This window comes from Bubalus kerabau, chromosome 9 (assembly GCF_029407905.1).
Source record: "Bubalus kerabau isolate K-KA32 ecotype Philippines breed swamp buffalo chromosome 9, PCC_UOA_SB_1v2, whole genome shotgun sequence".
Taxonomy (NCBI): Eukaryota; Metazoa; Chordata; class Mammalia; order Artiodactyla; family Bovidae; genus Bubalus; species Bubalus kerabau.
In genome coordinates this window covers 86,608,222-86,680,310 of record NC_073632.1, presented here as the reverse complement: position 1 = coordinate 86,680,310, position 72,089 = coordinate 86,608,222, and positions in this window count along the sequence as shown.

Below are 72,089 nucleotides of genomic sequence, written 5' to 3'. Positions count from 1 at the left end.
CTTCAGTCTTTCCCAGCATCAGGGCCTTTCCAATGAGTCGGCTGTTTGCATTAGGTGTCCAAAGTATTGGAGTTTCAGCTTCAGCATCAGTCCTTTCAAAGAAAATTCAGGGTTGATTTCCTTGCTGTCCAAGAGACTCTCAAGAGTCTTCCCAATACCGCAATTCGATGATTAGATAGCATCACCAACTCAATGGACGTGAATCTGAGCAAACTCCGGGAGATAGTGAAGGACAAGGAAGCCTGGCATGCTGCGGTTCACAGAGTCACAAACTCTGTGACTTAGTGACTGAACACACACACACAAACACATGAATCTACTATATCCACAATCTTTTTGGTTTCTAGATATAGAAGCATAAAAATTGTTCTAAAGAGTCCTAAAGTGATGATTATGGGAGTCTTCACTCATCAGTGTCTCAGATGATACTGGTCTTGTAGTCAGTTTGTCCTCTAAGAGATTTTTATAAGAAAAAGGGTTCCAGACTCAGGCACTTCCGAGTCAAATACCACTTCTCCTACTTATTGGTTATGTGACCATGAATATATTTAATTTTCTAATTCTTACTTTATCTGCAGTACAGTGGAGATAGTCATAGTCTAACTCATAGGGATGTAGTGTTAAATAGGATACCCTATAAGGCTAACTATAGGTTTCTCTTAGTATTATATCATTATATAACAACTTACCACAAATTTAGTGGCCTAAAACAATATTTATTATTTTTCCGTTTTTGTAGGTCAGAAGTTGAGTATGGCTTGCCTAGGTTTTTTGCTTCAGGATCTCAGCAGAGGCAAATCCAAGTGTCAGAGGGATCTGTGGCCTCTTCAGAGACTTCAGTTGGGAAAAATTCACTTCCAAACTCCATCAGGTTGTTGGAAGAAGTCATTTACTTGTGACTGTAGAACTGAAGGTTTCATTTTATTAAATGCGGTCTATTCTCAGCAACTGGCACAATATACTCCATTATTCTAATTTAATGTCTGGAGTAGGAACTAAGGAATATGTACTTTTAACATGCCCTTTAGGTTTTCTGATGCAAATTGTCCAAAAAACATATTTGAAAAAACAATGAATCTTTTGGGTAAAATGAAACTGTTTGACATATTCATGAGCTTGGTCATTTTTGTTATCAAAATAAGAATGTGTAAGATTAAACTTGTGTCTATAAATATATACAGAATAATGAAATAAAGATTATTAGAAGATATAGAAACACAGAGCTAATGTTAATTATATTTATTATTCATAAAACAGTCATTGTCAATCCAAGAAAAAGGCCAATTATTCAGTCTCTCTAAAAAGATTAATTAAGGGAAATAACACTCCATAACACAAATCAGAAAAGAGGTGAAACTATACTGAAAAATGGAAATTGGAATGTGTTCAGTAAAATATAATTGAAAATGTATTTTCTTTGCTGTGTAAACTATTAATAAAATGCCTACATTCTTACTATAAAAGAGCTTAATATTTAATCAAAGGAAATTAGAGCATATTTAAACCTCTAATAAGAAACCAAGCAAAGAATTGAGTAGTAAGGAAACTATTAGCACTAAATGAAAGATGCATAAACATATTAGCTAAATATAGAACCACATGCTCTATCTGATTATTCAGAGACATATTCAAAGTCATTATTCTATGTCCTATTATTTAAATGATATAATGGCCAAAGGATCTTATTAAATTCAATTTTATAATTAGGCAAGGAGTCTGATATAAAGATGGCAAACTTTGGAAAGGTACAGATGTAGTTTAAAATTGAACTATATCTTTTGCTGCCTAGGTGATGAGATATTTAATATTGTTTTCCGTCTATTCCTATGTAAAATGGTGGTAAATTTACTGTGGTTTTTGTGAGAAACAAATGAGGTAATTGCATATTGAACTATATTGTTGTTTTGCTCAGTTGCCAAATCATGTCTTCGGGGACCCACGGACTGCAGCACGCCAGGCTTCTCTGAACTATATGGCTCATAAAATGCATACAATAAACATTGGCCTCTGAATCCATTTTTCTCTTTCTTGAGTATTCCATATGAGAAAAAAAAAAAAACTGAAAGCCTTTCAGATATGATTTTATTACCTAAAATGGAAATGTCCTAGCCTAGGTTGTCATCTATTTCTTTTCATTATTTAATTATCTTATAAAATGCAGGCATCTCTCATGGAGATTTCTGTTTGTATGAGCAATGTGATCCTTAGAGATGTGACATGCCAATATAATTTCAAATATTGAACTTCTGAGTGTCTAGATTGATCAAGATAATTTTATGTAAGACCAGAGTCTGTGTGAATACCTCAGTATAGTTGCATTATTTCAACATGAATCTGTGAACAACTGAGCATGGGGATAGCAGAGATATCTAAAACTTCTTTTATCTTAGATAGGACTATGCATGTAATGGACAGATTGGGCTCTTGTCTATGTAGTGTTTATATTTTTAAGTCATCTGAATTATTTTTTCCTAGAAATTCAGTGCTGTCTTGAACCCTAAGGATTGTCTCTCTTTGTAGCCCAACAAAATACGCATCAGGGTCCCTTATTCTTTCATTAGATGTTAGAGTAGTTAACTGCTCATCCTGCTCTGATCTCCAGGTCTTGGATAGTTGCCTCATTCCCAATATACCTGGAACTGAGTTTCTGCCTTATACCTTAGATATGGGCTTCCCTGGTGGCTCAGCAGTAAGATACAGGTTTGATCCCTGAATCAGGGAGATCCCCTGGCAGAGGAAATGAAAACCTATTTCAGTATTCTAGCCAGGACAATCCGATGGACAGAGTAGTCATTTAAGCTGGTGGGCTAAAGTCTGTGGAGTTGCAAAGAGTCGGAAATGACTATGCATGCATGTGGCTTGGATACACTGAAATGGAATTAGTCGATCACATGGCAGTTTTCCCAGGTACTTGATCTCTTTTCCTACATTTTTTTTTCTTTTCTCAGTATTAAAGTTTGACTTTGGCCATATCCTCCAAACAACTTTTTATGATCTGAAGTCTAATTTCTAATCCCTGCTGTCAGACTCATCCAATGTTATTCATTCTACCATGTCTAATTTCAGTTTGCTAACCCCCTCCCATTCTTAGAAAGAAAGTCTGAACTTTGGTTGGAAACACTTGTTTACTGCACTTACTTGGTTCTACTATGACTTAGTCCCAGGGAAAGAAGGTTCTGTACCTTCTTTATATATATAAAGGTTTGGTACCTTTCTTAATATATATATATATTTTTTTTTAATTTATATGAGCATTCTTGTATGTTTGTGTACTAAGTCGCTTCAGTCATGTGTGACTCTTTGTGTTCCTATGAACTGTAGCTTGCCTGGAGAATCCTACAGACAGGGGAGCCTGGTGGGAATACTGGAGTGGGTTGCCATTCCCTCCTCCAGGGAATCTTCCCCTCTCAGGGATTAAACCTGCTTCTCTTATGTCTCCTGCAGTGGCAAGTGGGTTCTTTACTAGTGCTGCTTGGGAAACACTTGAGAATAAATTGTAAAACAAAAAGAGGTAAAAACTCAATGTGCATATTCACTCTTTTCTTATTCTTCCAATAATTACATAATATTTCACATTCCTAAATAAGAAGCATATCTGAAATGTAACATATTGCTTGGAGAAATGTATATGCAAAATATATCTATCATGGTCACATTAAAATCTCCAGCCTGAAATCATAGGGAACTTTTTATACACAACATATAAAGAGTATAGTTCTTTCTAATATATCTTTTGCCTGTATTCATCTGTCCCTACATGTTGATAATATAAACTACTCTTTGTCATTTTTATCTAATTCACCCTGAATATACACCATTGTTTGTGAGGCTAAATGACTGAACTTGGTGACATATTCATTTGGTGCAGCTCCTTGCACTTTAAAATTTGGTTTAAAATATAATGCTGACATATTTTTCATGCTATTTTAATAACTGAAAGCCTGGAAGCTGTGACAAATTAAGCTCCCTCAGAAGTCAAGAATAACCATGGTTCAAATGATGCCCTTCCATTCCTAGCAGAATCATGACCTGACTAAACTTTTCAAATTATAAGATATATTGAATAATTCCTTTGTACTAGCTTAATGAATATGAATATTAAAGGATGTTTCTTAGAGTTAGAGTGAGTTTGAATCACTTATCACTAACATTATTAATTGAATGGCTTTAGGTTACATATTTGAGAATTTAATTCCTCATTTATAAAATATAGACACCAAAAAGTATTCATAGTAGGGTAGTTTTATAAAATACATAATCTTTAGTAAATATATATTAAATATTTTAAATGTGTAATCTTCCTAAAGAGATGCTTTTTAAAGTAAGAGTGCATTGAGTTTCTAATTTTATTCTAATAAACTGTAATATATATTATATGTGGATAAGGTACGCCTAGAATTGTGCTGCTCTTCCATTCAGTCTGATATGGTTTTGCCTCAACTCTCAAAAGGGCTCTTAGCAATGCCTTTCATGTTGCCAAATCTGATGGAGACATACCTGCCCTTTTCTCACCAGATGTCTAAGACATTTGGAACTAGGTGGCTATTCTGTTCCATAATGAATTTTTTTAGGATTCAGTTTTAAGCTCTGTAGTGTCTTTCTATACATTCTCTTGCCTGAAAATCCCACCAAAACTGTTCATTCATGTCAGCTAAATATAATCAAGCAACTCAGGGACTAGCCTTAACTCTTAAAAAAATAAGTATTTCCTAAGATGAGAATTCCTTTAAATTTCATAAAAGTACTGGCTCACGTAACTACCCTTTTCTTCTTTTCTCATATCATGAAAGAGGAAGTTTCATCCTTCTCATCAATGACCACATTTTCTAACTACCCTGGCTATCATGTGCACTCATGTTTTAAGAACACAAACACTGTCTATTATATTACCCTTCTGCAATCAGCTATGCTGTCATTAATGGATAGTTTATCTGTATTTAAAGATGTTGTAGACACCCATCCTCTATAAAACAACAACAGTAATAACAATAACATTTTACTTTTCTTGAGTTATCAATTTACATTTTTCCTGCATGCCAAAGAAAAAATTTCAAAAAATGTTTATTCAACATTTTTTATCATCATTCTTTCAGTTCTATTAGGTATTCAATTCCAAACCTATCTTGCCCCACACCAGCACTAAAACACTTCTTGATGAGGATTTATGTGCCCTTCATGTACCTAAATTCACTTTAAACATTTCTCAGTAGACTATCCTTTCTGTCCTTGATCTCTATGATATCAAGTACTCCTGATTTCTCTCTTATTACCCTTCCGACTGTTCTCTATCAATGCCCTTAGTGAATTCCTTTTCTTCTTCTTATGTAAGCTCCTCTCTCTGAGTTTGGTTCTTGACAGTTTTAGTAATCCCTCACTGTATATATATATATATTTGGGCTTTCCACTAAGCATGCACACACACATATGCATTCATACACATGTGAAAGAAACAAAACAAAACAAAAAATGAAAGTGTTAGTCAATTCCCTCTAAGGTATCTTCCTAACCCAAGGATCAAACCCAGGTCTCCTGCATTGTCGGTGAATTCTTTACCACCTGAATGACCAGGGAAGCCCACATAGACATACATACAGAGTGAATGGCTATGCACTCCAGTTTTCTTGCTGGGGAAATCCCATGGACAGAGGAGCCTGGCGGACTACAGTCCATGGGGTTGCAGAGGGTTGGACATGACTGAAGCGACTGAGCACATATGCATATGTATGTGCATGTGTGTATATATATGTGTGTGTGTATTTATTTATATATTTACACTTATACTGTATATTCTCAAGAGTCTTCTTCAATATCACAGTTCAAAATCACCAATTGTTTGCCACTAAGCTTTCTTTATAGTCCAACTCTCACATCCATACATGACCACTGGAAAAACCATAGCCTTGACTAGACGGACCTTTGTTGGCAAAGTAATGTCTCCGCTTTTTAACATGCTATCTAGATTGGTCATAACTCTCCTTCCAAGGAGTAAGCATCCTTAAATTTTATGGCTGCAATTACTATCTGCAGTGATTTTGGAGCCCCAAAAAATAAAGTCTGACACTGTTTCCCCATCTATTTGCCATGAAGTGATGGGACCGGATGCCATGATCTTCGTTTTCTGAATATTGAGCTTTAAGCCAACTTCTTCACTCTCCTCTTTCACTTTCATCAAGAGGCTCTTTAGTTCTTCTTCCCTTTCTTCCATTAGGGTGGTGTCATCTGCATATCTGAGGTTATTAATATTTCTCCCGGCAATCTTGATTCCAGCTTGTGCTTCCTTCATCCCAGCGTTTCTCATGATGTATTCTGCATATAAGTTAAATAAGTAGGGTGACAATATACAGCCTGGATGTGCTCCTTTTCCTATTTGGAAGCAATCTGTTGTTCCATGTCCAGTTCTAACTGTTGCTTCCTGACTTGCATACAGATGTCTCAGGAGGCAGGTAGGTGGTCTGGCATTCCCATCTCTTTCAGAATTTTCCACAGTTTATTGTGATCCACACAGTCAAAGGCTTTGACGTAGTCAATAAAACAAAAATAGATGTTTTTCTGGAACTCTCTTGCTTTTTCCATGATCCAGCGGATGTTGGCAATTTGATCTCTGGTTCCTCTGCCTTTCTAAAACCAGCTTGGACATCTGGAAGTTCATGTTTCACATATTTTTTAGTTTTAATTTTTGTGTTATTCTTTGTAAGATTATCTTTCATATTGCAATATGACTATTAATAATTTCAATGTATGCTAAATAATGTAGGATTTCCAAATAATACAAGAGTATTAACATAGTTTAAATCCATTTTGCTTCTCTTTTTTTTAGAGTATTATTGTTTTGTTTAAACACAATATCTCACAAAACATTGTTACCCACTCTTTTATGAAGTAAATATTCCTTTTTAAGGGAGTAGAGTTACTCTCCAGACTAGTAAAACTGAAAAATGGACAAACCATATAAAAATTACTTTCAAGTCATTGGATATCAGGCAATGAAATAGAAAGGCCCCTAAATGACAAATGAGGAGATCTCCATGATAGACTCAGCTTCCTGTCTTGAGAAAGTCCCCACTCTGTGGTACAGGAAGAGGTAAAGCATCTCACCTACTACCTCAGTTGAAAGGGAATTGAGGTCCAAAAGACCAAAGCAGCTACAGTTCACAGGATAATAGAATACCTGAAAACTGAGAGCTGCATGGAATATTCCAGATAGTTGCAGAAGTTCTCCATGAGTATTCAGCTGAGTACAGATTAGTTCATGCATATAAGGAAAATACTCATGCTTGGCAGCAGGGGTTGGGGGTGTGGGGGGAAACTCCTGGAAATGTCAGAGGTAACAGTACCTGGGGCTTATACTCAAGGTTATTCCCACCACTCAGACTGGAAAACTTCTTGCTTACACTTGATCAAGGTATTAGTCTCTTTGAGCTAATACTATGTTAGTTAAGTGGCTTAACCAACATAAATTTATTTTTCTAGAGGTTAGATGTCCAAGATCAGGGTGGCAGCAGCATTGGTATCTGTATCGCTGCCTGGCTTACAGGTGACCACCTTCTTATCCTGTGCTTACATAGCTTTTCTCTCTGTATAGGATCCTCCTATCACTTCCTCTTTTTATAAAGAAAATAGCCCTATTGGATTAGGAGTAGACTGTTATGGCCTCACATAACCTTTATTACCTCTTTAAAGGTCCTATCTTTAAATATAGTCCCATTGGGGATTAGGAATTAAATACTGGAATTTGGGGGAAACACAATTCAGTCCATAATAACAAATGCTTTTAGTGGGTGAAATTTTAGCCCTAAGAAGAGACCACTTCAGGTCCCTTAAAAATCTTAAAAGCAAAATCAGAAGGTATCTGTTTCCAAGTGAGTAGCTTATACCCCAGAACAAAGCTCAGGAATATTGTACAATTATGCAGAGTTCCAGCATTCAGTAAGTTAAAATCAAAAGTACCTGGTGTTTAGTACAGAATTATTAGCCATGCAATGAAGCAGAAAAATATAACTGATAATAACAAAAGTAAACATATCAATATGGGATTGGATAAAAAATAACCAACTATATATTGTCTTCCAGATGTTCAAGCTGGTTTTAGAAAAGGCAGAGGAACCAGAGATCAAATTGCCAACATCCTCTGGATCCTGGAAAAAGCAAGAGAGTTCCAGAAAAACATCTATTTCTGCTTTATTGACTATGCCAAAGCCTTTGACTGTGTGGATCACAATAAACTGTGAAAAATTCTGAAAGAGATGGGAATACCAGACCACCTGACCTGCCTCTTGAGAAACCTGTATGCAGGTCAGGAAGCAACAGTTAGAACTGGGCATGGAAAAACAGACTGGTTCCAAATAGGAAAAGGAGTATGTCAGGGCTGTATATTGTCACCCTGCTTATTTAAATTATATGCAGAGTATATCATGAGAAACGCTGGACTGGAAGAAACACAGGCTGGAATCAAGATTGCCCGGAGAAATATCAATAACCTCAGATATGCAGATGACACCACCCTTATGGCAGAAAGTGAAGAGGAACTAAAAAGCCTCTTGATGAAAGTGAAAGTGGAGAGTGAAAAAGTTGGTTTAAAGCTCACATTCAGAAAACGAAGATCATGGCATCTGGTCCCATCACTTCATGGGAAATAGACGGGGAAACAGTGGAAACAGTGTCAGACTTTATTTTTCTGGGTTCCAGAATCACTGCAGATGGTGACTGCAGCCATGAAATTAAAAGATGCTTACTCCTTGAAAGAAAAGTTATGACCAACCTAGATAGCATGTTAAAAAGCAGAGACATTACTTTGCCAACAAAGGTCCGTCTAGTCAAGGCTATGGTTTTTCCAGTGGTCATGTATGGATGTGAGAGTTGGACTGTGAAGAAAGCTGAGTTTCGAAGAATTGATGCTTTTGAACTGTGGTGTTGGAGAAGACTCTTGAGAGCCCCTTGGCCTGCAAGGAGATCTAACCAGTCCATTCTGAAGGAGATCAGCCCTGGGATTTTTTTGGAAAGAATGATGCTGAAGCTGAAACTCCACCTCATGCGAAGAGTTGACTCATTGGAAAAGACTCTGATGCTGGGAGGGATTGGGGGCAGGAGGAGAAGGGGACGCCAGAGGATGAGATGGCTGGATGGCATCACTGACTCGATGGACGTGAGTCTCAGTGAACTCCGGGAGTTGGTGATGAACAGGGAGGCCTGGCGTGCTGCAATTCATGGGGTCCTAACGAGTCGGACATGACTGAGCGACTGAACTGAACTGATTGATATATTGTCTTATAAGAAACACATTTTATGAAAACACAAAATTAGGTTAAAATAATGTTTAAAAATATGTACTGGATTGACTATATTGAAAACAAAAGTAATTTTTACAGCAAAAATTACTAATAAAGAAGTTTGTTTCATAATGATGAAGGAGTCAGTTCATGAATAGGACATAACTATCTTGAATATTTATGTGCCTGAAGAAGTAAATTCAAACCCCAGGAAGTAAAACTGATAGAACACTCATAATAAATAGACCAACCTACAATTATACTAGGATATTTCAAAACACACTCTTATAATTAGTATAAGTAGCAAAAAAAAACAGAAGTGGTACAAATTTGAACACTATCAACCAATGTCACCTAATTGACATTTATGAAATACTCCACACAACATTAGAATGCACTTTTTTTCATATAAACACAGAATGTTTATTAAGGTAGAGCAAATCCTAGGCCATAAAACAAGTCTCAGAAAACTTGGAAGGATAAAATCATACAAAGTGTGTGCTTTAAATACAATGGGAAATATTTTAGAAATCAATAACATAAAAGCAAAAATAAGTAATTGGAACTTAATTAAACTTAAAAGGTTTGCACATCAATGAAAAGACCAACAAAACACCAGAAAACACCACCACCAACGAAACAAAAAAACATAGACTAGTAGAAAATGTTTGCAAATGATATGACTGACAGGGTTTAATATCTCTAAGTAGTTCATAGATCTTACATCAAAAGCAAGTCACCCAAGAGACAACTTTGCCAGTGTCTATGAATCAAAAAAATAATTATCCAAAGTTTCAAAAGTTAGATATGACTCCATTTACTTAAAACTCTATAAAATAAAAGTTTATCCATATTGTCTGCAAGCAGTTTAGTGGTTGCCTAGAGAATCCCATGGACAGAGGAGCCTGGTGGGCCGCAGTCCATGGGGTCGCTAAGAGTCGGACAAGACTCAACGACTTCACTTTTCATTTTCATGCATTGGAGAAGGAAATGGCAATCCACTCCAGTGTTCTTGCCTGGAGAGTCCCAGGGATGGGTGAGCCTCATGGGCTGCCGTCCATGGGGTCATGCAGAGTCGGACATGACTGAAGTGACTTAGCAGCAGCAGCAGCAGAGAAGACAGAGAGTGGCTGCAAGGAAGAATTACAAAATAGCAGACTAGGCTTTAGGACTGATAGATTTATTTATTATTTTGACTATGGTGACACTCTCAGGATTATAAACAAAGTTGAAATGTACTATATCACATTCTTTAAATATGTGTGGTTAATTTTATATCATTGACACTTTAATAAAGCTGTTTAAAAATAATATGAAGAGACTTCTTTTTTTCTATCCTTTGATAAAGGATAAAATTGTATAAAAATTCAGATGGTCTACTTCTTCGTTGTTGTTTAGTCACTAAGTTGTATGCTTGACTCTTTTGTGACCTCATGAAATGTAGCCCACCAGGATCCTCTGTCCATGAGATTTCCCCGGCAAGAATACTGGAGGGGGTTGCCATTTCCTTCAACAGGGGATCTTCTCAAGCCAAGAAGCAAACTCTCATCTCCTGCATAGGCAAGTGGATTCTTTACCACTGAACAACCAGGGAACTTCTTAAACACAAATAAAACCAACCTGAAAAATCTATCTTATCTAGTAATATTTGAGGAAGTGAAAATTAAGTAGTCCTTCAGATTACTGATTTATTTTCAGATATTATTTTATTATTCCATTCCAGCACTGGTTTGATTTTGCATGTAAGATTTATAGAACATTAATTTTATTTGAACATTATTATCTTAAAAATTTCCATCAAATAGTAGAGTTTATTATATAGTTCTTTTTGAAAAAAAAAAAAAACTTAGAAGACAGATTTGAATCTGAATCATTCTCATGTGGAAAGCATAGGGGACATATTTTCTTCCTTTCATTTGCAGTTCTGCACCAGAGGGGGTTGGGGGGGGAATGTATAGAATTCAATAGAGTGCTCTATAAATTTAAAGAAAAAAAAATGTTTTCCTTAGCTTGAAAGATAACTAAGCCTACAGTATTTCAGATCTTGGTTTTTATGAGAACTGTAGTGGATGAAAGTGATGTTTTAAGATAGCAGCAGAAACGCTAACATTAATATAAATGCTCCAAAAAGAAGAAATCTCAAGTGTCATGATTTTTATGGTACACCAGTTTTGTAGAAATTTTTGAGAGCTGGATTTAGTTGTAATTTGTTTTACCCTAGTTACTGTTACATTCCTTTCTTTGGGAGAAAAGTCTTAATGAGTAAAATCTATGAAATAGGCAAAAAAAGCAAAAGAAGAAAGAAGCATCAAAGTGATCAAAATGCTATCTCAACATCAGGAAACAAAGTGTTTTATTTAGAAAATAAATATTTCTGAACCCATAAATAAAATAAATCTATAAAATAACATACTAGGACACATTATGCAATAAAATAAGGAATATATATATATACACACACACACACACACACACACACACAGGTCTGGATATATCAGTGTAAAGAATAGCATTTCTTTTCCATGTACATTTTAAACAAATATGAATTTTGATTAAAGGGCTCCAAATATATTTACTTTGCCCATTGGTACTTGGAAGAACATTACACAATGAATCACCTTGACATGCAAGTCCCTCACAGATCCCAACCTACAATTCTAATTTTATATCCTACTTCTTTCCAACAAATGCTTCAGCCAGATTGTAAATATTCCATAAACATATCATGCTTCCCCACTCTTGAACTTTTACTTACTGTTTTCTCGACTGTGTTCTCTTTTCTCATCTCAACACTCTGAAATCTTATATTTCTTTCAACACTCAGATAATAGATAACATTTCCTTCTGCTTATTACCTTGTATTCAAAAAATTCATTTTTAATCAAAACACTTTTCATATTCTTTCCAACATTGCAATTACTATTTACTAAATTTATCCTCCAACTTAAAAAAAAAAAAGAAAAAAAGCCTCTCCTAATGCTTTAGCTGGTTAAAACAGCAAAGTTAATGTATTTTAGAGATTTGAACTGAAAAATTATCTTATCTTTTGTTTAAATTATGTGGGAAATCATATTAAAATATGATTGGAAGTAGTGTTAACCTTGTGGGTAAGTCTTGAGTCCAATAGTAATATCATCTAAGTTTAAATCTATTATAAATATATATCACAGAGGATCCTATACTTTTGCTATGACCTATTGGCCCTCAAATCAAGTTCGTTTCTCCCTCCTCCATTTACTTTTCTTTTGCTCTAGCTCAGTATAAACCTCTTCCTCAATAGTCACACCTTAAATTTCAGTATTCTGATGAATTATAGTCCCAGTAACTCAGCACATCATTTTCTGTAACTACTCTAAGTGAGCTTTTCCTTCACCCTATCTCAAAATTTTATGATATAATCATACCCCAGACAGTCACCCCAAACTGCAATCTACCAATAATCTCTTAGCATGCTTCTGGAATTCTCAGATTTGCAGCTCACTCGATCTGGTATCCTGACAGAAAAACAACAATTTAATTCCTCTGGTAGGCCAGTCTCAAACCTATACAGGCATAGTACAGGGATAAAAACTGAGATCCACATTCTATGTGTCTAAATATTTAGACTTTCATATCAATTAACAAACTAAAATTAAATAAGTTGCTACTTCCTTCTTTACAAATATATCTTCATGATGACTAAGAAGTTTTATATAATTGAAAGTTGAAAAAAATATAAAATTTGGTGTGAATAATGCTAGGAGGACATTCTGCCTACCGTATGCCTTTTGTTTAATATCCTTCAAAGTTTAGTGACATTTCCATATAGTCCTGATTTTTAAATAATATTCCGTTGTGTGTGTGTGTGTGTGTGTGTGTGTGTGTGTGCATGCGCGCATTTAAGGAAATAGTCATATAGATAAGGCTAGATCAATTATCTGGTCAATGAGCCTAGACCCTTCTCCAGTATCAACTACTCTATAAAGCTTTGTTGTTCATAGTCTTTAAAAACAAAATCCGAAATATTGAACATTTGGTAAAGTTCCTATAATGAGATATATAAGAAATAAATGTGAGTTCAAATCCCTTTCATAGTGTAAATAAATACAACATATATTGTATTTATAACATATAACAGAGTAACATATACTCTGCAAAATACATAATTTTAAGGAATATATATGTTCTTTGATTGTCATTTTGGAATTTCATGTTATTTTCCTTGGAAATGTCAACTTTTCCTAAAATTTTCTGTACGACATAAGTTAGGGTTATGAAAATTATTTTCTTTTAGTATAAGATGTGGTGTTAATGTGTGAAATTCTTTTAAATTTAAATCACCCTTGTTATTATGCATTTATAATTCTTTATCAGTGTTTTCCTATTAATCTTTTTTATCATCTATAGCATTTGTTATCTATCTTTCCTTACTGAAATCTTAAGTTAGAGTCCACATTTATAACAAGAAGTCTGTCAATTCTACCTTCTAAGCTGCTTCTTCTACCATAATTATAGGCTTGGTTCTGGATAAACAAAAAATTAAATGTATGAGTTTAATGTTTTAAATGCGACTCAGTAGCAGCAGCAGTAGAATTCATAAAAGGAACCAAGAACTCTCCTAAAAGTCAGTCTTTGAGCCAGCCATTTCAGTTCTGACTTAACCAGAGTGTTAAAGAACTAAGGTTTGGGGAGTATTTTTAATATGAGGAATTCTGTTATTTTCACTAAAATTCCAGCAAAGAAAGCTTATAATTCATTTTCATTTGATACTTCTCTGTTATTTCAACAACTGAATATCAACATTGCTACATGATGAAAAATATTGTCTATTTCCCATCATTTTTAGCATTATTCAGAAATACTGATAGGTTCTCTGTGCCAGATATTCTGTTTTTCGTTAATATTTTGGCAGTAGCACCAAGTTTGACACTAGAACATTTTAACTTGGAATCATAATTGTGTTTATGTATTCATGGGCTTAAAATTATGCAGAATACTTTAGATAAAACACATCCCAACACAGTTTCATTAAATTTGTTTCTGAAAGCATAATTCACATGACTTTTTCTCTAAATTACTAGCAGGGAGCCACTTTCCCTGACTACTCTTTTTTCATATAAACTTTTTCATAAACCTGTATTTAATTAGTTTTTTAATCTTTGCTGAATGAAAATTATATAAAACATATGAGAACATGTATCTTCTTTCCAAAAAGCTGTGAGCAGTGTTTAAAACAGACTGAAATCAATGAATTTAGTAAAACAGGGGAAGAACATTGAAGTTAGTCCAATAATTATGTCCACAATGCCAAATTACTATTTCTAACAGTTTTAATGTTATATGAGTATCAAGTGGAATTTCAGTTAAGTGAACTCAGAAGAAGGAAAATAAATACATAATTTATTTGAAAAAATATTAAGATATTTATAATATGCAAAGAGAGGACTATGATTTAGTAAAATAAACATCATTCTAAATACACAAATATAATTCCAGGTACCCATGCTCAAACTCTGTTGTACAAGAAATAATTCAGTATTTTTCATAAACAAATTTGTTTTTGAAATCCTATTTACCCGTTAGTTTGGAAAGAAAGTCAATTTTACCATTACTGTGATTTCTTTCACATACACTAGAAGTTGAGCAAGATCTCAAGTTTGGGGTGCAGAGTGGAAAAGCTCCAACTCAAAGAAGGGCATTCAGGGAGGCTTGATCTTCCACCCAGGTGGGTAACCGCAAGTACCCATGTTATCCTAACTCTGTAGCTCCATAAAGGCAGGAAAAGCCAAGGCATCCATTCAATGGTCAGGTTTTCCGTCCTCTTTGCAGACTGAAAGCCTTGGTACCCAAGAGTCTGTCTTTATATTTGACAATATAATCATTCTCTTTGAAACCTTAACTCAAATTCCAGGATTCAGGAGGTGGGGTGTAGATCATCATCACTCTTAAACTTCAAAATAAACTGCCTGCTGGCCTTGTGCAAATCTCTACCATTATCTCAACCTCAGCAATCCCAATAACCTACCTTTTTCTTTTCCCCCAGCAAACTCTGCTCCATAAATCCAAGGTTTCTAATAAGAAAACCAGAAGGGAAATTGTCCTTTGGCAACTTCTGTCAGTCAAGTTAATAGGGTTGTAAAAAATATTAAGAAAACAGATCACAAATACAAAATTAATAGCATGGGATATTATCTGATAAAGCCTTTTGATTTGGTTCTTTCAATCAAGGTAACTTTCTACTACTTTATTATGTATGTATATTTTTATTTATATAAATAAATTTGTTTGGTTCCTAAGTTGTGTTGGACTCTTTTGTGACCACATGGACTGTAGCCCGTCAGGCTCCTCTGTCCATGGCATTACCCAGGCAAGAATACTGAAGTGGGTTGTCATTTCCTTCTCCAGGGCATCTTCCCAACCCAGAGACTGAACCTGCATCTCTTACATTGACAGGCAGATTCTTCACTGCTCCGCCACCAGAGAAGCCTACATTTATATACTGCTGCTGCTGCTGCTGCTGCTAAATCACTTCAGTCGTGTCCGACTCTGTGCAACCCCATAGATGGCTGCCCACCAGTCTCCCCCGTCCCTGGGATTCTCCAGGCAAGAACACTGGAGTGGGTTGCCATTTCCTTCTCCAATGCATGAAAGTGAAAAGTGAAAGTGAAGTCGCTCGGTCCTGTTCCACTCTTAGCCACCCCATAGATTGAAGCCCACCAGGCACCTCAGTCCATGGGATTCTCCAGGCAAGAGTACTGGAGCAGGGTGCCATTGCCTTCTCCGACATTTATATACATTTATATACTACCTTCTTCTAAAAGGAATTGAAAAATCATTCATCTTTTCCAAAAGAAGTTCCTAAACTAACACATAGTCTAGAAAGCTTTCACATTTTTAAATATGAGAACTAATGAATAAGCATCACGGAGAATTTAAACACATAGGAATGAAATCATATCCATAATTTAAACCCCAATCATGTTTTATTATATTAGATTATTCCTGTAATAAAATAGGAATAATAATTGGAAAGAAAGCCTTACAAAAGACATAGAAATATAGTACAGAAAATACAGAAATAAATGTTATGATAAAAGAACAAAGCACTGTGGCCTGGCCTGGTTCTGCCACAAAACAAAGCAAAATAGAAGATGTTGAACAAGTGTTTTCCATAATCTGACTCTAATCATGTTATTCATTTTTTAAAGATCTCTCATGGGAAGATGAGATTTCTCAATGTCAGACTTAGTTTTGCTCTGTATCAAATTATAAATTTATCTTTGAGAGTTAGTATTCCCATCTCATAGAACTAGCTGGGGCTAGTTGTCACTTTCTTTGTGGCAGTAATAGATGAACATACTAGGGACATTTATTTCATTAGCAATGAATACCAGACTGGTGTAAAGCTTTTTTCCAATTATGGTTTGTGTTAGCGTATATGAAAAATGTAAAGCAAAAAAATTAATAATCAGGATACAAACTGTAACTTAATTTTGACTCTTGTAAATTTAAATCTCTGGTTACTGCTTTTTAAGCTGTTTATACATTAGAACAAAACAACTTGATTGATTTTTAAAAACATAATTTTTTTCTAAAATATTTCTGACATAAAGGAGTATATAGTACTCATACAGAGCTTTAATAATAGTAATAAAAATTATAAAGTAAACATCGGTGAACCCACCACCGAGCTTGACAAATATAACTTGGAATGTTTTATATAATTTCTTGAATTTCTGTCTAGATTTACTAAAAATATTCCTTCAAAAATATTTATGCTTTGTGTCGACTGGCTTCTTTCACAAAATACTATCATTTAAGAATTTACCAGATAGTTTGTTTCTAACTGTAGATCTTTCAAAATGATTGATGTTAAAATAGTCTAATATTTGAATATGCCAAAAATTTTTCATCTCTTCTATTGTGTAGTTTTGACTCTTTCAAACAAGGATACTGTTTAAAAATATTGTAAATATCTCCTGTACACAGATGTATGAGTTATTGTTTTCTATATTTTTGTCTACTGGATTATAGAGTAGAATAAGTGTGTATGTACTAAGTTGCTTCAGCCTTGTCCAACTCTGTGATCCTATGGACCGTAGACTGCCAAGCTCCTCTGTCCACAGCATTTTCCAGGCAAGAATGCTGGAGTGGGTTGCCATGCCCTACTTCAGGGGATCTTCCTGACCCAGGAGATGAACCTGGCAGGCAGGTTCTTTATCACAAGAGTAGAATACACAAATACACAAATGTAAACACACACTCTGAACATGAACCCTTTTTGTATTGCTCATATTAATCTTTTTTCTCATATCTAATGTTTTCAATATCTTTTTGCCTTTTCTTACTGTTCATGGGGTTCTCAAGTCAAGAATACTGAAGTTTGCCATTCCCTTCTCCAGTGGACCATGTTTTGTCAGAACTCTTCACCATGACCTATCCATTTTGGGAGACCCTAGCCTGCATATCTCATAGTTTCATTGAGTTAAACAAGGCTGTGGTCCATGTGATTAGCTTGATTAGTCTTCTGTGATTGTGGTTTTCATTTTGTCCATCCTCTGATGGATAAGGACAAGAGGCTTATGGAAGCTTCCTGATGGATGAGACTGACTGTGTGAGAAACTGGGTCTTGTTCTGATGGGTGGGGCCATGCTTAGTAAATCTTTAATCCGATTTTCTGTTGATGGGTAGGGTGTGTACCCTCCCTGTTGTTTGGCCAAACTATGGTGGAGATAATGAAGATAATGGTGACCTCCTTCAAAAAGTCCCATGCGTGCACTGCTGCATGTGACCCTGCAAGCTTGCCCTGCTGCAGTCCATGGGGTCGAAAAGAGTCGGACACAACTGAGCAATTGAACTGAGCTGAATGTTTTCAGTTTCTTAATAGAGTCTTTTTAATGAACAGATGGTTTTTAATTTAATGTGTTGCATATGTTAATGTTTTCATTTATGATTTTTCATTTTGTGTATCAGTTAAGAAAACTATGCCTACCATGTGTCCATTAATAGTGCCACCAATTTTAAAGTCTGCATCATTGATTGCTTTCCCTTTTGCATTTAAATCTATTGTCTATCTGTAAGGAATTTTTGTGTGTGATTTGAGGTAGTGGACTAGACTAATTTTTTTCCCCTTATATGGACAACCATTTTCTCTTAACAGCATTTATTGAAAATACATCCTTATTCCCATAGTCTGCATTGATAGCTTTTTATCTTTTTTTTCTGTCCCATTGATGTGTTGGTTTATTTCTGCATCTATTCAAACTGTCTTAATTACTGCAGATATTTAATAATATTAACTTTCAGTATATGTAAATTTTCCAATACTATTCTTCTGCTTTGAGTCTGTGAGCAATTCTTGGAGGGTTATATAGGGCTTCCCTGATGGCTCTGTCATGCGAGTGTATGTTCCTCGGTTCTTTGTCTCATCACAACCAAGATTTGGAGCAACGGACATTAAAGCCCTCAGCGCATCACAGCTCTCGGGTCTTGGACAAACCATGTTACAGCTCTTAGGCAAGTCAGTGTTACAGCTCCATTTTATTTAGAAAATAGCAGAAGAATCCAAGACTCGAAGAGAAGAGAGTGGAGGAGTACGTGGGGAGGGAGGGAGGGAGGTGGCGAGAGAGAGAGAGAGAGAGAGAGAGAGAGAGAGAGAGAGAGCGTGCGCACACGCACGCGGGAGATAGAGTCCATGAGAAAGCGCTTTGGCTCCTCCTTTTATATGTTTTTTCCTCCACCTGGGCCTGCCCTATGCAAATTGGGCTTAGCCAGGAGTGCTGTTTGTTCTGCCTGAAGTCTTCACTCTGGTCCTTGGACCTTCCTTTGACCTTCCTTGTCTTTTAGCCACCGCCATTTTGGACTCCTTTTCCCTATTCTACCTACCTAACAGCTCAGACAGTAAAGAATTTGCCTGCAATGCAGGAAACTTGGGTGGGGAAGATCTCCATGAGAAGGAAATGGCAACCCACCCCAGTACTCTTGCACAGATGATCCCATGGACAGAGCAACTTGTGAACTACAGTCCATGGGGTCACAAAGAGTCAGACAGAACTCAACGACTTTGGTGCATATCTTTAAACTTCCAAATCAGCTTAAAAATGACAACATACCTGTTGGAAATTTGTTTTTGTATTGAATTTACAAACAATTTAGAGAGAAATTGGCATGCATACACCTGCTTAAGCTTGCAAATTTGAATCTTTCAATACATACATGAACATAACATATCCTGTACTTATTTAGATCTTTCTTATTCCCTATATTTTTGTTGTTGTTGTTGACTTATTTTACTGACTAGTGTTCTCGGTACAATACTGGACAGTCCTAACAGGCATTTTTGTTTTGTTTTCTATTTCAAGAATTGTCCATTGGGACAAGTTAGTCGTGTGTTTCTTGTTTGTTTAACATCATTATATAACCTTACTGATTTTTGACTATTTTTTCTATAATTCATGTGATATTTTTATTTTTCCCATTATGGTTACAGATTTGTTCTCTTTTTGGTTCTTTTATCATTTCCTTTATATAGTCTGAAACTGTTACTAAGAGTACATAGATCTATAATTCTTTGCAGTAAAGGGAATTTTGATTTCAGTACTTTTTGGTACTAATATGGCTGAAATATATTTATTTAGGTTAGTATTTCTTCATCATCTATTTTCATGTTAATGCTAATCTTTTATTTTATGATGTCTCTTACTAAAAGGATAATGCTGACTTTGGTGGTTTTTTTTTTTTTTCTTGTAATTGAAGTAATTATATCTTTAGATTAATTTTACTTATTGATATCTTTGGGTTTGGGTTTAATCTAATCTTTTCCTACTTGATTCAACAATCTTTTTTCCCCCCTTTTATTACCTTTTGTTGCCTTATTTTGGAATAAGTATTGTTTAATCATTCTTTTTTTTTCTATCAGTTTTGCCCTCTTTTTACTTTATTTGTTAAACTTAAAATTATAACTCCAACACTGAATGGTCAAAAGCTACTGTTCAGACACCACACTAAAAAAGGTACATAGGATAAACACATATGAAAAGGTGGTCAAAATCATATGTTATTATGAAGTTGCAAATTAAACAACAAAAAGATATCACTATATATTTATTAGAATGGCCAGAGTCCAAAATACTGAAAAAGCCAAATGCCAGCAAGAACATCAAATAATACTTACCTTTTGCAAGATAGGAGTGCAAAATCGTATAGCCATTTTGGGAGGCAGTTTGGCACTTTCTTACAAAACTAAACACTCCTACCATATGATCCAACAGTAGTACTCCTTGAGATTTATCTAACTAAAGTGAGAAAACTTGCTTCCACACAAAAACCTGCTCTTGAAATTTTATAGCAGTTTCACCTATAATTGCCAAACTTTGAAAAAAAATAGAATGTCCTTTAATAAGTGAATGGATAAGCAAAAGTGATATATTTGGACTATGAAGTATTATTTAGCACTAAAAAGAAATGAAGTAATGATCCATACAGCTATGAAAACGCATGGAAGAAACGTAAATGCATATTTCCAAGTGAAGAAAAGCAGTCTGAAATGTCTACATATCATGTGATTCCAGCTATATATCTTTCTGGAAAAGGTTAAACTACAGAGACAGGAGTGCTTCCTAGGTGGCACTAGTGGTAAAGAACTCACCTGCCAATGCAGGAGACATAAGAGACTCAGGTTTGATCCCTGGGTTGGGAAGATCCCCTGGAGAAGGAAATGGCAACCCACTCCAATATTCTTGCCTGGGGAATCCCAGGGAAGACTGAGAAGCCTGGCAGGCTACAGTCCATAGGATCAGAAAGAATTGGACAGGATTGAAGTGACTTAGCACTCTTAGAGACAAGATGATCAGAGGTTGCCATAGGATTGGGGGATGGGAGAGAGACATGAATATGTAAAGGACAGGGGTCTTATAGGGCAAGGAAGCTGTCTAGGTTACTGTAATAGTAGATACATGACATTGTACATTTGTCAAAACCACTAAAACTATACAATGCAAAGAATAACCCTAATGTGAGCTACAAGCTTTAGTTACTAATAATTGATCAAGATTGGTTCACCATTGTAAAACATGTACCATACTAATGCAAGATATTAATAATAAGGAGGAAACTATGGGGAGGAGGATGAAAGATACTCTTTGTATTTAGGGCTTAATTTTTTTGAAATGCTAAAACTGCTCTGCAAAGCAAAGTTCAGTGATAAAAACCAAAAAAACCTACTATTCAGCAATTCCCTCCTTCCAGAATAGTAAGGATCTTAGAAAACACGTCTCCTCTATGACAACCCTTAAAAAAATTTTAAGTCACCTGTATTGAGGCAAAATTTACATATCTTTTAAATGTAAATTTCAATGGATTTTACTCAGTGTGTATATCCATTTAACCACTGTCACAATCAAGATATAAAATATTTCCATTACCTCCTAAAGTTTTCAGTACACCTTGCCAGTGAATCCTCACTTTCCACTTCTGTCTCTGGGTAATTGTTGATTTATTTATCTATTAGATTTTTTAAAAACATCTAAAAGGAAGTATACAAAATGCACTCTATTCTGTAAGGCTTTTTATGCTCAGTTTAATGTCTGTAATGTCTGTCCACATTATAGTGCATATCACCAGTTCATTCCTTTCTATACTAAGTGAAGTGAAGTGAAGTGAAATGAAGTCGCTCAGTCATGTCTGACTCTTTGCGACCCCATTGACTGTAGCCTACCAGGCTTCTCCATCCATGGGATTTTCCAGGAAAGAATGCCAGAGTGGGTTGCCATTTTCTTCTCCATCTATACTAAGTATACCTTCATAAAGATATAATTTGTTTATCCAACCATCTGCTGATGGACATTTGATTCATTAAAAGTTTTTGACAATTATGAATGAAACTGCTATAAATCATTATTCAGATGTCCTTATAGATATACATTTTCACTTATTTTAAGAAAATATGTGTAGAATCTGTTTTTTTAATTGAATTATGTTCCTTTACAATGTTGTGTTGATTTCTGCTGTAAAACAAAATGAATCAGCTATATGCTTACATATGTCTCTTCCCTCTTCTTGTATTAGTTTTGGACTTTATATATTCACTTTTATTAATTTTATTAATGTATCATTGTGTATAGAAAGTATTGGAGAAGGCAATGGCACCCCAATCCAGTACTCTTGCCTGGAAAATCCCATGGATGGAGGAGCCTTGTAGGCTGCAGTCCATGGGGTCGCTAAGAGTCAGATACGACTGAGCGACTTGACTTTCACTTTTCACTTTCATGCATTGGAGAAGGAAATGGCAACCCACTCCAGTATTCTTGCCTGGAGAATCCCAGGGATGGGGAAGCCTGGTGGGCTGCCATCCATGGGGTCTCACAGAGTCAGAGGTGACTGAAGCGACTTAGCAGTAGCATAGGAAGTATTCTGAGTCAAATATTTCTTTTTGATTTCACATAGTGATTCAAAAGTGTGTTGCCCCTACTTTCATTATTCTTGCATTATCCCTGAGGTAACATGAGAACACATGGAAATATTTATTACACAAATAACCAGACAGTTCTTAGGTACACATGAGAAAAAAAGTGATTTGTCTCTGCTAGAAGAGAAAGAGGCAGTTAGCCTTCTGACTTCTGAAAGGGTCTTCTCATTACTTCAATTTCTTGGTATGTAAATAAGATCTATTCTAGAACCAGACAACCCCAAGAGTCTGACATTGTAAGAACTAGAGATATCTTCAAGGTCAGGGGCCAAATTCTTCCTATAAAAGTAAATAACATGGAAGATAAGATTCCAGTCAGCATGACTTGTCAAGAGTTAACCTAGAGGTCTTTCCCTGGATGTAACCATTGATTGGAAGAGATAAGAGAAGGTATAAGAGAAGGTTTTTATCATGTTTTTGAATCAGATAAATTAGTTCTGTCCTTAGGAAAACAAACGGCAATAGATCTAATCCTTACAGTATGCAATAATTATTCTAGGAGAAGTGAAATTAAACAATCTCTAACTTTATAGTAGTAATGCTGAAAAAGCTGAAGTTGAATGGTTCTATGAAGACCTACAAGACCTTCTAGAACTAACACCCAAAAGGGATGTCCTTTTCATTATAGAGGACTAGAATGCAAAAGTAGGAATTCAAGAGATACCTGGAGTAAAAGACAAATTTGATGTTGGAGTACAAAATAAAGCAGGTCAAAGGCTAAAAGAGTTTTGCCAAAGGAATGCACTGGTCATAGCAAACACCCTCTTCCAACACAAGAGAAGACTCTATACATGGACACCACCAAAATGATCAATACCAAAATCAGACTGATTATATTCTATGCAGTCAAAGATGGAAAAGCTCTATAAATTCAGCAAAAACAAGACTGAGAGCTGGCTGTGGCTCATCACAAACTCTTTGTTGCCAAATTCAGACTGAAATTGAAGAAAGTAGGGAAGACCACTAGACCATTCAGGTATGACCTAAATCAAATCCCTTATGATTTTACAGCACAAGTGACAAATAGATTCAAGGGATCAGATCTGATAGAAAGAGTGCCTGAAGAAATATGGATGAAGGTTCATGACATTGTTCAACAGGTAGTGATCAAGGCCATCCCCAAGATAAAGAAATTCAAAAGGGCAAAATGGTTGTCTGAGGAGGCCTTACAAATAGCCCAGAAAAGAAGAGAAGCAAAAGGCAAAGGAGAAAAGGATAGATATACCCATCTGAATGCAGAATTTCAAAAAATAGTAAGGAGAGATAAGAAAGCCTTTCTCATTGAGCAATGCAAAGAAAAAGAGGAAAATAGTAGAATGGAAAAGACTTGAGATCTCTTCAAGAAAATAAGAGATACCATGGGAAATTTTCATGCAAAGATCAGCACAATAAAGGACAGAAATAGTATGGACATAACAGAAGCAGAAGATATTAAGAAGAGGTGACAAGAATACACAGAAGAACTATACAAGAAAGGTCTTTGTGACCAAGATAACCACGATGGTGTGATCACTCACCTAGAGCCAGACATCCTGGAATGGGAAGTCAAGTGGTACTTCGGAAGCATCACTACAAAAAAAGCTAGTGAAGGTGATGGAATTTTGGTTGAGCTATTTCAAATTCTAAAAGATGCTGCTGCTGAAGTGTTGCACTCTATACTCCAGCAAATTTGAACAACTCATCAGTGGCCACAGGACTGGAAAAGGTCAGTTTTCATTCCAATCCCAAAGAAAGGCAATGCCAAAGAACGCTCAAACTACCACACAGTTGCACTCATCACACATGCTAGCAAAGTAATGCTCAAAATTCCCCAAGCCACTCTTTAATGATATGTGAGTCATGAGCTTCCAGATGTTCAAGCTGGATTTAGAAAAGGCAGAGGAACCAGAGATCAAATTACCAACATCAGATGGATCATCAAAAAAGCAAGAGAGTTCCAGAAAAATATCTACTTATACTTTATTGACTACGACAAAGCCTTTGACTGCGTGGATCATAACAAACTATGGAAAATTCTTCAAGAGATAGGAATACCAGACCACCTGACCTGCCTCTTGAGAAATCTGTATGCAGGTCAAGAAGCAACAGGTAGAACTGTACATGGAAAACAGACTGGTTCCAATAGGGAAAGGAATATGTCAAGGCTGCGTATTGTTAACCTGATTACTTAACTTATATGCAGAGTGAACGTGAACGTGAAGTCGTTCAGTCATGTTCGACTCTTTGCGACCCCATGGATTGTAGCCTACCAGGCTCCTCAGTCCATGGAAATTTTCAGGAAAGAGTACTGGAGTGGGCTGCCATTTCAATATCCAGGGGATCTTCCCAAGCCAGGGATCGAATCCAAATCTGCACTGCAGGCAGACGCTTTGCCATTTGAGCCACTAGGAAATCCCTATGTACAGAGTACATCATGTGAAATGCTGGGCTGGATGAAGCACAAGCTGGAATCAATATTGTTGGGAGAAAGGTCAATAACCTCAGATATGCAGATGACAGTACCCTTATGGCAGCAAGCGAAGAGGAATTCAAGAGCCTCTTGATGAAAGTGAAAATGGAGAGTGGAAAAATTGGCTTAAAACTCAACATTCAGAAAACAAAGTTCATGGCTCTGGTCCCATTACTTCATGGAAAATAGATGGTGAAACAATGGACATAGTGACAGACTTTATTTTCTTGGGCTTCAAAATCACTGCAGATGGTGACTGCACCCATGAAATTAAAAGATGGTTACTCCTTGAAAGAAAAGTTATGACCAACCTAGATAGCATGTTAAAAAGCAGAGACATTACTTTGCCAACAAAGGTCTGTCTAGTCAAAGCTATGGTTTTTCCAGTAGTCATGTATGGATGTAAGAGTTGGACTATAAAGAAAGCTGAATGCTGAAGAATTGACGCTTTTGAACTGTAGTGTTGCAGAAGACTCTTGAGAGTCCCTTGGACTACAAGGAGATCCAACCAGTCCATCCTAAAGGAAATCGGTCCTGAATATTCATTGGAAGGACTGATGCTGAAGCTGAAACTCCAATACTTTGGCCACCATGATGCAAAGAAATGAATTCATTGGAAAAGACCCTGATGCTGGGAAAGATTGAAGGCGGGAGGAGAAGGGGACAATGGAGGATGAGATGGTTGGATGGCATCACTGCATCGATAGACATGAGTTTGAATAAGCTTGGGAGTTGGTGATGGACAGGGAAGCTTGGCGTGCTGCAGTCCATGGGGTTGCAAACTCAGACCCAACTAAGCGAATGAACTGAACTGAACTTTATATCATGCACATGTCTATGAAAGAGGCTTGAGTTGTTTTCAGGAACAGGGAGAAATCCATGTTTAATTTTGAGAAATTATATATATATAGACAGATACGTTTAACTTTATAGAAGCTGCTAAACTGTTTTCCAAAGTTGTTTGTTGTTTAGTCATTAAGTCGCGTCCCACTCTTTTTAACCCCATGGAGTATAGCACAGCAGGCGTCCCTGTTCTTTACTATGTACTGGAGTTTGCTGAAATTCATGTCCATTGGTGATTCTGTCTAATCATCTCATCCTCTGCCACACCTTTCTCCTTTTGCCTTCAATATTTCCTAGGATTAAGGTCTTTCTCAATGAGTCAGCTTTCACATCAGGTGACCAAAGTATTGGAGCTTCAGCTTCAACATCAGTGCAGTTCCAGTTCTGTTCAGTTGCTTAGCTATGTCCATTCTTTGTGACCCCATGGATTGCAGCATGCCAGGCTTCCCTGTCCATCACCAACTTCTGTAGCTTACTCAAACTCATGTCCATTGAGTCGATGATACTAGCATCAATCTTTCCAATGAATATTCAGGGCTGATTTCCTTTAGGATTGACTGGTTTGATCTCCTTGCTGTTCAAGGGACTCTCAAGAGTCTTCCCAAGCACCACAGTTTGAAAGCATCAATTCTTTGGCTCTCAGCCTTCTTTAAGGTCCAATTCTCACATCCGTACATGACTACTGGAAAAAACCATAGCTTTGACTATTCAGGCCTTTACCAGCAAAGTGATGTCTCTCCTTTTTAATACGTTATCTAGGTTTGCCATAGCTTCTTTTCCAAATAGCAAATGTCTTTTAATTTCATGGCTGCTGTAAATATCTGCAGTAATTTGGGAGCCCAGGAATTAAAACTTGTCATAGTTTCCATGTCTCCCTTTCTATTTGCCATAAAGTGATGGTACTGGATGCCATGATCTTAGTTTTTTTAATGTTCAGTTTCAAGCCAGCTTTCTAACTCTCCTCTTTCACCTTCATCAAGAAGCTTTTTTATTCCGCTTCACTTTCTGCCATTAGAGTGGTATCATCTGCATATCTGTGGTTGTTAATATTCCTCTGGGCAATCTTGATTCCAGATTGTGATTCATCCAGCACAGCACCTCATATGAAAGTTTTCCAAAGTGGTTATACCTTTTTATATCCCCATGAACAATGTGTGAGAGTTCTAGTTTCTCTATACCTCCCTTTCTAAAACTTGGTTATTTAGTAAACTTTAGTTTACTCTTTAGTTATATGTAGTGGCATTATGCTGAATGCTCAGCTTCTCCATACACTGATGCTGAATCAAATCTCAGAGACAGTTTTGGGTGAAGTAGAAAAGGATAGATTTATTACTTTGCCTGCAAAGATACATTGGACTCCTGCCCCCAAAACCTATGTGTTCCAATATAGTAGGATTTGATAAGGAGTTTTATAGCAATGGTTCAAGAGTGGGGTTGCTGACATGATTAGAATTATGTGCAGGGTCTCAGGTGGTCAGTCTTATGAGCATCTCTGGTCCTTTTAACCTTGCCTCAGGTGGTTTTTTGGCTTCTTCTTCCTTGATTAACAACAGTTCTGATCTGCCCTTTGAACCCAGGGAAGGTCATGGACTGTGAAGTCTTGCCAATAAGAAATGGGGTATAAAAAGACCTCTTTGCCCAGGAGTCCAGAGTCCTCCCCAGTTTCAGTATCTCAGTATGATTTGTGATTTTTTTCTACCACAAGTGAAGCCATTATTTCCTGCTTTCCCTTGTAACTGGTTTACATTATTCTGAAACAGTCAGGAAGGGGGAGGGCACAACATTTAAAAGAATAACATAGCTCAGGACATTACAAATCTGGTTAGAACCAACTAAGTCCAAGATGGTGAAAGATTTGACTTCCAGTGGACCTTAAGTCTCATTATATGCTCATTGTAATACATTAGCATAAGCTAAGTGTCACACCATAAGTAACCATCAAAGATCAAAAAGTGGGTGGTGGTCCAGTTCCTGGAAATCCCCATTTCTTCCCCCAAATAGCTTCAATACTCCTCCCACTCATTAGTCTATGTAATTATCCACCCCCATAAGAAACTGAGAGCCCTGAATCCTGGTGCCTAAATAAATCCATTTTTTATCTTTCTCTCATTGAATTCTATGAGGAGACATCAAGAACCTGAGTTTCATTGAGTCCTGAAACCAGGTATGTGATCTCGATTAGAAGTCTTAGTCTGGGTTTTGACCAGGTCTGAGTCCAAGCACTTGGTTTTAAGTCCCAATCTGAGTTGCAAGATTTCAGTTCCATTGTTAATAAGTCAGCCATTGGCCTAGTTAGCTCTTTAAAGCACGTTTAAACTTCACTATAGCTACTTTAAGATTTTCTATACAGTATGACAAGCTATATAATATTTTTGCTCCTCCTTTTTATTTGGTGGCTTTTTTGAATCTGATGCCCTTCATTAGTTTTAGGACAATCTCACCTACTGCTCCTTTGTCCTGTGATGTGTATTAAATTGTATGTCAGTCCTTCTCAGTTCAGTTCAGTTCAGTTCAGTTGCTCAGTCATGTCCGACTCTTTGCGACCCCATGGACTGCAGCACACAGGGCTTCCCGTTCCATCACCAACTCCCGGAGTTTACTCAAACCCATGTCCACTGAGTTGGTGATGCCATCCAACCATCTCATCCTGTCGTCCCCTTCTCATCCTGCCTTCAATCATTCAAGGAAATTATTTTTTAATATAATATATATGTTTTATAATTATGAGAAAGATTTGTACCAGTTATTAAGCAAGCACATGAAAAATGTGGAATTTATCTCAAGATTATTTTTCCCTTAAATAAAAAGCATACATGTTATGCATTTTATGTAATAATATATTGGTCAACTGTTTTTTTCTTAAAATTACACACATGAAGTCACACTATGTGTATTCTTCTGGACATGATTTTTTAATGTTTTATTTTGTTGGAAGGCATCTATTTTTATATGTGTTACTGCATTTCATTTATTTTCATATATAATACTTTATTATATGAATATATCAATGTAGGTCTGCTCATTATATTATTAATAGATATTCATATTGTTCCCAGTTTTAAACTATTATAAAAGAGGTACTCTGTGAAGGTAGATTCTGAACTATATATGAAGGGTTTTATCTATACTATATTCCAAAGAAATAAAATTATTGCATTAAAATATGCCCATTTTCACTTTTATTAGATATTGCAAAATGATTTTCCAGAATATTTATAATAATTTACAAACCAACCAGCAACTTATTAGAGTTTCTGCTTGTTTCCTGATAACATTTTGTAACATCAGTTTATTTTAATTTTTGCATTCTGGTTCTTTTATCTGATATCTCATTATGAGCTTAGAAGAGAAGAACTAAGAAAAAACAAATCTGCATGTTCCCTCTTGCCATTTACATATTTGTCCTTTTTTACCCCTAGCTATTTCTACAGCCATTTTTTTTCTTAATGGTTTATAGGAAATATTTATCTTTTTCTTGTACTATATGTTACAGATATCTTCTGCTAGTAAGTAGTTTGTCCTTTATTCAATTGCTATTTATATAAATACCTTAATTTTAGTTGACAAATTTATAAAACTTCTTTAAAACAAGCTTTTTGTATCTCATTTCAGAAATTCATATCTGAGAGAAGGCAGATATATATTCCTCTATAGTTTATCCTAAGATTACTCTGGACTTGATTCTAGGCATCATGCATACAAAATTTCCCTTCAAAGAAATGTGAATGATTAGAATTCACAGGAAATTTGTTGAGACATTCAACATATTCTGACTAATAAACAACAACATATTGATTATTTATCAAATACCTCTATGGTTAGGTTTATCCTCTGTCTATTCTTTTTATTGCTCGATATACTTATTCGTGAGCCAATCCTCTTAATTATTATGGTTCTGTAAGAGTCTCCACATAGAAGATATTCCCCACCACAATCTCACTTACCTTAACTGTTCTTGGCTCTTCTCTTCTTTATTTTAAAATCTGTTTGTCCATTTGTACTTTTTGGTATTTTAGTTGGGATTCTATTGAATCTATAGATTAATTGAAAAGAATATGGTTATGAATAATTTATAAAATGAACTTTTATCTCTGATAAAAGTACCGTATTTCATGTACACAGAATTTTCTTAGTATACTAATACTAATTTTCTTAGTATCATTCAACATGAATGAATGAATAAATGAATTTAGTTGCTCAATTGTGTCTGACTCTTTGCGACTCCAAGGACTCCAAGGGGCCTGCCAGGCCCCTCTGTTCATGAAATCAGGCAAAAATACTGGAGTGGATTGTCATTCCCTTCTCCAAATCTTCCTGACCCAGGGTTCTAACACAGGTCTCCTGCATTGTCGGCAGATTCTTTACCATTTGAGCCACCAGGGAAGCCCTATATTTCAACATAGCTAAATAACTGTTTTACATAAAATATACATGCATCTTTTTAAAACATACATTCATCATTAAATTATAATACTTTTCTATCATAAATGAGATCCTTCAAATTACGTTTTTGCCATTGCATAGAAATCTAAATGAATTTTGTTGAAGCTTCTTGAAGATAATCACATTATTCATGAATATTGTAATTTTTTTCTCCCTAATCTTTATAGCTCTTCTTTACTTTGTGTAAGTATAGATGCTATGATCTCTAATAATATGTATAATGTGTCATAAAACTGAATATTACTATATAGTTTCTGATTTAACATCAGAAAATTTACCAAGAGTTTTCTGCAGATAAAATAAACTTCTTTTTATTCCAGGTTTGATGTGAATTTCTGGCCTAAATATTTCCTAAATTTTATGAATGATATTTTTGTTCTTTCTAATTCCTAATGTAGCAATTCATATTTTAGCTTTTTTTTAAAATCATGTCGCAGTGGTAAGACTTTGCACTTCATTAGCATTTCACCTAAAATGCATTTAAATAACAACATATCATGATCATAATTTAGAAATATTTATATCCAAGTAGTAACAATGTCACAGAAATTTGAGTGTAGGTATAGATTCTCTTTATGAAACAAAGACAAAAGATGATAATGGAAAATGAATCAAAATGAAACCAGCCAAAGGGATGTGTGATTTATCTTATTCAATAATTGACTAAATTAAAATTCTATCTTCTTGAAATATTTTATGAGTTATATTTTCCCCTAGAAATTCAAATTTTAATCAAATTGTGACCAAGATTTAGACTTTAATAATAATATTTTATTACTTTTTATGATAATATTCTCAGTTTTAAAAAACCAGCCATGCATGTTCAATTGCTCAGTCATGTCCAACTCTTTGTCACCCCATGAACTGTAGGCTGCCAGGCTCCTCAGTTCTTGGAATTTTCCAGGCAAGAATATTGGAGTTGGTTGCCATTTCCTTCTCCAGGGAATTTTCCTGACCCAGGTATTGAACGCACATCTCTTGCATCTCTTCCACTGGCAGTCAGATTCTCTACCACTGTGCCACCTGGGAAACCTAAAAAGAAGCAAGAAAGTTTCTTTTATATTAATTGCATCTTTAAAGTTTTTGTACAATTCATACCACAAAAGAAGGAAAACTATTATTAACATATTTATTTTTGTTTATTATAGAGAGATTTTTAAGAAGATAACTAACAAAATTATAAACTGTGCTCTTAACGAATGCTGCAGAAAAACAAAGCCACCTTCTTTTAACTCTAAGATAACTTAATCAGCCCTTTAGTGTTCTGGATTTTATGAGGTACTTAATAAAAAGATACATGTAATGCTCTAAAAAACACACTATGGAAGATTTTTGCTCCTTTCAGTTTTCAAATTATTGTGAGCATCTACTGTTACTTTGGCTTTCCAGGTGGTTTAGTGGTATGAAGAATTTGCCTGCAAACATAGGAGACTAGGGAGACGAAGGTTCAATCCCTGGGTTGGAAAGATCCCTGGAGTAGGAAATGGCTACCCACTCCAGTATTCTTGCCTGGAGAATCACAGGGACAGTGAAACCTGGTGGGCTACAGTCCATGGGTTGCAAAGAATTGGACACAACTGAGCGACTGACCACTCAATGCACTCTTACCTTGCATTAATTTTTTATGCCAGCCAATAGAAATTCATGGGAAGATGGAAAAGTTCTCTAGTCTGCACCTCACAATATGGTAGACACTGGCCCCTTTAGGCTCTTGAGCACTTGAAATGTCGCTTGTGAGACTGGTGAACTGAATTTTTTTTTAATTTTAATACATTTTAAATTTAAATAGCCATGCATTATCAGAAGCTACCATAAAATGCAGCACAGTCTGACATATCATGTATTATTTGTTTATATGTATGTTTTCTATTTCTTACCATCAGGATTTATGTTTGATAAGAGTAGGGTCTTTGTTTGTTTTTTGTCCACTATTATAACCCAAGTGATTGGAAAATGACCTATGCCTTTGTTTTTTATAGGTGTTATTTAGATGTCCTCTAATACTTTGAAAATAATAGAAGTTCAAAACTTTTTATGTTTGTTTGTTATAATTAAATAACCTAATAATATACACTATAAAGCAAAGCTTAAATAAATTTTAAAAGTCCTAAATTAAAAAAAATAAAAATATCTCTCTGGTGACTCTTACTTTGCTTAATTTAGTACAAGGAAATCCACCACCATTTCTCCAAGGAATCTCTCACTAAAACTTTGGGAATATATGTTACTTACTTTATTAGGATATCACAAGTTTAGAAAGGAGAAAACTGATAAAGTGATATGAGAACTAGACACTAGAACTCAAAAAAATTTAGGTCAAGAAGTTTATTATTTGTCCACAAAAACTCACCTGCTTTGTGCTTTTGCTTAGGTCCATATTCCAATTAAGATAAGAGTCTAGTCTTTTAAGAAACAAAATATAGTTATAAATTCGGGTTGCATTTTTTCTTATCCTATATTATCGTCAAATATTATCATAATTTCCATAACTCCTCTTCCTATATCTTAACAGCAAATGAATCGTAGAAATTTGTGCAGAGGAGAGTTGACGGGGTTTACATCGAAATGCATTCACAGACCTAAGCCTTGCACCTAACACCTTCACTTTTCCAGCTTAAACTGAATGGTTAATTTTTTTTAACTTTCTCTTTATTACTAGGATATATAATAGGCAGAACAATGACCTCCTAAAGCTGTTCATACCCTGATTTCCAAAACCTGTGAATATATTACCTTACATGGTAAAGAGACTAAGGATGTGATTAAGTGTCTTGAAACTGGGAGATTATCCTGAATTATCCACATGGGCCTAATGTATTCACAAGGGTTCCTATAAAAGGAAGGTGAGAGGGTTATGTTAGACAAGAAAAGTGAAGACAGAGCAGAGGTCAACATGATGTCATTGCTGGAAGAGTGAGTAAAGCCAACAGATTTTAACCCAGTGAACCTAAATTTTGAACTTCCAACTTCCCAAACTGTAGAATAATAAATTTGTGTTGTTTTAAGCTACTTAGTTTTTGATAATTTGTTACAATAACAATGGGAAACGGATCTATGTCCAAGTGATTTATCATATAATTTGCAACTTTTTTGAGAGTAAGAGGAGGGGCTGTTGAGTATGACAATGTGACAACAGCTAGAAATAAGGAACGTCCATGTCAAATTGAGATGAATGTTTTCCCTATCTATGAGGCCACTTTATAACTTTGTTAGGAATTGAGTTAGCTTTCATGATAATTGTCCTTTCATATGTACAGTATTGGATAGTCTACTATGAACTAATGCAATATTTAGATGAGTATAACAACTTCCTGGAAGTAAAGATCAAAGTACTATTGAGCACTTACATGAAACTTCCTGGTCACATTTTGCTATGGGTTTTTCTCCCATCTCTTAGGAAACTTGGCGATAAGCAACAAATTCTAGTGTAATTGTTAAGGCCAAACCAAACACTACCCAAGATACAATATCCTATTCTAATATGAGAGAAACTTAAAAAAAATCCCAACAAGGGACATTCTACAAAATATCTAAGCAATAACCCTAAAAACTGCCAAATCATCAAAAACAATGAAAGTCTGAGGAATTGTCAAAAACAAGCATAAACTAAGCAGATAGGATAATTTAATGTAAGTCCTGAATAGGACAGAGAAAGGATATTAAAAAAATTTGAGGAAATTTTAATAAAGTATAGACTTTGTAAATAATAATGTATAAATACAGTTCATCAACTATAAAAAATGTACTATATTAATGTGAGATGTCAGTAACAGGGAAAACTGTGTGCAGGATATACTGGAGCTCTCTGTGCTGTCTTTATAACAATTCTGTAAGTCAAAAAACATTTAATAAAAATATTTATTTTAAAACATTTAATTAAAAATTCTAATTAAAGCATTTTAATTCAAAAATATATGAAGACTAAAGTGAAAAGACAGAACATCATATTTGTGAGATACATATCTACATTTTAATTCTGACAGCCAATACATTTCAAATCCATGTCTTGTATGATCAGTATTATTTTATTTTTAGAACATTATTGATCATGATGACTTTTATTTTCCCTTATGGCTCTAATCTACTCTGACTTTATGACAGATCCCAAAATTTGAGGAGCTGATTTTTGAAGACAGTTATACAAATAGTTGTTCAGTCACTAAGTCGTCTCCAACTCTGCGATCCCAGGGACTGCAGCATGACAGACATCCCTGTCCTTTAGTATCTCCCAAACTTTGCTCAAATTTGTTTCCATTAAGTAGGTGATGCTATCCAACCATCTCATCCTCTGCTGTACTCTTCTTCTTTTACCTTCAATCTTTGCCAGCATCAGTGTCTTTTTCCATGAGTTGGCTCTTTGCTTCAGGTGGCCAAAGTATTAGAGCTTCGACATCAGTCTTTCCAGTGACTATTCAGTGTTCATTTCCTTTAGGATTGACTGGTTTGATTGTACATAAACCTGATGCTGTGATTGGTATCTTAGCAATTATAACTTAATAATTTAGGAGATGCAATCTATAACCTGTAAAGCTGCTCATTGCCAGCAAGGCTGCCCTCAGTCACAGAGCTAATTTGAGTCAAAGATAAGGAAACAAACCATCTTTTTTATAACAAGCAGCAGCTCCCAGTGAGAGCAGAGATGGACCTGTACTGGGGTTCTTGCTTCTGTGGACTTTAGATATATCTTCTTTTCTATGAAAAGTGTCAACTCTTGTATGTGAAACAAAAGCTGAGGGAGCCACAACTAGCTATTTTACTCCAACTTCATGTCTAAGGATATTCTATAAAGGTTTGGAACTAAGGTTCTGTTGCAAAGTGTAGTGTGGATTTTCTTATGATGGATCAACTTTATATTTCTCTCAGAAAGTTTTGGTAACAGTAAGTAGCTTATCAAATATTTGGGTTTTAGTCATTTCTGTTTCTTTCCATAACAGCCAAGGTTAGCATTTTCTACCTGGAAACCTTTGTAGAGAATCTACCATTAAATTATCAAATTCAAAAAATTAATATAGGCTTATGAATATAGGAAGATAATTTTATTCATACATGTGTTTTTATAAAATTTTAAATAGTTAATTTCAACATTTATATATTACTATTAGTCTTATTATGCATTAATATCTTAATATTTTTCAACATTATGGTAACTTTTAGAAAATATGTTTGTATGTAATTAATTTATTATTTTAAATATAAGTAAATATTTTTTCAAATTTCTCAGTTTTACTATCTAATGTAAAAATTCAGAGTTACAGCCTGAAAGAAAATGAAAGTATTTGTTGCTCAGTGGTGTCTGACTGTTTGTGACCCCCGTGGACTGTAGCCTGCCAAGTTCCTCTATTTATGGGGTTCTCCAGGCAAGAATACCAGAGTGGGTCACCGTTTCCTTCTCTAGGGGATCTTCCCAGCCCAGTGATTGAAACTGGGTCTCCCCTGTTGCAGGCAAGATTCTTTACTGTCTGATCCACCAGGGAAGCCCCTGGAACAAAAGCAATTTGGGTACAAAATAACTTAAGAATATTAACAGATTCCAAACAAAATGATTTCAAATCACTGCCTTAGAAATACAAGATCTAAGATCTAAGTAGTCTGGAAGCCTGAGGGACAACAGGAGACTTGAGGAGTGCGAGTGTGAATATTACAAGTCCTAGAGGTGACTTACTCTTCAGAGATCTATGGGTTATTGGACATGATGGAGAAAGATTTACATCGATACCTTTAATACCCTGTCTTTGTATGCATTCCAGAACCTGAAAAGGAGCTATATATTTGAATTGAAATTTTCAGTCATCATTTTAGGCTTTACTGTTGATTTTTTAAAAAGATTATATGCAGGGAAAGAATATTTGAAGATCTCAATTACTTTATTTTACATACACATGCAAATATGCATGTGTATGTATGTGTGTGTGAAGAGATGTACAGAAGATTATCATAAAAAAAAAAAGACCAGAATATTATATTCTAGGTTTATAACACAGACTTCCTGGGGGAAAAGGAGAGAAAATGGTGTGTCCATGAATAAAATCACTTTATATAAAATGGTATTTGTCTATATGTATGTGTTGCTTGTATAACAGATGTTTTAGAAGAGATGTTAAGCATTTCTCTTCTAGCTTATGGGAAATCCATTTTTAGTGAATAAGAAAGTTGCTGAGTATTATATATCTCACATAATCCTACCTTAATAACAAAGAAAATTACTGCATATCCTGTATGTGAATGTATGTTTGTATAACTGCTATTTATCGACAAGAGAAAAGGAATGAAAACATATATATAAGGACATTAGCACTGGCTATCTCAATGAGATGTTAAAGAGAAACAAAGGAAGATAATTACTTTGCCTTTATATATTTTGTAATGCATTGTTTCACTTATTTAAAGAAGCATGTATTATCCTAGTAATGTAAAAAGATACATTTTTTAATAAAGTTTAATATGAAACAATGTTTATCATGCATGTTAAAAACAGATCACAGAGCAATCTGTATAGTAATTCCCATTTTAAAAATAATTAAGGATGTTGATGTGTATGTATGTGTGTGTGTGTATGCCTAAGTAAAATTGTATCTGTTGTTCCAAAACTTTGTCTAAGACACAAAATTGAGCTTGGAAAGTTACTGAGTACCAGATCACACTCTAAATTCACATAGCTAACAATGAACTGACAGTTGTTGGAATCTGACTCCTTTATCACTTAAAGATGATAAAGCCTCAGGAACAATAGAAGAGGAAAAATACAAGAGCATAACAGAACAAGACCACGACCTTTCCCTTCCACACGAAGGACCAAAACTTTGGATCAATTTTTGGATAATAATTTCCCAACACACTATCCAAGTGGCTAATGGTACTTGAAAGTTATGGAATCAGAGCAGGCTGCTAGTGATGAGTGTGCTATATGTAAGTAGGGGAGAGGGTGAGGGTTGGTTTAAATGATTGCTGCAACCATTAGGAAAAATAATACCACTTAATGTTATGACTTCAGTAATTGTAGATTATAATTACATACATATAAATGACTGGAAAAATACACACTGCTGTGATAATGATGCTTGTATCTGGTTGGTGGGCACATGGAAAGGTCTTATTTTCCTATCTTTTCGTGAACGTTTTAAATTTGCTGCTAGAATATACATGCTATTTTTAAATTCTATTGTATTATTTTTCCTATATACAATATAAACATCACTCCTAATAACATGTATTATCAACTTGATATCTAATATATTTTGTCTCTGATTTTAAACTTTACTCAGAATCTCTGGAAACTTTAAAGCATTGACAACACTGGCTATATTTGCTAATAATTTGCTTAGCAGAGAAAGGCATTGCTTTCAACTTTTTCTAAAAAATGTAGCGCATAGCTTCTTCATTTTTGCAGCTATTCAGCAAAGATTCACCAGGACAACTTTGTGCTGACTAGTTAGAAAGAGATTTTCCCTATAGTAGATAACTGCCATTTATTCTCTCTCATCTTCTTGGGCCCATTTTGTTAGAACAGAAAACTGTTAGACATTAGAAGCATTTTACTTATGATGTGTTATATCATATTTTAGACAGAATATAATAAATAAGTCAAAGCTTTTCAATAAAAATATACCATCAACTCTTTTTCTTCTGCTCTGGTAATTAGCAGACTTTCAACAGAAATATATTTCATAGCTTTTCTGGCCTTGACAATCATTTCCAATGCTGATAATTACCAGGAAATTTAGTTTGTCCTAAAGTTAGTATTAATTTGAAACTGATCTCTTTCACCCCTGAAAAGATTATTTTCTTCCTATCACAGATATAATTTTATTTTACATGACATAATGCATACATGCCATCATTACCCTTGAAAGTCCAGCTCCTAAAACCCACTTAAGTGTTGTGAGACTAGAACTATTGGTCTCTTATTTTTTTTTTTAATGACATTTAAAGATTATGAAGAGAGATGAACATATTTACAAAAAAAAACTGATAAGTATATATCAACATAAATACACTCATAGGTATTTTTGTATAAATATGTATAAAATGCATAAGTATGCTGATTTATCTATGTCAGATAATTTAAAATATGCTGGGAAAGTTTGAAGGCAGGAGGTGCAGGGGATCAGAGAGGATGAGATGTTTGAATGGCATCACTGACTCAACCTACATGAGTTTTAGCAAGCTCTGGGAGATGGTAAAGAACAGAGGAGTCTGGCGTGCTGTGGTCCATGGGATCACCAACAGTCAGACACAATAGAGCGACTAAACAACAGCAACTAAACAACAGCAACAATCAGGTGAATTATTAATTCGTGTTAAGAATTATGATATTGCATGCTTATTTATAAGTTCATATCTCTACAGCAAGTTACTGGATAATCCAATTAGTTCTGATTTTCTGACATAATTTCCTACTCTATCTTGGTATAAAAAAAAAGGTTCTTATTCATTTCAAAATTGAATTCAGCCTGAAGCCATTCTTATTTACTCTTGAAAAAGTTTCTGTTTGAGAGGAAAAAATGTTTTGAGCCAGTCTAACTATAATGGAAATTTTCATTATAGTTTTGCTTCATAAAACATATCACCAAATAATTATTTAAATGTGTGCTCATGCTCTAAGAAATTATCTTATGTATCAATATAATACAAATGGGTATTTTTTTTTCACTTTGAGGAAGAAGTAGGCTACGAGTAGGGCAATACAAACAAGCATTACATTTATTCTGGCATTCATTCTGAAGAAAATAAAATCTGACCACTCTTTTAATTATTGAAAAATTTAATTATTTCTGTTACTGATTATTTTGCAAATGTTATTAATAACTTGATTCTGTTGCTTTAGTTGTTAATTCTCTAAAATAGATGATGTACACTATGGCAAATTCCTCTAAATTTTGTTTCCATAGTGGTTCTGCCCTCTCCTCAACTCAGAGGGCATGTTATCTGCAAGCTAGGGAATGATGTCATTTTATGCAGAGAATAATTTACCACCTGCTAGAAGGAGGAGGCTTACTGTGGCAGCTGCATCACTGATTTGAAAAAGCAGCAAAATATAAATGTATAGACGAGCATGTCAGTGTAATGGGTTGGGAAGTGTAACATGCTTTCCCCAACAACAGCTGGAAAATTATACCAAGCTGAAAATAGTATCTTTTGGCTTCAAACCAAATGTTTCCATCACTAGTACTACACATAGCAAAAACACTACTCACAAATGAATTCCATATTCTGTTTGCAGAAGCAGCATTTTCACTGCAAGAGGGAAGATGGGAGTGAGAACTAAAGAAAAGACACACTTTATAACCCTATTCATTTTCATATATGACTAGGAGTCTTCAGACAAATAAGCAAGAAATAATAACGCTTGAATCCCTTATGTTTCCCTTTAAAGACTGACCTCACATGAAGTATCATGTTTTTAAAAGAAACATGAAATCTCCTTTGGAGCTTTATAAAATGCCAGTAATGACTTCAGAAATAGATTGAAAAGAAGGTTCTGTGTGTTCATAAAGCATTTCATAAAAAGATGAGTCTGTGCAGCACATACAATCTAATTATATGAATCTGTAAATAATGTTTCTAATACAGTTTGTAAACAATGACTAATGTAGACTTTTTTTTTTAACTGAAAAACAGTCACTAGGTGTTTTTTCTTATTGTTTTTTAAGAACAGAGGAAGGAACAAAGACTAAGGCCATGTTACTTTCACTTGCAACACATGGAGTGGGAGATGCCCAGTGATCTCTGCAGTAGCTACAGATTTCTTACATTCACGGTCAATTATTTATTCAGTGACATTCTAAATGTCTCATTTTAAAAGTAACTCAAATATAATATTTTCTTCCATTGTTTTTCGCTGACTTCAGTGAAAAATTTTCATAATTCCTACCACTATTTTAGACATGTTTTCCTTCTTTAATTTGTGTTGGAGTACTTTGACAGAGCCAAAGCAAAAACAACACCCAGTTGTGGGTGTGACTGGTGATGAAAACGCTGTTTGATGCTGTAAAGAGCAATGTTGCTTAGGAACCTGGAATGTTAGGTCCACGAATGAAGGCAAATTGGAAGTGATCAAACAGGAGATGACAAGAGTGAATGTCAATATTGTAGGAATCAGCAAACTAAGATGGACTGGAATGGGTGAATTTAACTCAGATGACCATTATATCTACTACTGTGGGCAGGAATCCCTTAGAAGAAATAGAATTGCCATCATAGTCAACAAAAGAGTCAGAAATGCAGTGCTTGGATGCAATCTCAAAAACGACAGAATGATCTCTCTTCATTCTCAAGGAAAACCATTCAATATCAGGGTAATCCAAGTCTGCCCTGACCAGTAATGCTGAAGAAGCTGAAGTTGAATGGTTCTGTGAAGACCTACAAGACCTTTTAGAACTAACACCCAAAAAAGATGTCTTTTTCATTATAGGGGACAGGAATGAAAAACTAGGAAGTCAAGAAACACCTGGAATAACAGGCAAATTTGGCCTTGGAGTACAGAATGAAGCAGGGCAAAGGCCAATAGAGTTTAGTCAAAAAATGCACCGACCATAGCAAACACCCTCTTCCCACAACACAAGAGAAGACTCTACACGTGGACATCACCAGATGGTCAACAATGAAATCAGATTGATTATATTCTTTGCAGCCAAAGATGGAGAAGCTCTATACAGTCAGCAAAAACAAGACAGGGAGCTGACTGTGGCTCAGATCATGAACTCCTTATTGCCAAATTCAGACTGAAATTGAAGAAAGTAGGGAAAACCACTAGACCATTCAGGTATGACCTTAATCAAATCCCTTACGATTAAACAGTGGAAGTGACAAATAGATTCAAGGGACTATATCTGCTAGAGTGCCTGATGTACTATGGATGGAGGTTCGTGACATTGTACAGGAGACAGGGATCAAGACCATCCCCATGGAAAAGAAATGCAAAAAAGCAAAATGGCTGTCTGAGGAGGCCTTACAAATAGCTGTGAAAAGAAGAGAAGCAAAAAGCAAAGGAGAAAAGGAAAGATATACCCATTTGAATGCAGAATTCCAAAGAATAGCAAGGAGAGATAAAAAAGCCTTCCTCAGCGATCAATGCAAAGAAATAGAGGAAAACAATAGAATGGGAAAGACTAGAGATCTCTTCAAGAAAATTAGAGATACCAAGGAGATATTTCATGCAAAGATGGGCTCAATAAAGTGCAGAAATGGCATGGACCTAACTGAAGCAGAAGATATTAAGAAGTGGTGGCTAGAATACACAGAAGAAATGTACAAAAATGATCTTCATGAACCAGAAAATCACAATGGTGTGATCACTCACCTAGAGCCAGACATCCTGGAATGTGAAGTCAAGTGGACCTTAGAAAGCATCACTGTGAATAAAGCTAGCAGAGGTGACAGAATTCCCGTTGAGCTATTTCAAATCCTGAAAGATGGTGCTGTGAAAGTCCTGCACTCAAATGCCAGCAAATTTGGAAAACTCAGCAGTGGCCGCAGGACTGGAAAAGGTCAGTTTTCATTCCAATCCCAAAGAAAGGCAATGTCAAAGAATGCTCAAAAACCACACAATTGCACTCATCTCCCATGCTAGTAAAGTAATGCTCAAAATTCTCCAAGCCAGGCTTCAGCAAAAGGTGAAACATGAATTTCCTGATGTTCAAGCTGGTTTTAGAAAAGACAGAGGAACCAGAGATCTAATTGCCAACATCCTCTGGATCCTGGAAAAAGCAAGAGAGTTCCAGAAAAACATCTATTTCTGCTTTATTGACTATGCCAAAGCCTTTGACTATGTGTATCACAATAAACTGTGGAAAGTTCTTCAAGAGATGGGAATACCAGACCACCTGACCTGCCTCTTGAGAAACCTATATGCAGGTCAGGAAGCAACAGTCAAAACTGAACATGGAACAACAGACAGGTTCCAAATAGGAAAAGGAGTACGTCAAGGCTGTATATTGTCACCCTGCTTATTTAACTTCTATGCAGAGTACATCATGAGAAACGCTGGGCTGAATGAACCACAAGCTGGAATCAAGATTGCCGGGAGAAATATCAATAGCCTCAGATATGCAGATGACACCACCCTTATGGCAGAAAGTGAAGAAGAACTAAAGAGCCTCTCGATGAAAGAGAAAGAGGAGAGTGAAAAAGTTGGCTTAAAGCTCAACATTCAGAAAACGAAGATCATGGCATCTGGTCCCATCACTTCATGGAAAATAGATGGGGAAACAGTGGAAACAGTGGCTGACTTTATTTTGGGGAGCTCCAAAATCACTGCAGATGGTGTTTTCAGCCATGAAATTAAAAGATGCTTACTCCTTGGAAAGAAAGTTATGACCAACCTATACAGCATATTAAAAAGCAGAGACATTACTTTGCCAGCAAAGGTCCATCTAGTCAAGGCTATGGTTTTTCCAGTGGTCATGTATTGATGTGAGAGTTGGACTATAAAGAAAGCTGAACACCAAAGAATTGATGCCTTTGAACTGTGGTGTTGAAGACTCTTGAGAGTCCCCTGGACTACAAGGAGATCCAACCAGTCCATCCTAAAGGAGATCAGTCCTGGGTGTTCATTGGAAGGACTGATTTTGAAGCTGAAACCCCAATACTTGGATCACCTCATGCTAAGTGCAGACTCTTTTGAAAAGACTCTGATGCTGGGAAAGACTTAGGGCAGGAGAAGAAAGGGATGACAGAGGATGAGATGGTTGGATAGCATCACCGACTCAGTGGACATGAGTTTGGGTAGACTCCGGGAGCTGGTGCTGGACAGAGAGGCCTGGAGTGTTGCGATTCATGGGGTCGCAATGAGTCAGACACACCTGAGCGACTGAACTGAAGTGAACCATTGATATACAGTGTTGTATTAGTTTCTACTCACAGCAAGCTGAATCAGCTATATGTATATATGTATCCTCTCTTTTTTAGATTCTATTCACATGTAGGACTTCACAGATTATCAAGTAGGGTTCCCAGCTATACAGTAGGTTCTTACTGGTTTTCTATTTTACACATAGCAGTGTGTATATGTTAAATCCAATCTTCCAGTTTATCCCTTTCCCCCTTCCCTTTGGCAACCATTACTTTGTTTTCTATATATGTGACTCTATTTATATTAGTTTCCACATATAAGTGATATATATTTGTCTTTCTCCATCTGACTTCACTCAGTATGACAATCCCTCGGTCTGTCCATCTTGTGGCAAATAGCATTATTTTATTTCCTTATTGTGGTTAATTAATATTTCATTGCATATATCTATATCATATATATATATATATATATGAGTGTGTGTGAGTATATATATATATATATATATATATATATATATCCATATATATCTTCTGTTCTTTATCCTTTCCTCTGTTGATGGACATTTAGGTTGCTTCCATACCCTGGTTACTGTAAATAGTGCTGCAATGAACACTTGGGTACATGTATCTTTGGAACTATGGTTTTCTCCATATACGTCCCATGTGGATTTATAGGACAGTCTCCTCTGTCCATGGGGATTCTGAAGGCAAGAATCCTTGGAGTGGGTTACCATACTCTCCTCCCAGGGATCTTCCCAACTCAGGGATCAAACCCAGGTATCCCTCATTGCAGGCAGATTCTTTACCAACTGAGCTACCAGGGAAGCCCTCATATATATGTCCAGGAGTGGGATTGTTGGATCCTCTGATAGCTCTATTTTTAGTCTTTGTAAGGAGCCACCATACTGTTTTCTGTAGTGAGTGTACAAATTTACATTCCCATTAACAGTGTAGGAAGTAACTCTTTTCTCCACCCCCTCTCTAGCATTTATTGCTTGTCGATTTTTTGATGATTGCCATTTTGACTGGTGTAAGGTGATACTTCATTGTAGTTTTGATTTTCATTTCTCTGATAATCAGTGATGTTGAGCATCTTTTCATGTGTCTCTTGGCCATCTATATACGTACTTTGGAGAATCTTAGATCTTCTGCCCATTTTTTGATTGAGTTTTTTTTTTTTTTTGATATTGAGCTGCATGAGCTGTTTCTATGTTTTGGAGATTAATCCCTTGTCAGTCACACCATTTGCAAATATTTCCTCCCATTCTGCATATTGTCTTTAAGTTTTGTTCATGGTTTCCTTTGCTATATGAAAGTTTTTAGTTCAATTAAGTCCCATTTGTTTATTTGTGTTTCTATTTTAATTACTCTAGGAGTTAAATGAAATAAAATACCTAGACATTTTCATATAAAGAGTCTTTTTTAAGCATTGACTAGGTAATTTATTCCTTAATGGTAGTATATTGATCATTTAAGTAAAGGTCAAGTGCCGGGGACCAGCCCCGGCTGATCCAGGGTATTCGAAGGAGAGACGGCTAGGCGAGGGTCAGGGAATAACTGCTTAATTACACTTTAATTAAAGATACAAAGAGTAATAGAATAAGGATAGCTCAGTGAGGAAATTCAGTGGAGAAAAGCGGCTGAAATAAGGATAGCTCAGTAAGAAAATTCAGTGGAGAAAAGAAGCTGAGTGGCTTGGTTTACGCGGAAAATCAATATAACCCGTGACACCAGGTTAGCTCTGACCACGGAGGCCGCAGGCGCCCTCTCGAATAGCGGAAGGTGCCCCACCTTAGACACCTTCTCGAGTGGGTCTTAGAAGCCCAGGCAAATAAATGGTCGCAGAGGACATCCACGCTCCAGATGGACGCTCAGCCAGAAGTTAAAGGGAAGAATGACATGGGGAGGCCAAGTTTCAGTGAACAAGGCCCGCACTTTATTTTCCAAAGTAGTTTTTATGCCTTAAGGTATGCATAGAGGATAATGGGGGAAGGGGTAGAGTCATGCAGCAAGCCAGGCTTTCTTCCTGCAAACTTATCATATGCAAAAGTTCAGGTGATTGACATCATCTTCTGGCCAGGAGGCCTGTTAACATTTTAAGAAACTTATCTTTCTCTAAAGGTGATTATTCCAAAGTCAGGCGCCAGCCTTCCAAAAAGCATTGGACAAAGCGGCATTTTACATTTCTATACACCCATTATATCAATCAATACACTGCCAAGGACACAGTAGGTAAGGAGTATGGAGACTTAGCAGCAAACATTGGCCCAACAAGTGAAAAACCCTTCACCAATACATTTTCTAATCAATCTTTTAACTACTCAAAGGAATCTGTGTTTAGGCAGTTTAGAACATCTCCTGCCTCTCACAGTTGGGAGGCTCTGAACAATCACATGTGGCCGGAAAAACCCATTCAGGCAGGCTAGAGGATTTCCAAAGGAGTTTGTAGGTTGAAACACTGTCACATCCAGGAATTATTAACTGGAGCTGTGAGCTAACTCTTTTTTCAGAGAGAGGTAGTGGGGGACAGCCCCCCGTAAAGTCAGAGGTGTAGGTGAAAGCACAAAGCAGAAAGTAGGCAGACTCTGGTTTTGGGGGTAGATGCTCGAGAATTTCCAGGGGGACTCCTGAGGCTCGATCCCGCCTTTGCGTATGCCGAGCCTCTTTCCTCATGACCTTTGTCATGGGTGGAGTGCCGCACGCTGGCTCTCAGCAGTGATAGAATTCCAGTTGAGCTATTCCAGATCCTCACTCAATATGCAATATGCCGGCTCCCAGCATCTCCCCCTTTTTTATTTCTTAAAACAGCCAGAGGCAGCTCAGTCGCGAGCTTCTGAATGTTCTGCCGAAGAATCCTGACAATACAAGGAAGAATGAATATGAGAAGCAAAATTAAAGCACCAGCAGCGATGTATCTAAGGATATTAGACAGAATGTTTTTTCCTGAAATGAAAGTTAGAGAAGGTGTGAAAAAAGTCATTAGCTGCGGTAAAATCCAGTCGAGAGTGTTTCAGGGTCTAGATTTGATTATGAAGTTTCCCTAAGTCCAGGCCAATGTCAGGGCTGTTCCAAACACCTGAGATATGATTTTTGATTTTTTCCCATTCATAATCTGTCTCGTTTACCTTTAAAGATGTCACGCATATCCACCGGTAATCAGCGTGGCAAGACAGAGCCATTTTCACTTTTAACGCCTGTAACTCAGTCCCAATATGCATTATTGCCTCTTCTAAGGCATCTACTCTCATCTCCAATTTTCTATCTATAACTTCCTGTGTTGCTAGAGTTAAAGAGACATTTTTAGACATGGTATCAACATATTGGGCAGTATGCACTTGTTGACTCAATGATATTGCTGCCGCAGTAACAGAAGTAATTGTGGTTATTAAAGCTGATATTCCTAAAATAAGTAAGCCCACAAATCGTCGCAATCGCATTAAATCCTGAAGTTGTTGTAATACAGCAAGACTATAGTTATATCAATAAGTGGTTACATTATAAGATAAGGTGGACGTTGTAACACTACAAAGGAGCAAACATTATATTGAGGGTTTAAACAAGATGAGAGCATACATTGTTCACAGGTCACTACATTGGGTCCACCAGTTTAAAGTCACATGTACATTAAGTTTTCCAGAATCATTGGTAAAGAGAAAAACATAAGAAGAGGGTAGACAAGCCAAAACAGAATAAGTAGAATTATTTTCTGGTTGGAGTTCGCGCTGCAGCAGCCTCGTCAGTCTCGCCGGGACCTCGATGTTTATCTTGCCTCCCCTTCTGGCGGCTCCTCTTTTGTGATCGAAGCAATGGGTGAACTGGATGTCTGGGGGTCTGCAACATGGTGAATCAGCCTGTCTAAATTGGAGAATCTGCATCCTGTGGAAAAATACAAGCACATCCTCGACCGATAGTTAATAATGGGTCAGGACCCTTCCATTGTCCTGAGAGGGCCTTCCATTGACTAATGGTTTTGCATTTAATTGCTCTGGGCACCAATGAGGAAGCATTGCAGTAGTTCCAGCCAGATCAGTATTTAGAATATTTATTATGAAAAGAGCATATTGCAAGATTTGATGGGGAGAGCTATACTTAAACTCCCCTTCTTTTAATTTTTGAATTTGGATTTTTAATGTTTGATGTGTTTTTTTCACAATGGCTTGTCCCTGTGGATAATAAGGGATGCCTGTATTATGTTTAATTTGAAACTTTATACAAAATTTCTGAAAAGACTTAGAAGTGTAAGCAGGAGCACTGTCAGTTTTCAAAACTTTTGGCAGGCCCAAATATGAAAAACAAGTAAAGAGATGTTGTATTACATCTTTACCTGTCTCTCCAGTACGAGCAGTTGTAATAATAACGTGATAAAAGGTATCTACAGTTACATGAACAAAGGACAGTTTTTCAAATGAAGAGACATGAGTTACATCTGTCTGCCAGAGTACGTTAGGTTTGAGACCATGAGGATTAACTCCCATAGGTAGATTATTATAAACAGTGGGGCAGTGTAAGCAAGAACGCACAATCTCTCGAGCAGTCTCTCTGGGAATTTGGAATTGATGTCTTAAAGCAGTAGCGTATTGATGATGAAGTGAGTGAGAGGCTCTGGCCTCCTCAATCACAGTAGCCACAGTATTTCTGGTTAACAAGTCAGCCAAATCATTAAAGGCATTTAAAGGGCCAGGCAATCTGGAATGAGCCCGAATGTGTCCAATGAAAAATATTTTTTTTTTTCCAAATTTGTTGTTGTAACTTAGTTAACAAATGAAATATGGTAGTTTTATTTTCAGGCAGGACCGCAGTCTCAATGTGTGTAAACAGCCTGACCACATACTGAGAATCAGAGTAAAGATTAAATTCCTCATCTGCAAACATAGCAAAAGCCTCTATGACTGTTGTTATTTCAGCTCTTTTAGCTGAAGTTTTTTGTGTTTTTAAAACTTTTTGGTGATTTTTAGTAACTATGAAGGCTTTACCATTTGCTGACCCATCAGTAAAAACTATTTGAACATTTGGAACAGGAGATTGTTTATATCTGACAGGAAAATTAACTGGATGTCTGGATATAAAATTCAGCAAAACATGTGAAGGAAAATGATGTAAAAATTTTGACCAAAATAGTTTCCTATAGCAATCTGCCAATTTTCATCAAACATTAGAAGCACATCAAGTTGTTCTTTATTATATGGAATTACAATTTCTGATGGCTCTTTACCAAATAATTCAATGTTCCACTTTTTTCCTTTAATATCAAAGTAGCTATCAATCTTGGATAAGAAGCCGCTACTTTTTTAGTTTGAGCAGGAAGATGGACCCACTCTAGGGGGCCGTTTTGCCATAAAACCAATTTTTTGTCTGGCTTCCCCAATTACACCTATGGGGGTTTTATGGCAAAGGAATTGTCAAGCAGTTGTCAATTTAATTTTTAAAATTTACATTTTAACAACATGAATTTAAAGATATGTTAATTTAGGTCTAATGTTTAGTTTAAGTCTCTGTATAAATTTAAATAATAAATGTATAACCTCCTTATCTCATTTTAGTATATAGATATACCTAAATGCAAAATGTATTTATATATGTATTTATATATGGCAACAAGTATAAACTTATTGACATATATATAAATCAATATACTTGAATTAATCGTTATAATCAATATATTAATTAATATATATACTACAGCAATATAACACGTACACAGCTAATACCAACCAACACAAACCAATGCACTGCAATAATACATGTCACACATATATAATAATACAGTATATAGAACATATATCATCACAGCACATCAATCTATACCAATTAATATCAGCCACTCACACACATTATATTACTGCAATATATTTAATTATACAGTATATATATAATATGCATATATAGCATACATATTAATTTATATACAAATTAATTAAGTATAGATCTATAAATAGAATTAGGTATACCTTTATTATATTTTATTTATACCCATACCTAATTAGGCAAACTGTAATTATGCAAATATATTTATATTATGTATTTATAACAACATATAAAGTATTGTTAATTGTACCGCCTGTTGATGACTAAGAAATTGAGAAAACTCCTTCTCTGAATATCTCTTATTTGAGATAGCATGTCCCTCCCCCATAGGGTAAAGGGGAGCGTAGGAACTACATAGGGTTGGAAAGTTCTACAGGTATCTTCAAATTTCCAATCTAACATTTTTGAACTTTTAACTACTGTGGGGGCTTGAGGGCAAATGAAACAAAATTTGACTCCTGAAATCTATCAGGGCAACTTGCCAATCATCACTATTTTGTAAAAGACTTGCAGTTGATCCTTATTAAGTGAAATTATTATATTTGCTACTTCTTTTCTAAAAAGTTCTACACTTCTTTTTTCCTCCTTTTATAATTAATTATGCCACTGAGCTGGGATAAGATAAAACTGTTTTTCTTGGGGTCACTGATAGATGGAACCAATGGGCCTTTTTGTCACAAGCATCCTGTAGGTGTATGTTTTGGGGCAAGAATAATTTAATCTCATCTTTTGGTAATATTAATCCTAATTAACTAATCATTTAAAGTCTCATCTACTTTAACAAGAGCTGACTCTGTCTCATTTAGTCAACTTTCTCTTAGAACTGGAATTAGGATTGCTTTTTAAGTAATCAAAGGCTTTAAATCTGCAGTAGTCAGTTTTAAATGTGGGCGTATCCAATTACTGTCCCCTAATAACCCCTAATAATTTTTGGAAATCATTTAAAGTTAGTAAACAATCTCTCTGCAGCTTCAAATGGGCATTATCAATTTTTAAAACTTTTGGCACCTAAATATGAGAAGCAAGTAAAGAGGTGCTACACAACATCTTTATAAGCTTCTCCAGTTATTGTTTTGTAACCTAAATCTGGTCTATAGCTTTTTAGATGACAAGCAACCATCTAATCTTTGTTTGAATATTTCCAGCAACGGGGAACTCACTACTCTTCAAGGTTTTAAACGCTCCCTCACCTTTTTCTCTACAGCATTCCCACCCCGCATACCACTTTCTCTAATCCCACCAACTCATTTTCAGTAGTATGCGTGGGCCAGGAACTGGGCCAGTTTTTTCCAGCAATGTTAAGAGACGTCTGTTCCTGTGTCTAATAGCCCTGACATTTTATTTTCTTGAATTAAAAAAAAATTTTTTTAAAGGCCTAGAAGCTGTAATTTCCTGCACCCAAAAAGCTAGATCACTAGATCTAAACGCTCTGTGGCTCTTAGCTTGAGAAGTCAAATTTTTTCCTGTCTGATAAGGTAAAAGCAAAAACTGTGTTACTCTTTGACCTTTATTAATTTGCACAGATTTGGTAAGCAGCGGGATCAAAACTTTAATTTCTCCAATATAATCGGAATCTACTACACCATGCACCATCGAATTTTTTTTTTTTTTTTCTTTTTTTTAAGAAAGCGAGCTACGCCCTAGCACAAGTCCTACAATGCCCTCAGGCATCCCATTGGAATTGGAGTAACCAGCTAGTCAAGGGTTAATATTGTTGCTAAATCCCCTTACCGTTTTTCTCTTAGCCTGGGTGAGAGCCCCCCTGAGGGGGTTTTTCCTAGGAGCATGCTCCGCATATTGTGCAGTCTGTTTTAAAAGCTCCACTGTTTAAAAACTTTTTATCTTCTTCAGGCTTAGGTAACACTTTGAGAGGCTTTGGGGGCAAAGCGGGGAACTCTTGGGCCCTAGAAGGCGCAAACGGAGGCGGCGGCGATGGCCTTAAATCAGAAAGTGGTGGATAAGTTTTTTGTTTTTTAAAGGTTTGCGTAGAGCGGGAGGGAGCTCGCCAGGGCACCTGGTCACAGCGTCTCTTACTGTCTTTCTCTCTCTCTTCCTGCCTTTCTCACTTTTTTTTTTTCACCCTTCTTTTTTCGCTACCCTTCTTTCTTTCGTTTCTTTCTCTTTATCCTCTTCTCTTCCTTAATTTTTTTTTCTTTTTATCTTTTTCTGTTATCTCTTTTTTTTTAACTTCTTTTCTCTATCTTGATGCGTTCCCTGATTCCTTCCTTCTCCGTTCCTCTCTTTTTCAGTCTTTAGCTCTTTCTCTATCTTTACATCTTTCTCTATTTTTTTTCCTTTTTTACTTTTTTGTTTTGTTTTGTTTTTATTTTTGCTTGGGTGAGGCCCCCCCCCCAGGGGTTTTTTTGCAATGAGCAGGCTCTGTATATTGTGTATTCTTTAAAAGTTCCTTTGTTTAAAAGAATTTTTTTTTTTTTTTAAATCTTTTTCAGCCTTAGGCAATGGTCTGGGAGGCTTGGATGTAAACTGGGGAATTCCTAGGCCCTGGGAGGTGCAAGCGGAGGTGGGGTAGTCTCCTTAAATCAGAAATTGTTGGATAAATTTTTAAAGGTTTGTGTAGAGGGGGAGGGGGCTCGCCAGGGCGCCCGGCCGCAGCGTCCTGTAAGCCCTCTCCTTTTTCGGGAGGTAGAGCACAGTCTCCCTCCTTTCTTTTGTCAATGGCAGAAAATATGATCTGCGCAGAAGGTGGAGACCCACTACCATCCACCGCTATAGCTTCTCCCATAGGCTATCCCACAGCCTCATGAGGAGGGTCCAGAACATTTTTAATCATATTTATAGGATAAGTTTTTAGTTGTTTTTTACCTTCACCCAAGTATCTAAATTAACAGTAGCCTCTTTATCAGTTTGAAGATTACTTGTATAAAGAGTTGCCATTCTTAGTTTCAGTGCTACCCATGTCAGAAAATTAAGTGTAATAGAAGATAAAGCTTTTAGCTTTTAAAAGATCAGGCTTTTCTTTGGCCTTTTAACTTCAGAAACCGTTTTCTCTAAGTCTTCAACACTTTCAACACTTCCCACTCCTCAGCCCTGTCTATCCTACAGGGGGGTCCGCGGCACCCTTGAGTGGGGTCCTAGCCGTCCCGAACATTGGAAGGACAATAGGGCTGGTGACCCAGATTGTCCCGGGGGAGAAACAGAAGGCTGATGACCCAAACTGTTTCGAGGGGGGAGCAGTAGAGCTGATGACCCAAACTGCTCCGTGGGGGAACAAGAGAGCTGATGACCCAGTTGTTCCGAGAACGGGGAGCAAAAAGGGCTGATGACCCTAATTGCAGGGAGCTTACCTTCGAAGTCCCTGTCTCGGGCGCCACCTGCCGGGGACCAGCCCCGGCTGATCCAGGGTATTCGAAGGAGAGACGGCTAGGCGAGGGTCAGGGAATAACTGCTTAATTACACTTTAATTAAAGATACAAAGAGTAATAGAATAAGGATAGCTCAGTGAGGAAATTCAGTGGAGAAAAGCGGCTGAAATAAGGATAGCTCAGTAAGAAAATTCAGTGGAGAAAAGAAGCTGAGTGGCTTGGTTTACGCGGAAAATCAATATAACCCGTGACACCAGGTTAGCTCTGACCACGGAGGCCGCAGGCGCCCTCTCGAATAGCGGAAGGTGCCCCACCTTAGACACCTTCTCGAGTGGGTCTTAGAAGCCCAGGCAAATAAATGGTCGCAGAGGACATCCACGCTCCAGATGGACGCTCAGCCAGAAGTTAAAGGGAAGAATGACATGGGGAGGCCAAGTTTCAGTGAACAAGGCCCGCACTTTATTTTCCAAAGTAGTTTTTATGCCTTAAGGTATGCATAGAGGATAATGGGGGAAGGGGTAGAGTCATGCAGCAAGCCAGGCTTTCTTCCTGCAAACTTATCATATGCAAAAGTTCAGGTGATTGACATCATCTTCTGGCCAGGAGGCCTGTTAACATTTTAAGAAACTTATCTTTCTCTAAAGGTGATTATTCCAAAGTCAGGCGCCAGCCTTCCAAAAAGCATTGGACAAAGCGGCATTTTACATTTCTATACACCCATTATATCAATCAATACACTGCCAAGGACACAGTAGGTAAGGAGTATGGAGACTTAGCAGCAAACATTGGCCCAACAAGTGAAAAACCCTTCACCAATACATTTTCTAATCAATCTTTTAACTACTCAAAGGAATCTGTGTTTAGGCAGTTTAGAACATCTCCTGCCTCTCACAGTTGGGAGGCTCTGAACAATCACATGTGGCCGGAAAAACCCATTCAGGCAGGCTAGAGGATTTCCAAAGGAGTTTGTAGGTTGAAACACTGTCACATCCAGGAATTATTAACTGGAGCTGTGAGCTAACTCTTTTTTCAGAGAGAGGTAGTGGGGGACAGCCCCCCGTAAAGTCAGAGGTGTAGGTGAAAGCACAAAGCAGAAAGTAGGCAGACTCTGGTTTTGGGGGTAGATGCTCGAGAATTTCCAGGGGGACTCCTGAGGCTCGATCCCGCCTTTGCGTATGCCGAGCCTCTTTCCTCATGACCTTTGTCATGGGTGGAGTGCCGCACGCTGGCTCTCAGCAGTGATAGAATTCCAGTTGAGCTATTCCAGATCCTCACTCAATATGCAATATGCCGGCTCCCAGCAGTCAAGATTTATTTAAAACTGGATCCACATAGCAGGTAATTACATGACTAATTCTCTAACAGTGTTTAAATTGGATATTTAAAAAGGAAAATATCAAATTTTAGTCTATGGTTTTTCTTTAAAGAAATATTTTCATCAGAACTTTCTCTTGGTTTTATGTCTGTTTAAAAATGTATCAAAAATTACCCATTAAAAGCAAATGCCATCTTTGGCTATTGGACATTTTCATAGTAGTAGATAGTTTAGTGGTTTGAAATCTACATTTTCTCTGTACATTATTCTCTGTCTGGCATGAAGCAACCCTATGTAGATACCCCAACTAAGACTTTCCTTAGTATCTTCTACTCTTATATATTTGAGCCCTTGATTGAAGTAAAAAAGAGTCCTTTTGTCTGAAAAGTGAAGAATGTAAGAAGAAGAGAATCTGCATATAGGTTACAGGAGGGCTACACCTTTGGTTTGATAATATTACTGAATCAAGGGGTTATTTCATTGATCATGTGAAGCCTGAAAGCACACTGAGATTGTAAAACAAATCAATAATAGAAAAGACTTTTGTTGAAGTTGGTATTTCCTTTTTATTTTCTTTACCAATGCTTGGAATGAAGAGTTGATATGCCTTAGTAATCACTGATTCATTATTATTTGTGTGGATCTAGTTTTTGTGACTTGTTGGTTAAATACTGCATCAATGCTGGATCCTGGGACTTTGCTATACCCAACTCATCTCAAGTGAAACCAGTGAGGGATTTTCAGAGTGCACTATGATTCTCAGATCAATTCAGAGAGGGACAGATTTTGACTTTTTAAAATTCAGGACCTGTTGACTGACCTGTTCTCTAGCATGTCTCCATAAGTGATTTTGCAGCTAATGAGACCCGGAGTATAGAGCTTCTTTAGAAGGCTCTAGACTACTGAGGTCGCCATGTAACTGTGGCTACAGCACTCGTCTCCGCATGTGCTGACCCAGCATGCAGAGTTGATCCAACGCCAAGGCCACCAGACCTGACCAGTTCCCTTACTTTCCTTCACCAAGGACAGCATTTTCACCCTGCACCCCAGCCCAATTATTTAGGATTGATGTTCTGCTTATAATTTGCCTGTCCTATTCTCCAAAGATAGATTCTGCCTCATAGCTCTCACCCATGGGCAAAGCCTTTCCATCTACCCACTTCTCATGCATTCACGGGTGCGTTTTGTAGTTTGGGGACAAATGAGGATCTTAGCATCATTTTGGTTATTTCTGAGTTCTGTTATTTGGTCAAAGAACATAGTTTTTAAGCAATGAACTTTTTGAAATGTACTGATGATTCTCTTGGGAGATAGAATAAGATGTGATTTTTAAATAAGTATCACATGTCTGCTTAAAAAGAGTGTCTTCAGGGACATGTAAAGTAAAATATATCAAGTTTATGAATACTTTTATAGTCTATAAATTTTCTCTATTAGTTTTCAAGTATGATTTATTAAAATTTATGACTCCCACTATTGATTTATCTATTTCTTTTTATTATTTCTTATTTCTTTGCCAGTTATAAGTCTCTATTATGACCATATTTTATTACTATTATAATGAGTCAAGCTGTTGTTCAACTGGTGGTATGAAAATAAGTTTTTATTGATTTTTTTTTTACTTTAAAATATTTTTCTCTGATGTTGTGTTTGTTGGTCTCGCATCTGTTAGTGTGCCCATCCATTATATAACTTTTTCTACTCTTTCATTTTCAATATTTCTGCATCATCATTTCTTAGTGTACCTTGTAGAAAATACATAGCTGAGTTATTTTCAGGGAGAAGTTGCTGATGTGCACATTTCCGCCTTCTGGTTAGTGTAGTGTGTATAGCCCATTTAAAATGATCAAATGATCACAATCACTTTTCTATCAAGACATCTCTCTCCTAACTTAAAAATATTTGTATGTCTTTTTTCAGTCTTGAATTTATGTTATGTTAACTTTCAGTAAAAGATCAAATTTTTCCTATTTTTTAAAAAAAGTTATAATTCTGTTCTTTTTTGTACTTCTTTTTTAAAACTTTTAATCTATTTTATGCATATTTTTCTCATATTTGAAATTGAACAATGTTTATATTCTACTCTCAAAAACATACTTTTGTAAAATACCAAATCTTGGTTCATTTCTCCTCATCACTTCAATTCAATTTGTATTGATGTAAGTGGGAATTTCAGTTCCAAATTAAGAGCTTGGGAATTGGGAAAAATAATAGTACTTATTTCACAGGGGTTTTGTAAAGTTTGAATATTACTTATCGTTATATTCATTATTGCTACCTGTGACTTAAACATAATAAACACTCAGTATTAGCAATGAATAATATCATTTGTACGGGTAACCTTTTTTCTGTCTTATTTATTCTTAGTTATATGATAAACTGGGCTTCCCGGGAGCTCAACTGGTAAAGAATCCACCTGCAATGGAGGAGACCACAGTTTGATTTCTGTGTCAGGAAGTTTACCTGAAGAAGGCATAGGCTACCCACTCTGGTATTATTGGGCTTCCCTGGTGGCTCAGTCAGTAAAGAATCTATCTGCAACGCAGGAGACCCCAGTTGGATCCCTGGGTTGGAAAGATCTCCTGGAGGAGAGCATGGCAACCCACTCTGATATTCTTGCCTGGAGAATCCCATGGACAGAGGAGCATGGTGGGCTACAGTCCATGGGGTCACAAAGAGTCAGACATGACCGAGAGACTAAGCACACACACACACACACATGATAAATCTCACTCATTTAATGCTATTTTTGCCGGAGTTAATCATTCATGTGGTTTTTAGAGAAGGGTCAGTGGGTGATAATATAGCTAAAATATTTTCATTTTGCATTTAAATATTTTTCTTGATATAAAATTTATAATTTATTCCATGCAATGTAAAATATATAAATTTGTTAATGTCTTCTTGAATATATTGTTGCAATTGGGTATCCAAATTTTGTTCTATCAGATATTTTTGAAGATGTTCTACTTTTATCTCTTGAGACTTAGAAATTTCTCTTTGCCTTTGATGTTCTTAAATTTCACTGTGCTGTCTAAATCTGTTAATCCCTCACCAACCTTTTCTGTTTAGAATCTTACAGGGTCTTACTTACAACCTACTGCTGAATATATTTTTCCAGCTTTTATAAATCCTCAATAATTATTTCTTCAAATATTTCCTATCTTACCATTCTTGAAATTCATGTACACACACATGTGTGTGTGTGTGTGTATAAATTTACAGTAATCACAACAAATATATTAACTTAGAGCAAAGAGTGTGTGTGTGTGTTTTAGAGAGTAGTACTTCTATCACTTATAATAATTAATGTTGGCAGCTCAGTGTGTTAATATAAAGCAGACTGATTTTTAATAAGTTCTATTACCATTTAAAATTTTTATTTCTAAAATACATCCCCTTATTGCCTACAGATAAGATGAACTGTTCCCTTGGTCCTGTTCATATACCCTTGATTTGACACTGATCAGGACAATGTGTTTCTGAAAAAGCTGTGACATAATATCCACATAGTTTATCAACCCTCTTCGTTACACCTTATTGCTAGAGCAAATATAGTCAACAAAATTCACAGTAACATTTGACTTTAAAGTAAAGAGAAGATTGTTTAAGAATAACAAATGTAATTTGAGAGTAAATGTTAAGATTTCTGGAATTTTTAAAGGTAAAAGTGTTCCCTTGTTAAAAAGCCACAAGCTCATATTATAAATGCTTATTATTTTTAATAAGCAAGAGCTCATTGAAATGAATGAGATTTTTGCATCATTTTACCCAAAGCAATTTTGTGTAATAAGAGAAATTCCTTTGAGGTAGTCTGTTATGGAATTTAACTTCAGCTCAGTAAATTGTTTTTCTATTTCTTTGGAAATGAGAATTTCTAAAAAGTGAGTGCATATGAAGGTATAATAAATAAATAAACAAAAGTGAAACTATTGCTAATGATGAGTCATTTTTAAAATGTAAGAAAATTTTGGTTATATTTTTACATCAAGTTATTTGCAAAAATATCAATCCCTCTATGACTAACATTTGAAAGCTGTAACTGAGGAAGTAAGCAATGCTAATTCTAATAATTGAAAGAGAAAACTCATCACTTGTAAGAGATTTGTCCCTATCTTTCCAACTTCATCTTTCCTTACTGCTGTTACTACTCCTCAGCTCTGCACTGAAATCCCAGCCACTCCAGACTCATTGCTTAATTCATTGTCTTCATTGTCATATGCACTTATCTCCTATTTTAAAGACATTTAAATACTACTCTTCTTTCAAGGTCTATTTGTAATATCTGAAAAATCTGTCTTGCTCAGAATACATCATTCTCTGCTCTGGGAAGGAAAGAACAATGTTCTTTGCTTTTACATCACTGCATATATATTTAGTGTATATGAATTTATGTACTCATATCTATCTATCTATCCATCTATTTATCTATCTATATGATTAGGATATATGAATTATCTGGCATGAAAAATAAAGATGCTTTACTTTTAAATCTTCTCTTGCCTCTAAGTTAGAAAGTAATCATACAGGTACGTGGGACTTTCTATGGGTTCATAATAGAACAAGAACAGAATGCGAAAGCATTGAAAGATCATCTATGACTCAGCCATAAAGAACAAAATAACACTGCAGTGACATGAGTGGACCTAGAGATTATCATGCTGAGTGAAGTAAGTCAGACAGGGAAAGACAAATATCATATGATATCACTCATATGTGGAATCTAAAAAAATGGTATGTGTGTTTAGTCACTCAGTTATGTCCGATGCTTTGTGATCCCTTGGACTACAGCCTACCAGGCACCTCTGTCTGTGGGGATTCTCCAGGCAAGAATACAGGAGTGGGTTGCCATGCCCTCCTCCTGGGGATCTTCCCAACCCAGGGATCAAACCCAGGTCTCCTGCATTGCAGGTGGATTCTTTACCATATCAGCCACCAGGGAAGCCCATGAAATAGAGTTACAGATGTAGAAAAGAAGCACAAGTTTACCAAGGAGGAAAGAAGGGTAGGGATAAATTGGGAGATTGGGATTGACATATACACATTACTATATATAAAATTTGTTGTTCTTGTTTAATCACTAGTGAAAGTGAATGCTGCTCAGTCATGTTCAACTCTTTGTGACCCCCATGGACTATACAGTTGATGGAATTCTCCAGGCCAGAATACTGGAGTGGGTAGCCATTCCCTTCTCCAGAGGATCTTCCCAACCCAGTTATCTAATCCAGGTCTCCCGCGTTGCAGGCGGATTCCTTACCAGCTCAGCCACAATGGTGTGTCCAACTCTTTTGTGATCCCATGGACTGTAGCCCACAAGGCTCCTCTGTTCATGGGATTTCCCAGGCAAGCATAAGTGCCATTTCCTTCTCCAAGGCATCTTCCTGGCCCAGGGATTGAGCCCACATCTCCAATATTGGCAGACTGATTCTTTACTACTTAATCACCAGGGAAGCATATAATATATATATATATATAATATATATGTATACACACACACACATATATATAAATAAATAATAGATAAATAATAAGAACCTACAGTATAGCACAGGGAACACTACTCAATACTCTGTATTGATCTATATGGGAAAAGAATCTTAAAAAAGTTGTGGATATATGTATATGCATAATTGATTCACTTTGCGTACAGCAGAAACTAACACAACATTGTAAATCAACTATACTCCAGCAAAAACTAATTTAAAAAATAAAAATAAAAGATTACCATGACAGGCTGCTGCTGTGCATGGTGATGTCACACCTTCCCCTGCCAGGACAACCGTGCTGATTTTGATGCCATTAGATCACAATTTCTCATCTACAAAGTAGGTTTAGACTCTGTTGTCTAACTTGCCATTGTCTTTAGAGTATGTGTTGTGTGTGTGTAGTTGTTGTTGTGTTTGATGCAAGTGTTGCTTATTAGCCAACCAACAGTAATTAATATATTTATCTTCTCAAACTGCCAGGGAACCCTGGAAGGAGACAGGACCTGGAATGGCAGAGCGCATATTGGATTATGCTTTGCAATTACTTTAAAATGAATAACACAGGGGTAAGAGCTACAGGTGGGGAAGCGATGTCATTTATTTCTCTCTTCAACAAATTAAGACCCAAGGTATAGAAAAATTATGATGCTGATAAACTTTCCCTTCCAAAATATGTTACAGAAAGTTGACTCTTGGATTTGAAAGTGTGTAAGAAACTCATATTTAGAATAAAGAATAATGACTATGGTAAACTTTCTATATTTTTCAATGCTTAACACAATATTTGAATTGTTGTTTAGTCACTAAGTTGTGTCGGACTGCATTGAGACCCCACGGGCTATAGCCCTCCAAGCTCCTCTGTCCATGGGATTTCCCAGGCAAGAATACTGGAGTGGGTTGCCATTTCCTTCTCCAGGGAATCTTTCCAACCCAGGGATCAAGCCTGTGTCTCTTGCATTGGCAGGCATATTCCCAGTGTCACCTGGGAAGTTACATTTGTATTAGTTGGTGTTTGCAATCTCAAAACCGACAGAATGATCTCTGTTCATTTCCAAGGCAATCCATTCAATATCACATAATCCAAGTCTATGCCCCAACCAGTAATGCTAAAGAAACTGAAGTTGAAAGGTTCTAGGAAGACCTACAAGACCTTTTAGAACTAACACCCAAAAAAGATGTCCTTTTCATAATAGGGGACTGGAATGCAAAACTAGGAAGTCAAGAAACATCTGGAGTAACAGGCAAATTTGGCCTTGGAATACGGAATGAAGCAGGGCAAAGACTAATAGAGTTTTGCCAAGAAAATGGACTGGTCATAACAAACACCCTCTTCCAACACATAAGAGAAGACTCTACATATGGACATCACCAGATGGTCAACACCAAAATCAGATAGATTATATTCTTTGCAGCCAAAGATGGAGAAGCTCTATACAGTCAACAAAAACAAGACCAGGAGCTGACTGTGGCTCAGACCATGAACTCCTTATTGACAAATTCAGACTTAAATAGAAGAAAGTAGGAAAACCACTAGACCATTCAGGTATACCTAGATCAAATCCCTTATGATTATACAGTGGAAGTGAGAAATAGATTTAAGGGCCTAGATCTGATAGACAGAGTGCCTGATGAACTATGGAATGAGGTTCATGACATTGTACAGGAGATAGGGATCAAGACCATCCTCATGGAAATGAAATGCAAAAAGGCAAAATGGCTGTCTGGGGAGGCCTTACAAATAGCTGTGAAAAGAAGAGAAGCAAAGAGCAAAAGAGAAAAGGAAAGATATAAGCATCTGAATGCAGAGTTCCAAAGAATAGCAAGAAGAGATAAGAAAGCCTTCTTCAGCGATCAATGCAAAGAAATTGAGGAAAACAACAGAATGGAAAAGACTAGAGATCTCTTCAAGAAAATTGGAGATACCAAGGGAACGTTTCATGCAAAGATGGGCTCCATAAAGGACAGAAATGGTATGGACCTATCAGAAGCAGAAGATATTAATAAGAGGTGGCAAGAATACACAGAAGAACTGTACAAAAAACATCTTCAAGACCCAGATAATCATGATGGTGTGATCACTGACCTAGAGCTAGACATCCTGGAATGTGAAGTCAAGTGGGCCTTAGAAAGCATCACTACGAACAAAGCTAGTGGAGGTGATGGAACACCAGTTGAGCTATTTCAAATCCTGAAAGATGATGCTGTGAAAGTACTGCAATCAATATGCCAGCAAATTTGGAAAACTCAGCAGTGGCCACAGGACTGGAAAAGGTCAGTTTTCATTCCAATCCCAAAGAAAGGCAGTGCCAAAGAATGCTCAAACTACCGCACAATTACACTCATCTCACATGCTAGTAAAGTAATGCTCAAAATTCTTCAAGCCAGGCTTCAGCAATATGTGAACCGTGAACCTCCTGATGTTCAAGCTGGTTTTAGAAAAGGCAGAGGAACCAGAGATCAAATTGGCAACATCAGCTGGATCATGGAAAAAGCAAGAGAGTTCCAGAAAAACATCTATTTCTGCTTTATTGACTATGCCAAAGCCTTTGACTGTGTGGATCACAATAAAATGTGGAAAATTCTGAAAGAGATGGGAATACCAGATCACCTGGCCTGCCTCTTGAGACACCTATATGCAGGTCAGGAAGCAACAGTTAGAACTGGACATGGAACAACAGACTGGTTCCAAATAGGAAAAGGAGTATGTCAAGGCTGTATATTGTCTCCCTGTTGTTTAACTTATATGCAGACTACATCATGAGACATGCTGGAATGGAAGAAACACAAGCTGAAATCAAGATAACCGGGAGAAATATCAATAACCTTAGATATGCAGATGACACACCCTTATGGCAGAAAGTGAAGAGGATCTAAAAAGCCTCTTGATGAAAGTGAAAGTGAAGAGTGAAAAAGTTGGCTTAAAGCTCAACATTCAGAAAACAAAGATCATGCCATCCAGTCCCATCACTTCATGGGAAATAGATGGGGAAACAGTTTAAACAGTGTCAGACTTTATTTTCTTGGGCTCCAAAATCACTGCAGATGGTGATTGCAGCCACGAAATTAAAAGACGCTTACTCCTTGGAAGGAAAGTTATGACCAACCTAGATAGCATATTGAAAAGCAGAAACATTACTTTGCCAACAAAGGTCCATCTAGTCAAGGCTATGGTTTTTCCAGTGGTCATGAATGGCTGTGAGAGTTGGACTGTGAAGAAAGCTGAGTGCCGAAGAATTGATGCTTTTGAACTGTGGTATTGGAGAAGAGTCTTGAGAGTCCCTTGGACTGCAAGGAGATCCAATCAGTCCATTCTGAAGGAGATCAGCCCTGGGGTATCTTTGGAAGGAATGATGCTAAAGCTGAAACTCCAGTACCTTGGCCACCTCATGTGAAGAGTTGACTCATTGGAAAAGACTCTGATGCTTAGAGGGATTGGAGGCTGGAGGAGAAGGGGACGACAGAGGATGAGATGGCTGATGGCATCACTGACTCGATGGACATGAGTCTGGGTGAACTCCGGGAGTTGGCAAGGGACAGGCGTGCTGCAATTCATGGGGTCGCAAGGAGTCGAACACGACTGAGTGACTGATCTGAACTGAAATATTCGATAAATGATAGAGAGAAAGAAGGGAGAGAGGAATGAAGGAAAACAGTCTAAATACCATTGAAGTGTGTGGTCATTATTTTGAAGCCTATTACAATGGAATTTAGCCTGTGTTACATGTAGAAAATATAATGACTTTCTGTCATTTTCTTAAAAAGCACCACAGCCAGTATTAACAAGGATTAGGTCAAAGAAACAAAAAGAAACACTATTCTATGTTTTGACTGAAGGCTGTAGAAAACCCCTGGTTCCTCTGGGGTTTATTCCCACCTCTGTTGAGGCTGCTAGGGATATATACTACTTTCTATTCTGCTTGTATTTTGAATTAAATTATTTAAATTGTCTGCTAACATTTTTTTCTCCCTTATTTTAACCTACCAGTTAAGTAATAGATTCACAAAAGTTGTTTCTTTTTCCCTCTTCATGTCACTGTATATTATCTAGCTAGATTTAGCCATAACAGTATTTAAGATAAATTTCAGACATATGTCAAAAACTAGAAGGGCATTAAAAATGTTTTTGATACTGTTTATTCCCTGCACTCAAAAAGATAAGCAGAGTTTTGTATTATTGATTCTCCTTCCATTTAAATAATGGTTTGCTACTTTAGGTTTCCCAAATATGCGTATTCACAATAGTTAAAGGTTATTGTTAATATTTATCTTTAAAACATGGTTAATTAATTACTGACTGCATAGAGGGAACTTCAGTCCTATTAAAAATGGGTAATATTGTTTTCTCTGTATAGGTCTTTTGTTTCTTTAGGTAGATTTATTCCTAAATATTTTATTATTTTCATCACAATGGTGAATGGAATTGTTTCCTTAATTTCTCTTTCAGTTTTCTCATTGTTAGTGTATAGGAATGCAAGGAATTTCTGTGTATTAATTTTATACCCTGGAACTTCACTATATTCATTGATTAGCTCTAGTAATTTTCTGGTGGTGTCTTTAGGGTTTTTATGCAGAGGATCATATCATCCACAAATAGTGAGAGATTTACTTCTTCTTTTCCAGCCTGGATTCCTTTTATTTCTTTTTATTCTCTGATTGCTGTAGCTAAAACTTCCAAAACTATGTTGAATAGTAGTGGTGAGAGTGGGCATCCTTATCTTGTTTCTGACTTTAGGGGAAATGCTTTCAATTTTTCACTATTGAGGATAATGGTTGCTTTGGGTTTATCATATATGGCTTTTATTATCTTGAGGTATGTTCCTTCAATGCCTGCTTTCTGGAGGATTTTTTATCACAAATGGGTGTTGAATTTTGTCAAAGGCTTTCTCTGCATGTATTGAGATAATCATATGGTTTTTATCTTTCAATTTGTTAATGTAGTGTATCACATTCATTGATTTGTTAATATTGAAGAATCCTTGCATCCCTGGGATAAAGGCCACTTGGTCATGATGCATGATCTTTTTAATATGTTATTGGATTCTGTTGGCTAGAATGTTTTTGAGGATTTTTGCATCTATGTTCATCAGTGATATTGGCCTGTAGTTTTATTTTTTGTGGCATCTTTGTCTGGTTTTGGTATTAGAGTGATGGTGGCCTCATAGAATGTGTTTGGCCATTTACCTTCCTCTGCAATTTTCTGGAAGAATTTTAGTAGGATAGATGTTAGGTCTTCTCCTGGACTTTTGTTTGTTGCAAGATTTTTTATTACAGTTTCAATTTCTGTTCTTGTGATGGGTCTGTTAAGATTTTCTATTTCTTCCTGGTTTAGTTTTGGAAGGTTATACTTTTCTAAGAATTTGTCCATTTTTTCCAAGTTGTCCACTTTATTGTCAAATAGCTGCTGATAGTATGTCAAAAACCATCACAATATTGTAAAGTAATTAGCCTCCAATTAAAATTAATTAATTAATTTTTAAAAATGGGTGATATTTTCCCTTAATATTTAAAAGTAGATTTTCCTTGTTTTAAATTAAAGCCTTTGCCTTTGCTGTTTCATTTTTCAGTCAAAACAGTAATAAATCTACTCGTGGCTATGCTGAAAATTTTCAAATCAGTCTTATTGGTCAGGGTGACTGGTTATCTAGCCATGGACAGACCCGCTCTGTACCATAATCACTGATTCTGATAAACTGGACAGTAAGCCGGAATCAGTCTTCCCAGTCCAATAAGTTCAGGGGAAGGTCGATGACCCAAAGTCAGAGGGTAGGGCTGCTATGCACCTCTCAGAGGCTTATCCTGTGGCATCACAATTTTAAGCTAACAGGATATTTGGGAAAAACTATTGCAGCTACTGGGCTTCCCAGGTGGTGCTAGTGGTAAGGACCAACCTGCAATGTGGGAGACATAAGAGACTCCAGTTTGATCCTAGGGTTAGAAAAATCTCCTGTAAGAGGGCATGGCAGTCCACTCTAGTATTCTTGCCTGGAGAATCCCATGGACAAAGGATTCTCTACTACTGGTCCATAGCATCACCAACAGTTGGACAAGACTGAAGCGACTTAACATGCATAGTAGCTAGTATGGCCACCTGATGTGAAGAGTCAACTCATTGGAAAAAACCCTAATGCTGGGAAAGATTGAGGGCAGGAGGAGAAAGTAGGCAAGAGAGGATAAGATGGTAAAATAGTACCACTGACTCAGTTCAGTTCAGTTCAGTTGCTCAGTTGTGTTCAACTCTTTGTGACCCCATGAACTGTAGCACGAGTTTACCCAAACCCATGTCCATTAAGTCAGTGATGCCATCCAACCATCTCATCTTCTGTCGTCCCCTTCTCCTCTTGCCCTCAATCTTTCCCAACATGAGGCTCTTTCAAATGAGTCAGCTCTTCACATCAGGTGGCCAAAGTATTGGAGTTTCAGCTTCAAAATCAGTCCTTCCAATGAACACCCAGGACTGATTTCCTTTAGGATGGAATGGTTGGATCTCCTTGCAGTCCAAGGGACTCTCAAGAGTCTTCTCCAACACCACAGTTCAAAAGCATCAATTCTTCTGTGCTCAGCTTTCTTTATAGTCCAACTCTCACATCCATACATGACTACTGGAAAAACCATAGCCTTGACTAGATGGACCTTTGTTGGCAAAGTAATGTCTCTGCTTTTTAAAATGCTTTCTAGGTTGGTCATAACTTTCCTTCCAAGGAGTAAGTGTCTTTTAATTTCATGGCTGCAATCACCATCTACAGTGATTTTGAAGCCCAAAAAATAAAGTCAGCCACTGTTTCCCCATCTATTTGCCATGAAGTGATGGGACCAAAAATTAGAGATATCAAGGGAACATTTCATGCAAAGATGGGCTCAATAAAGGACAGAAATGGTATGGACCTAACACAAGCAGAAGATATTAAGAAGAGGTGGCAAGAATACACAGAAGAACTGTACAAAAAAGATCTTCATGACCAAGATAATTACGATGGTGTGATTATTCACCTAGAGCCAGACATCCTAGAAAGTGAAGTCAAGTGGGCCTTAGAAAGCATCACTACGAACAAAGCTAGTGGAGGTGATGGAATTCCAGTTGAGCTATTTCAAATCCTGAAAGATGATGTTGTGAAAGTGCTGCACTCAATATGCCAGCAAATTTGGAAAACTCAGCAGTGGCCACAGGACTGGAAAAGGTCAGTTTTCATTTCAATCCCAAAGAAAGGCAATGCCTAAGAATGCTCAAACTACTGCACAAATGCACTCATGGTCCCATCACTTCATGGGAAATAGATGGGAAAACAGTGGAAACAGTGTCAGACTTCACTTTTTTAGGCTTCAAAATCACTGCAGATGGTGATTGCAGCCATGAAATTAAAAGACGCTTACTCATTGGAAGGAAAGTTATGACCAACCTAGACAGCAGCTTGTCACTGACACACTAAAGAAACATCATACATTTGTTTAGTATTGGAAATCTGTCTAAATGAAAATGAAAGATTTGTGTTCACTATTGGATTGAGAATTTTTTAAAGAACTGAGGTGTCCTAATATTGCTTCACATAGTTAATGAGAAAACTCTTTCTCTTTCAGACTTAGCTCTCTGAAGATTTTTTATCCAGAAAATGATTTAAGCATTCTCTTTATTTTCTCAATTTCCTAAACTCTAGCCATGATATCTTCACCTACTTAGTTTCTTCTTCTGAAAGTTCTACTATCATTTAAATGGAAAATGTCATTTAAATACCATCTATTCACTGACGTAGGCTGAAAATAATAGTTTATACTTTCCCAGTCAGTTAGTGAATCATATCCTGATGATATGTCTGTTTATTCTGTCTAAAGAAGCCTGACTGAATTCAGGAAAGACTAGCTTTTTTTTTTTTCCCCTGACCCTCATTTTTTTTAAACAGTAGTTTGCTTCTATTTCAAGTTAGTAATTTTAAGAAACAAACCACTACTGACTTGGCAAGAAAAATAACTAATAGTTATATTTATTAACTGATAAATACAGGTAGAGTATGAAAAAACCAAGGTCTTGCCACTAACAGATTCAGAAATGTTGAGAACCAGCAAAGTAGGGTGAATGCAGGAAGATGGTAACACACATGGATCACTTGTAAATGTGCTTGAAAATTGTCTTCTTGCTTCAGAGGTGTTGTATGCAGAAATTTTAAATTTCTTTTTCAAAGTTAGTTGTTTTGTTGTTTCTTTTTTTAATTAAGTAAGAGTAGAGTTTATAAGAAAAGTTTAATTTCTTGGGAGACAAAATACACAGATATATAATTCTCCCACTGTAATAGAAACAACAACAACAACAATAATATATTTGACTTTGTTTTTAATTGAAACATACCAATAATTTACTTAAAATACTTCATGTTTTCTAGAAGTGAGAGAAAGAAGAATAAACTTAATGTTTCATTTGCTTGTATGTTATAGAAAAATGCTGTGTGTTTTCCTCTATTCCTTCTACTATATCATTTTCACTTTCAGTAGCCCTTAAATCCTCATCAATATCCAGAGCACACATGCAATTAATTGATTTGCAGAGTTTCCTCAGTCTCAGATGAGAAAAAAAGGTCAGAAATAGAGTACTTACTATATTGTTAGGTAGTTAGAGTAGGAAAAAGGAGTCCAAAATGGCAGTGGCTAAAAGACAAAGGGAGGGAAAGCCCGTGAAAATAGAACATAGGAATGTCTGAGGACTGGAGTGAGGACCTCAGGTAAAACAAACAGCACTCCTGGCTAACCCAATTTACCTGAGGCAGGCCCAGGAGGAGGAGAAAAAATATAAAAAGAGGAACCAAAATTGGGCCAGGGGCTCTCTTCTCTTCGCCTGTTTTGGGTTGGCATTCCCTCACACCCCAAAGGTGTATTTTCCTTTACTTTGTAAACCAAACCATGGAGCTGTAACACTGGTCCATCTGTCGCTTCAAACTTTTGTTGTGACAAAGGCAAAACCAAGGGAATGGCACACTCCCCCAACAATATTGAAAGTGATCATGGTGGTCATTTTTTATATACTATACATAATAAACTCACACAATATAATGTGGTAATTTAATGCAATTACTTCATAATTAGAAATTACATGTTATTAAAGATTTGTCTAATTGCCTGTGAGTCAGTCTTCTAAATTCACATAGTTTGAGAGACTCTGAAACAAAATCTTCCCTCTAGGAAATAATTGAAATACTGTCATTCTCTCCCAAATTATTTGCTAATAAGGAAAAACAAAGAAGCTTAAACTCTTAAAAGCAACATCTTTTTGCTGATTTTAATGCTGTGAATTTTATATAGAACATTTCACCTCAAAAAGAGACAATTCACATCTCATTGTTAGGTATATACCATGTAATTCAGATGTTAATTAAAGTCAGTTAATGTCACATAAAAACAATTACCAGCTAGAAAGTTAAATTTAAAATGGTCTACTATTAGAAACAATTGAGTATAATTAACATTTTTGTTGACATAAGCAACATGTCTGGAAACTTGCATTCTTATAGGATTATATTAGTAAAAATGTCATTATATTCTACCTTGTGATATACTTACAAACTGCATAAAGATTCCAAATAATAGAAATACATATCAGTACCAAATGTTTAAGGAAAAAATTATATCAGTTCTCTACAAATATCTTTCAAATAGAAATAGGAACTACTTCCTAGCTTTCTCTATAAGGCTAGCATTATGCTACTATCAAAACCAGACAAAGACAGTAAAAGAAAAATAGACCAATATCTTTCATGAGATGGATGCAAAAATTCTCAAAAAAATACTAATCTAATTCAGCAATATATTAAGAGAATTTAAAAAAGCAAACAAGTGAAATTTATCCCAGATATGCAAGCCTGGTTAAGCTTCCAAAAAATCTATCAATATAGTAGTCTATCATACCACCAAGCTAAAAAAATTTTAAAAGTTCATATAAGTTGATATAGATAGATCAATGGATATAGGGAAAGTACTTGAAAAAATCCAACACACATTCATGTTAAAAACATTTGATTAACTAGAGGAGGAATTTCCTCAACTTAATAAAGGCTATCTACAAAACACCTGCAATTAATTTGAGAGACACTGGTGAGAAATTCAAAGACTTTATTAAAATTAAGCTAAAATTAGGAAAAGGAATACATCAAGGCTGTATATTGTCGCCCTGCTTATTTAACTCATATGCAGAGCACATCATGAGAAACACTGGGCTGGATGAAGCACGAGCTGGATTCAAGATTGCCAGGAGAAATATCAATAACCTCAGATATGCAGATGACACCACCCTTATGGTGGAAAGTGAAGAAGAACTAAAGAGCCTTTTGATGAAAGTTAAAGAGGAGGGTAAAAAAGTTGACTTAAAGCTCAACATTCAGAAAATGAAGATCATGGCATCTGGTCCCATCACTCATGGCAAATAGATTGGCAAACAGTGAAAACAGTGACAGACTTTATCTTTTTGGGCTCCAAAATCACTGCAGATGGTGATTGCAGCCAAGAAATTAAAAGACACTTACTCCTCGGAAGGAAAGTTATGACCAACCTAGACAGCATTTTAAAAAGCAGAGATATTACTTTGCCAACAAAGGTCTGTCTAGTCAAGACTATGGTTTTTCCAGGAGTCATATATGGATGTGAGAGTTGGACTGTAAAGAAAGCTGAGCGCCAATGAATTGATGCTTTTGAACTGTGGTGTTGGAGAAGACTCTTGAGGGTCCCTTGGACGGCAAGGAGATCCAACCAGTCCATTCTAAAGATCAGTCCTGGGTGTTCATTGGAAGGACTGATGTTGAAGCTGAAACTCCAGTACTTTGGCCACCTGATGCGAAGAGCTGACTCATTTAAAAAGACTCTGATGCTGGGAAAGATTGAAGTCGAGAGGAGAAGGGGACTACAGAGGATGAGATGGTTGGATGGCATCACTGACTCAATGGACATGAGTTTGAGTAAGCTCCGGGAGTTGGTGATGGACAGGGAGGCCTGGCGTGCTGCAGTTCATGGGGTCGCAAAGAGTCGAACAGGACTGAGCGACTGAACTGAACTGAACTGAACTGAAGGATGTCCTCCCTCTCAATACTTCTTATCAACATTATACTGGAAGTCCTAGAAAATGCAGTAAGACAAGAGAAGGAAATAAAAATATACAGATTGGTAAGGGAGAAATAAAACTTCTCAGATGACATGATTATATGTGTAGATAATACAAAACAATAATAATAATAAAAGCCAATTAAAAGAAAACAAACTCTCCTTGAACTGGAGGCATAAAAGGTTATATGGAATGTTACAGGATACTAGTAGATGGCAATGGCACCCCATTCTAGTACTCTTGCTTGGAAAATCCCATGGATGGAGGAGCCTGGTAGGCTGTAGTCCATGGGGTCGCTAAGAGTCGGGCACGACTGAGCAACTTCACTTTCGCTTTTCACTTTCATGCATTGGAGAAAGAAATGGCAACCCACTATAGTGTTCTTACCTGGAGAATCCCAGGGATGGGGGAGCCTGGTGGGCTGCCATCTGTGGGGTCATACAGAATCGGACACGACTGAAGTGACTTAGCAGCAGCACCAGGTTAACATACAAAAGTCATCTCTGTCTCATATTCCAGCAGTGAAATTTAAAATTAAAGAGATAATACTACTTATATTTGCACACACAAAAGCTGTTACTTTTGATAAATAGCATTTCTTGTGTGTGCATTTTAACTAACTACAATTCCAATATTTAGTTTAGAATGAATTAAAAGTATCATGGAGCTTCCCTGGAGGCTCGGTGGAAAAGATTTCACCTTTCAATGAAGGAAATGAAGTTCATCCCCTGGGTTGGGAAGAAACCCTGGAGAAGGAAATGACAATCCCTCCATATTCTTGCCTGGGGAATCCCATGGACAGAGGTTCAGACAGGCTACAGTCCATGGGTTTTCAAAAGAGTAGGCCACAACTTAGCAATTAAACAACAGTAACAAAGGTATTATGGTAAAAAATAGTAATGAAAATTTAGAAGATTGTTTGAAACATTCATCAGTGACTGTTAAAAATTCTTGTTAAATGTATGCGTATTTGGAAAAGTATTGATGATGAATGCTACTGCATCCAAGATCAATGGTGTCACTGAAATTCAATTTGTTTATGTTCTAAGAGGTATTCTGCAGATGACATTTAACATTTGTTATATTGTTGTTTATCTTGTCTTTTATTCCTAAACAATTTGTTTGAAAAATAATAAATAAAAGAGAATATTTACTGTCTATATATTTTTCTCTCTATCAGACTTTTAACTTAGTGAAGAACTATTTTAGGTAAAACAATTTTCTCAGAGAGAACAAAATTATAAAGACATAAAATGAATATGTAGCGAGCATAAATATCCTTCCTATAACTTTCAACCTCAGACAATAAGTCCCCTTCTCTACAGGCAATAGCCACAGTTGCCAGTTTCGCATTGCTTACCTGGTTTGGCCGGTGGTGGCAGGAGGGTACTTCAAACATTTTAAAATATTTGTTTTTTCAAGATGATGGAGAGAGAGATAAATCAAGAGCATGGGATTAACATAGAGAATTGTAATGAACACCCATTTACCCCATTCTTCACTTGAATAAAAGAACCTTAAAATTCATTATGTCTAATTTTATTCCTCTCCCTCTCACCATAGATGACCACATTCTGGATTTTATCTCAATATTTTACTTTACTTTCCTGATAGCTTTATCTCACAGGCAGATATTTGTGATAAATTTATAAATCTCATTATTATTTAGATTCCTAAATAATGTTATTACTTAATGTCTTGTTGTTTAGTCACTAAGTTGTATCTGACTCTTTTGTGACCCCATGGACTGTAGCCCTCCAGGCTTCTCTGTCCATGGGGTTTCCCAGACAAGAATACTGCAGTCGGTTGCCATTTCCCTTTCCAGAGGATATTCCTGACCCATGGATCAAAC